The 67,176-nt window shown below is 42.5% G+C and overlaps 1 protein-coding gene across 1 annotated transcript; it reads left to right on the plus strand.

Moving 5' to 3' along the window:
- The first annotated feature begins 20,907 nt into the window (after window positions 1-20,907).
- Window positions 20,908-50,831, plus strand: LOC107295012. The gene is made up of 6 exons (XM_029285755.1): window positions 20,908-20,949; window positions 21,923-22,171; window positions 23,773-23,879; window positions 25,247-25,285; window positions 29,097-29,263; window positions 50,496-50,831. Exons 1-6 carry the CDS (start codon window positions 20,908-20,910, stop codon window positions 50,687-50,689), a joined length of 798 nt encoding a protein of 265 aa, XP_029141588.1. The 3' UTR covers window positions 50,690-50,831.
- Window positions 50,832-67,176: the final 16,345 nt, after the last annotated feature.

A 67,176-nucleotide genomic window follows, 5' to 3' on the forward strand; every position in this document is an offset into this window, starting at 1 on the left:
GTCCCCCTCCTTTATTCTCACTCAGTAATATGCCTCTCTCAGGTCTAATTTAGTGAAGACACTCCCCTAAGCCAGATGGGTTAATAAGTCCTTTAGGAGGGGGAGGGGGTATTTGTTTTCCACACTCACAGCATTGAGACCCTTATAGTCTACGCAGAGATGAAGAATCCCATCTTTTTTTTCCTTTGAACAACACAGGGGCTCCCACGGTAGATTTGGCTCATTCAATGAACCTCCTCGCTAGGTTTTTGTTCACGTATCGCTGCATCTCCTCCATTTCGAGGGGGGACATAGCATACATTCTCGGGTGTGGGAGTTTGGCTCCTGGCACCAGTTCGATGGAGCAGTCATTGGGTCTGTGAGGGGGCAGGGCATCGCATTCGTTTTCACTAAATGCCTCCGCCAGGTCCTGGTATTCATTGGGGATGAGTGGTTCGCCTGGCGGCGGTGAGGCAGCCATGTGCGCTTGCTCATTGGGTAGCCTATGGTGTCCCACAACATCGGTTGAATCAGCAGGTTTAGGCCCTATAGGTAGTCTCACAGTTCTCATTCCTTTCTCCCACCAGATAAACGGCTTCCATTTGTCGAACCAGGCTAGCCCTAGGATCACAGTCTCAGTCATTTTTGGAGCCACTAGGAAGCGAATAAACTCCCAGTGCGCACCTATTTCTAGGCATAAGGGCTCAGTTAATTGTGTGACAAGAGTCCCCCACCAGGGAGCCATCAGCTTGCAGCTCACAGATTTGGAGAGCTGTTTTGCCCGTATGCCCATTTTCATGGCAAACGGCAGACTAATAATGCAGTGGGTGCATCCAGAATCGACTAGGACGTTTAAGTCCATTTGTGCCCCAGAATTAGGGATTATAAGTTTGGCGGCCAGTGAAAAAGGTGGGACGTGTTGTCTCCCCATTGTGTCATTCTCTCCTTCTTCGTCGCTGTCAAAGGAGGGTAGAGCAGGGGCAGGTCCATCCGAAGTCTTGGTGTCCTCCTGTGTGGAGGGTGTAATCTGGGCAACAGGTTCCTGCATGACCCGGTTGGATCTCTCTCTCGTCAGCTGCTGGGCAGGTTTCCTTCCCGCCATTGGTTTCAGTCTGCTCTGTAGTCGGGGGTAGGGAACTGGACAGTTTGCTGCTCGATGTCCCTCCTGTCCACACTGGAAACACTTAATTGATGGGCCTGCAGGTGGCTTGGGTCTCTCAGCCATCGCAGTAGTTGGAGGTTTTCGTGGGGGTGATGGCTGTTCGGGTTTTTCTGGCTGCTGCTCGGATTCAGGTGGGGGGAGGCTTCTTATAGCAGGCGAGCTGAATGTCTAGCTTCACTGCTGCCTGGTACCATTCTTGCAGCTGGTCAGGTACTGCTTGATAGATGCAAGCCTGAGAAAGGTGATCATCTAATCCCTCTATGAAGTGATGGATTAGGGATTGCTCTTGCCACCCATCTATTAGACCTGCTAACATGCGAAATTCTCGCACGTACTCCAGGGCAGGCCTGCCGGCTTGTTTTATTTTGTGGATTTGTTCTCTTGCCTTTAGGTCAAGAGATGGGTCCTCAAATCTTTCTCTCAGACCTAGGAGGAAGAGGTGGGGTTCCTCCAATTCCGGGGCTTGCTCATTATATAAATTGTTCAGCCATTCAGATGCTTCTCCCTGTAGGCTGGATGCAGTCACATCGACCATGGCCCCTGGGTCTGGGTAGACATAGGCCCAGCAATTCAAATGAGAGCGTACTTGGTTGAGGAAAAAAATCAGTTTCTCTGGGTCCCCATCGAAGGTTGCTCTGAAAAGTGGTGCAATTATAGGCTGTTGGGGCCCCCACTGTGGCTGTTGCTGCTGGCCCCATCCTGGCTGCAGATTTATGCTCAGGGGTTGCACTTTCGGGGGCTGAGGCCAATCTCCTTGCTTTAGTTGTTCTCCCACCAGCTGCTGATCTCCTGGCTTCTGCACCACCCCAAGCTGTTGCAAGGCCTCTATTAGCTGTGGCAAGCTCAGAGGTCGCTGACCATCTACCTGCTGGGGAACCCAATCTCCCCATTGCTGCAGAGGCCTCAGACTGGGATTCCCTCTCTCTTCAGGGTTAGAGTCCCTGGCAGGGGAAGACAGGATCTGAACGGCTTTCTGATCTGCAATGGAAGGGCTGTAGGCTCCTCTCTGCAGGAATTGATTCCTGCTTTTCACCTCTGGGTTTTGAAATCTTTCCAGTGACTCACCCAAAACTTGATTGGCAGGCGATTCGTTAGCTCTCCACCATTCTGCTTTTGAAGTCTTTGCTCCCAGCTGGGAGATCTGCCAGAGTTCTTTTCCCCCCAGCTTGCCGGCTGTCGCTCCCCCGCCTGGGGAAGCTGCTGCTGCCGGGGTGCTGGCCTCAGGCAATCTTTCTTCTTCCATAATGAGATCTTCCCCAAATTTTCGTCAGTTTATTCCTTTTATTTTAGGAACAGTGACTGGGGCTCGGGACTCCTAAACAGTTTGAGAAGTTTGTTGATCTTGGCATGATGTCAGTGTTCCGACTAATGAAACACTTCAAAGAACTTCCAGGCATTTTTTATCCTAGAAAGCCTTTATTACAGTGTAACAGAGTGTCAGCACTACATGGATGGATGCCAAGATCTGAATTTCCCTTCCTTTGCACATAACATTCCAGGCTATTCCCCTCCCCTTTTTGCAGTCATCATTCACATTTTCCAATCAACCTGGAGGGCAAAGATTCACTTCTGTTCCCTTCCCGCGCACAGTCCTTATCTTTCTCCTCCCCCCCATCATCTGAATTAACTCTAAAAATACCAGACAGTTCTGCATATCTTGTCAAAGCAATAATATCCAATATTAGCAGCATTGACACACAGCTAGCAGTGAATTCCAAGTAGAAACAAAACTGGCTGTATTGTTTTCTTCGATTAAAACAATTAATTTGGCTATCTATGTTAGCTCCATCAGTTTTTCCTTCCATTCTTCCATTGTAGAGATTAATATATATTTCAATTGTTGCCCATACAGAATTCTCACTGCAGTCAGCATACAGTATATAAGAGGAAACTTCTTGTTGAAATACATGTGTTCATGTATTTAGTATGAAAACTACAGCACAGAGTATCCAACTAGTAGATGGCAGTGTTTATAAGTTTGTAGTTGCATATATGGTTATATTGTCTTTCTCTCTGAATACTGTTTCCTGTTTTGTTCTAGCAGTTAAGCAGGAAAGCCATGTGAACTGTGCACTTTGTTTGTTCTGTAGGACTATATGCAGAATTTTTAACAATTCTGGATTTTTTAAAAAAACAATCCTTGTCCAGTTGTCCTAAAAGAAAAGTCTCTGGTTTCAGCTCTTTTTCTGCTTTGCTTATTTTGAAAAGGAATAGCCTGATTTACTCATACATATACACAAACCCATGTATATGTATATGGGTTTGTATGTGTATATGTGTGTACATTGATGTTATAAATTTCTATGCCATTATATTGTTGAAAGAAAAATCTTCAGGGTCCAGTCCAAGCTGGGAATAAACAAAATGGAGGCTTCTTAGGAAAGAAGATTCAGTTTATTTAGTTGGCAGAAACTTCAGTGACACAGCATGTGTTTCTGGGGTGGCTGACAAAATGGAGCTGGGAGTGGTGGGCTTTTATACCTTCTTTGGGCTTTGTATTTTTTGTGCTTCCTGTTCCTGTGGCTTTGTATTTGAGAGGTTCTTCCTGTTCCTGTGCAATGAACCTGAGGTTAAGTGTGCCCTTTTGGTATTCTAATGGTGGTAGATTAATCCTCCTAAAGGTCATTCCTTGGAGCCTTTTTTTTCTAATCCCATCAGATCAAACCTTCTCTGGGGCTATAGCTGAAGGCATTTTGCTTATGAATAGGTGGCCCAGTCTTTCTGAATAGGATTATCAGATTTGCATTTCTACAGAGCTGGCCTGCTGAGTTTCTGCGTGGGGGAGAGGGAGAAGTTTCTGCCTTTTTAGATTTTCTCCCATTAGTCCTTTGGGAAAATATAATATTCTGCCTTTTTCAATATCCCCCAAAATATTTCCTTCTCTGGGGGGATGTACTGACTTCCTTCAATCTGATACCTAGAAAAATGGTAACTAAGGCATATCACACCTTGTAGTAACACTTTTCTCTCGGATGTATTGTACTTCAACATCAACATTATAGATTACTAAAAATGGATATTACATCTTCCGACTCAACCAGGATCACATAAAAGGGCCATCAAAATTGTTGTGACTATCAAAGTTTTGAGTGTTTCTGGGTTGATGCAGGGTTAATGATAAAGCCTTTAGTGAAGACTAACTGGATTCCCTCCAATAGCGATTCATGGGCACAATAAAAAAGAGAATGATTCAGTTTGATTCTATTTTTTCCCCAGGGTACAAGTTCTGACAAGCAAAACATTTTTTTAAAAGCATAACTATACTTATGTCACAATCATATTATTCCTTTTAAAAGTAAACAAGAACACAGAAAGGGAGTAAGAAACAGTAACCAAAAGAAACTAAAAGCATAAGAAAAAAAGAAAAGAAAATATAACTCAACTTGATTGCTTGTATTGTAAACTATCAGAAAAGCTCTGAATATATTGTAGGAAGTCAGCACCCACCCACCCTCCTAGAGAAGGAAATATTTTGGGGGGATATTAAAAAGGCAGAATATTATACTTCCTCAAAGGATCTTAAAGGCAGAAAAGCAGACCCAGTTTTTCTTAATAACCCCAAGCAGAAACTGTGCAGGCCAGCTCTGTAGAAATGCAGATTTGATAATCCTATTCAAGAAGACTGGAGCCAGGAACCTTGGAATTGATGGGATTAGAAAGACAAAGACCCATAAAATCTACATTCCCCACCCAAAATCTAAATGCATGACCTTTAAGACATAATAGGATTAACCAACCACCATTAGAATACCAAAAGGCACACTGAACATCAGGTCAAAGTTCATTGCACTGGAACAACCTCAAACAGGAACAACTTCAAACACAAACCCCCAAAAAGGTATAAAAACCCACCCACTCCCAGCTCCATTTTGTCAGCTGCCCCAGAACTGCATGCTGTTGCTGTTCTGCTCTTCAATAAAGAGCCTTCTTTCCAAACAGCCTCCATTCTGTTTATTCCTGGCTTGGACTGGACCTAAAAAGTTTTCTTTCAATAATTTAGCACCCCAGATGGAACTCCAAGATAACCTGACCAATGGAGTGGGACTGGGTAAGCTTCCAGCTTGCTGGCAGCAGACCCCTTGTGTCTGTGGGTGGGTTTCCCAGACCCTGCCCATCTGGAGTAAGGATAGTAAAGATAGTTTTGAGTTTGAACTCAAGGGCTGCTTTGGAAAGAAGGTGAATACCTCTAAATTTTAACTTGTAAAGCCCAGGGGAGTGAGGGAAATGTGTGTATGCCATGGTTCCAATAGATGAGACTAGAAGAAAATAAGAACTCTGAGGCAATTGCATTCCTCAAAGAACACTTTTAATGGCTACATAGTATCAGCATGTTCAAAGGTGAAACCAAGACTGAAAGTTCCCACCCCGCCAAAGGTTACAAAGTAAAAGTTGAACTCCCCGCCTCTACAGTTGTCATAAATTACAATCCCCAATTAACTACTTTGATGGTCTTTCTAATGGTATCTCCAGCCTGCCAAAACCTAGGCAGCTTGACCTTGGTTACCACAAGAAAGTATTTGTTATGGCTAAACTAAAATAACACATCTCCCCCCTCTCATGGCTGTGGCAACCGACAAAGAAGTAAAGATGGCTGCAGACAGAATTGTTTGAAGGTTTGACAGTTACACTTAAATATTTAAGTCTTTTTTCTCATTCAAGCCATCACATTTTTACATTTCTCATATCTTAAAAAAATAAGAGCAAAAAAAAAGAAAGAAAAAAAAGATAAAACAGAGAAAACATTTCTTTTATATGAACCATTCCAACATTTTTATATTTCTTATGTCCAAAAACCAAACACAAAACAAAAAAGAAAGAAGGCATTCTATATTACTTTAGGGACTCATCCCTCTTAAACGAATCTTCATTTATATTCAAAATCTTTCTATTTCTTTAACCATATTCAGACAAATGTTTATTTTTTTAATACTCCCTCTGGTAATTTCCATCGTCTAATTTCTTAATTTTCACTTTAGCCTTTTTTTTTTTTGCCCAACATCTTTCCTGTTCAATATGCTTTGGTGAGTCAAAGAGTCTTCCCATAATCTTATAAATGTTGTTGCAGATACAAAAGGCCAAACAGGTAAGATGTTTTTATAGGAAGGTTTCACTCTTTTGTATTTATTGAAAATCTTTTCCTTTTTGTCTTTCTTGATTTTGTTTATTATTTTTTGTCTCTCAAGATCTTATAATTCTCCTGGCAAAATCCATTTTACCAAATTTTTCTTGTCCTCAAACTTATTTTGTAATCTTAAAGTGTAGTTTGTCTTTTCCATATCCAGAGTTTCTTGTAATTTTTTTCCCATCTAGGTTGTCATATTTTCTTGTATTGTTAAATTCCATCTTGAAATCTCTCCTCTGTCTCGTAGTCAGTTGTCTGTTTTTTCTGCTCACTCTCTATTTTTATTTTCTGAGACTTTTTAAGTTGTAAAGTTAAATTGGAGATGTGTTCATTTATGTTTTCAAGGTTATGTTTAATTTCCTTGTGGTTTGAGATTATTGTTGTTTGAATAAGTTGCAACATAGCATAGATCTCCTTCTGGAAAGTATTTGTTTTTTCTTGGAATATTCTTTCTGCAGATCTCTGGTTTTCCATGATAGCTGAAAATCAAGGTTTTCCTTTCTATGCAGACAGCTTTAGAATCACAGCTTTAGTATTTAGTATTTGTAATCCAGAAAGGTCAATTATTTTTTTAAACAGTTTATAATTCTCACTTTGTAGAAAGCCCAAAATGTTTTCTTTTTTTGTCACAGCTGTTCTTTGTCTCTGTAATATATTTTATTGATTTTTTAAAACATAAATCACTTAATAATTGGTGAACAGTGTGTTGTCTGGGTTTACATTTGTTAAACAATCACTAACAATTGATTTCTATAATCCATAATCCACATAATGGTTTTAGTTGATTTCCTCTTTTCCCCAAAATGTCCTCTTTTGCAAACATTAATACAATTCTTACTGTTTTGATAGATAACAATTAAATATATTTCCCCAATTTTCCTAAAAATAATAATCACATCAATATAATATTTCTTTTCTATCCAATCATTCTGGTTGCTTTATCATAGATCCTGTTACAATCCTTGTTTAAATTTGTTTCTCCCACAAAATTCAAAGTATTCTTACTGTTTAAAATTTTCTCAAAAATTAATTACATTTAAAAATTTAAGTCTATTTTTTCCATATGAGCCATCTCAGCACTTTTACATTTCTTAAGGAATAGATACAGTAAAAAAGGAGAGCAAGAGTAAAGAAACATAAAAAATAACATACTACTTGAAATATATATCCCTCATAAGCTAATATATATTTGTTTCCAAGATGTCTTATTCTTTTTAATCATAATTAAAAATATGTTTAATCTTTAAATATTCCATTTAATACCTCTAGTCCTCTAACTCTTATTCAAAACATTTGTATCCATTATAATTTTCTTAAATTCAGTCAAAATATCTAAAATAGGTATCTAAGCCATTTCAACTTTTTTATATTACTCATATCAAGAAATAGCATAAAGAAGGGGAAAAAGCATACTATATTATTTAAGGGATTCATCCCTCTTAGAATAATATATATAGTCCAAATCTTTTCTATTTCTTCAACCATATTCAAACAAATGTTTCTTTTTTAAGTATTCTCTCTGGTAGGTCCCATCATCTATTTTCTTGATTTCCACTTTAGTCTTTTTCCTTTAACCAGTATCTGTCTTGATCAATGTGTTTTGCTGAAAGGTCTTTTCATATGTTCAGAAATGTTACTGTAGATATAAAAAGTAAATTAGGAGAAGCGTCTTTGTACGGGGCTTCTGCCTTTCCATGTTTGTTGAAAATCTTTTTCTTTTTCTTTCTCTCCACTTCTCTTATCATTTCCTTTCTCTCCGATGTTCCTGATATCTCTAGAGTCCATTTTATACAATCTGTTTTCTTGTCCTCAGATTTATTTTGTAGTCTTAAGGGATAAATTGTTTTTTCCAATTCTTGTACATTTTTTTCTACTAGGATTAAATCATGTTTCCTTGTTTTGTTAAGTTTCATCTTTAAGTCTCTATTCTCAATTTTGTATCCACTTATCTATTTTATCTGTTCCTTCTCTATTGTTGTTTTCTGGGAATTTTTTTTGTTGCAGAGTTAACTTGGAAATAGATTGGTTTATATTTTCAAAGTTATTTTGAATTTCTTTGTGGTTTAAAGTCATTGTTGTTTGAATTAGTTGCAGTATACTATATATCTCCTTCTGTCGAGTATTTATGTTTTCTTTTTTTAAAAATTTTATTGAGTTTTATAGGGTTGGGGATAGAATAGGATCGGGATAAGGATTAAGGTTTAGGGTGGGGTTGGGATCAGGATTGGTGTTGGGAGGGGGTTGGGGTCAACATTGGGGTTATCCCCCAATAACATTTTCAATCTTTAGCAAACAGACTATTGTCTGGGTACATATGTTCAGTTAACAATAGTTGATATAGTAATAAGTAACTGTAATAAGTGTAATAAACGATCATCATAAAAAGTATCAGTTAGTTAATGCATATCATTCTTCTTACTAATATATATTCAAAATAACATTCATTTCTCACTAGTTCGTTTTCCTAACCATTGGTAAAAATTATCCCATGTTCTAAAGTAAACTGAATCTTCTTTCTCTTTAATCTCTAAGGTCAATCTATCCATTTCTGCACATTCTAAGATTTTCTTAATTAAAACCTCTTCAGTTGGTAAGTTTTCATTTTTCCAATATTGGGCAAATACTATTCTCGTTGCAGTTAGTATATGCAATATTAAATATTCATTCTCCTTCTCATAATTAGGTCCTAATATTCCTAACAAAAACAGTTCTGGTTTAAATTCTATCTTTCTTTTAATCATTTTTTCCAACCATGTATGTATCTTAACCCAAAACTTTTTTGCTTTAGGGCATGTCCACCAGATATGATAGTAAGTACCTGGCCTTTGTTTACATTTCCAGCAATTATTTGAAGTATTTTTAAACATTTTCACTAATCTTACTGGTGTCATATGCCAACTGTAAAACATTTTATACAAATTTTCTTTATATGAGACTGCTTTAATCAATTTGATATTTCTATCCCATAGTTTTTGCCAGTTTTCTTGATATGTTCTTTCTACATGTCTCTGATCCATGATGTCCAAGAATTTCCATTTTTCTCTTTTCTTTTCTCTGCAAATAGCTTTAGAGTCCTGGTTAAATAGATATTTGTAATCCAAATAGTTCAAAAAAGTTTTTTTTTTTAAAAAAAATTATAATTCTCTCTTTGTCTACAGCCCAAATTATTGTCCTTTTTTGTCACAGCTGTTCTTTGTTGTTAAAGCTTTGAAGGTCACAAACACAGATTAGCTTTTCCCAGGTTTTGCCAAGTCTTATATGAAAGTCATAGTTGTCATAGTCTTCATCCACCACTAGATGTCAGCATCTATTTATTTTTCAATTTCCAAAATGAACAAATGTCTTTAATGAGAGTCTTAACCATTCAACAATATTAGATTTATCCAGATTTAAGTTTTAAATTTCAGGTTTTATATTTATTTCAATTCCATATATTTTGATCCTCCATAAAAAGATTAATTCGCTGCTTCCATTAGTATAAGAATGGGTTCAAAATCCCCCTCTTTCCCTTTCGGAGGTATTTTGCTTCTTGGGATCTTTTCCAGGAAATTAAATATAGAATAGAAAAGAGAAGATCAAATTCTTTACCCAGTTTCAAACATGCTGTTCACAGTTGTGCTGGTTAGTGCTTTTGGACTTCGGTTGCAAGTAGCTTGGGTTGTTCTTTGTTATTAAGATATTGAAGGTCATCAAAATCAAATTTATCTTTTCCTGGGCCATGCCAGTCTCTGTAGTAAAGCAGCTGTTATTGTATATTTTCATCCACCACTAGATGTCAGCACCATTTTCTTCAGTAATAGACAATTATTTACTTTTATTTTCATGATATAAAAGGAAAATCTTAACAGATTCCACCAATTTCAAATTTATCCAAATTAACAGTTATAGTCTTTTCATTTCAATATATTTTTATTCCCCCTGAAAGGTTTAATTCGCCACTTCTGTCTGCAGGAGGGTGGGGCAAAAGTCCCCCTCCTTCTCACTTTCGGAGGCTTTTTGCTTTTTGGGGTTTTTCTCTTTTTTTCCTCAGGAAATCAATTTCCAAATAGGAGAGAGAAAATCACTGTTGTTTACAGTCAGCTTAAACTAGTACTTTTGGATTTCAGTTGCTTGTAGCTTAGGCTAGACTCAGAGCTAGCCCAGTGGTGGCGAACCTATGGCACGGGTGCCAGAGGCAGTACTCGGAGCCCTCTCTGTGGGTACATGTGCCATTGCTCCAGCCTCCCCTCCCCCCGTGACCCCCTCCTCTCCAGCAGCTCCCCTGAAGGAGAGTTGCCCCTGAGCGTGGCCCACGCGGAGCAGCACAGCCAAGGACATGGCAGCCAGGCAGCATAGACAAGACTCTGTCCTCACCCCATTGTGCACAGCTGATGCTGCAGGGTGCGGGCAGAGGGCATGACCACCATAGTGCTGCTGGGCTGCCTGGGCAATCTGCGGCGGGCCCTGGAGGTGGCGAGTGGCCCTGCAGGAAGGCGGGATGGGGGATGGGGGGGCAGAGCAGGGCGGGGCAGGGGGTAGAGTGGGGCCAGTTTTTAGGCACTCGGTCTCTAAAAGGTTCGCCATCACTGAGCTAGCCTCTTCTCCTGCCGGTTTCTGGAGGGCTTTTCCCAAACCAATTGGATCGACTGCCATCTGTCCGCAATTAGTGGAACTTCTCCCCTTCTGTGTTGCCTCTACGAGGCAACTTCAGGCTCATTTAGGGTGCCCTGGCAGGCATAAATCAGCTGTAGGGAGCGGAGCCCTGCAATCCCTTGGCTGAAGACATTTTACGCTACTGCATAAAACTGGAAATCTCTGGGTCCATTTGGTTTTTCACTGCAGTTTATTGAAATCTGAAATGTCTTCACCCCTTAGGCCAGTCCTTCCCCTTGTCCCTGAACCTTTAATGATAGAGGGGGAACAATATTTTGAGATCAGAGAGATTTTGGATTTTCGCACGCATAGGAGAAATCTCCCATATTTAGTGGCATAGACTTCCCTACTGCCCAAAATGAGTGGGTAGATCATCAGCATGTTACAGCCCCTAGATTAGTGAAATGTTTTCATAATCAATAACCTGATAAACCTAAATGATTTCTTTAATATTCTCTTTTCTCTCCCCATCTGTTACATTATGTTCTGCAGTTATAATCCCTTTATTTTGGGGTGGCAGTATGTCAGGTCCCCTTTTGGGTGCCCTGCCATTCTGTTGGAGGGGAAGGGGAAGGCTCTGGGGAGTATTATTTGCATGCTTCCCCTTTTGCTGTAACCACTATGGAATTAGGGAGGGGGATTGTCTTCAGAGACAAGATGGACTCCCTCTCAGCCGGTTCCAGCCTGACTCCAAGGTTGCTGTGCCTTCCAGATAACCTGTTATCAAGTCTGTACCTCAGCACTCTCAAAACAACCTTGCGGCACTATATTGCAGCTGGTAGACTGTCAGGGTGGTTGGGTTTTGGAAGAGAAGAATTGTTTTGTGCTTTATGCGGGGCAGTTATATTCCACCTGTTTCTACTGCAACCATTGTCTCTCAGTAAAAGTTCTTTTGATTAACCTTATGGGGTCAAGAGTCGTGCTTTCTTGAGAGGGTCAGCTGGGCCAGATCCTTATACATGGAGATTAGACTAGCTCCCATTCACAAGGCCCTGAAGACCTGGTTTTGCCAATGGACAAGGGAACCCAGAATGGGATGGAGCCCATTAAGTGGCTTGTTCCATTGATTGTTTTCATGAAAGGGCTGGGGGTTTATTATTTTTACTGTTTTACTGTTGTATATTGGGTTTCTATTTTTTGAAAGCCGCCTGGTGAAAGTGAATAAGTGGCCATATATATTCTCTAAATAAAATAAAATAAAATAAAACCACCAATACTGAAAGGGCAAACCATTTGTAAATAAACAAGAGTACAAACCCCACTCCCTTCTAGCACTGATGATGTGGTCTAGTTGGGTAATGAAACATCCTCAACCAAGGTCAGAGAGCTCCAAGGACTCCACAGTTACCTGTTTGTAAAAAGGCACATATATAACATGATAGTAAAGATCCAGTGACCTCTTTTCAAGGCTGCTAAATTATAACCATTTTGTGGATTAGTGAAATGGCCAACATGCTAGTCTGCTTGGTGCAAGAATCAGTATGAGGTTTGTAAAATGCCTGTTTAAAAAAAAATCCTCTAATTGAGAATGGTTGTCATGCTCCAGAATCCATTGGTTCTGCTTGCTGCCTTTGAAAGCTATGTCAGAGTAATGATTCACCAGCTTAACTGCTGATGCAACATAGTTGTAATTGAGCATAAGCAACTTTTCCATTTCAGCACTGACTTACCTTTCACAGAACAGGTATTACATGCCCCAAAGGAAATTGTTAACTATAAACCTGATTAAAATGTGAATGATTATTGAAAAATATTTGGATTTCTTCAATAATGGGATATAGTACATATATTTCCAGCTCAATACATGCACATATAGAAACAACAAAGCACAGGAAATTTAACTGCAATCAAGATGGTTATACCCATGGAAAACAGCAGGTTGTTACACAATTCTGATTAAGCAGCTTGAGGGAAAATAATTTTTTTGAAAAAGAAAAAAACTACATTAATTATGTGAGGCCAATTGCTGAAATGGCAGCAGTTTATTACAGATTAACATTTTAGTACTTCATTGGATATTGGCAGCATGGGTAACTAAGTAGATCTCATGAGAGTAGTTTCTGAGTTATTTTGCAAATATAAAAGCCTGTCCTTGAAAGGGAATTTCTCTGGGAAAAAGGATAAGGAAGAAGAAAGAGGCACTACTCTGCAACCTTCATCCTAAACTAGATCTTTGTCTTCAAAGAGGAGGCAGGAGCAAAAAACCAACAACAAGCAACCCTATTAGAAATAAGCAGGAACATTTTGCACTGAAGGACAATGTGATTTGGCTCCCTCTTCAACTTTGTGGGTCTTCCCATTCAGCTTCTGAGGTAAATATAAACAGACACCGAGAAAGCATGTGCATTTTGGGAATGTCTATAATATCTATAAATAAGAAATACTGCATTACTTTCTAAAACATATGGACTGAAAAAGCAAAGCACTATGTATTAAGCCTATTTCATTGTTTATTTGCTTGGTCTACAGACTGTGCATGATGAACCTAAGTTAAATAGACAACACCACTTTTGGTAAGGAAAAGAAAAATCACATTGTATGATGGGCAAGCGTACCCAAGTGGCAACCATCTCTGCTTTGACATGTTTGGCTCAGGTAAGCCATATTAAATCATTACATAAAGTAACAAGAAATAAAAAGAGATGGGAAACCAAAAGGAAATGAATTCTGATTTAGGAAGTAGATTTGTAGAATAAAATGTAGAAAACCTATCTTGTTCATGCCAAACAGCAAGAAAAAAAAGAGATTCAAATATCTAATTATATGAGGATAAGAAAACAATTATGAATATTATACCAGATCAAGAAAAGGGTAACTTTAACATTGTGAGGATGAAAAAAAGAACAGCTTGCCTCCTGAAGTTGGGGGTGCTGCTGGTCTTCAGGAAAAGGGCAGGAGCATGGATTAGAAGATATCCAAGGTCCCTTCCAGCCCTATGATTCTATGATTTCTATGAAAGAAAGCAGAACATTCTGCCATTGCTTTTTCTATTTTAAGATTCCTCAGGTGAAACTGCAAGAGAATTGTACAAACAGTGATCTGTGAGTATATACAGAGTACCATCAATTTCTTATAACTTCAATAAGCTAGCTAAGATATATGGATATAAAATGCTTCAGTTTTTAGATGGAATAGATTTTTGGGAAAAGACTATAAATAATTTTAGGAATGAGCTGAGCTCAGGTATTTTTTGACAATTCATTGAGAGTGAGAAAATAGAATTATGTCCCTACTTCACCTCCATCGAGTAACATATTAGGAATGGAGAAGTGATTATTATAATTTTATAATAATATTATAAATCTGTAAGGTTGATAACCTTATTTTTCCTAGTGAAAAGGCCCGACATATCTCAAGTGGTACAAGGCATAAAGTTGTTCACTGTCTGCAGTTCGTGGATAGACTTAGAGCAGATGTCATGATGCATGGCTTTATTGTCCAAGCAGTAGAAAGAAGTGTCTATGGATTACAAAAAAAGTAAAGAATGGAAAAAATAGACAGCTCTCAAACACTTCATAAAGTTGCATTAGATTGGTATACATTATAACATTGTTAGTGCAATTTTCTCCTCACTCCAAGAAATCAGTGGGAAATTCTTTCCTATTTTCAAGCTTTGGAGAAAATTAGAGGGAGATGATTTTGGTTCAGCCTTAGCTAGAACATTGTTTTCACAGAGCTAAAGCAAACATCTGTATATAATGCTCATACACACACACACACACACACACATGCATACACATAAACATGCATGCATACAAACATATCAAGATATTAATCCTAAGGATCATTAGATTCTTCTCAAGAAGATGTGATTTATATTTTAAATCTGGTTGAAAATACTAAAGGACATCAACTTTAGTCACCAACATCAAGACCTTAGAATAGTCAGAATAGCACAAATATCCAAACCCAATCTCTTTGAAAATGTCCATTCATTTTTTATTTTAATAATAATTCATAAAATTGTCATATTTTTTAGGTTTTTTTATAGCCCGATACACTGTATAACCTCCACCTCTTTTGAAACCAGCTAATTGTCCAATGTATTCTGGAAACAGAACTTTTTAATAGGATTTCTTCATAGCACATCTCTCCCCCCCACACACACACACATTTTCTTATTGATGCTACTAGTTATCAAATTATATATGGAAATTAAAGGACACTTGAGGCAGTGGGGATAGAATTTTAAAATCAAGACAGACATATCATGCATGAGGATGAGCAGCATAAGTATGGCTTTTAAAATGCAATTGTTGCACAAAGAGCATGTTTCATGTATTATTCTGAATATTTTCCAATACAGAATTACAGAGTTTGAGGGAGTCTAACTTTCTTATCTTTTATGTTGCCCTCATATGCTTTTAGAAGGCTCAAAGGATATATCACTGAGCTGTTCCTGGGGTGTCACTCTGAATTCTGGCACTCAGCCTACTTTAAGCAGCCAGAATGTTCTGGCCTCCTAAGCATGCATTGTAAACTCTGCAAAAAATAGAAGAGGCACAGCACTCAGGGTGGCTGGAGCAGATGCAGACTCAGTACCAGAACTCAGAATGAGGCCTCCTAGGAAAATAACAGAAGGATGGGATGACAAGACTAGCAAGAATACTTCTCTCCATTTTGGTTGCCTTGGATGGCACTCAGGAGTACACTTAAATTATTGCAGGAGTTATTGCTGTGAATATAAAGAAAATCACTGGAAAAAATGCCAGTGCCCAAGTCCTATGTAATTAGAATATAATAGAGCTGGAAGGGACATTAGAGGTCTTCTAGTCCAGCCCCCTGCTCAAGCAGGAGATCCTATATCATCTCAGTCAGATAATTGTCCAGTCTCTTTTTAAAAACTTCCAGTGATGGAGCGCCCACGATTTCTGGGGGTAAGCTATTCCATTGGTTGATTGTCTTCACTATCAGGACAGTTCTCCTTAATTCCAGGTTACTTCTCTCCCTGATCAGCTTCCAACCATTGTTTCTTGTCCTTCCCTTTGGTGCTCTGGTGAACAATCTGTCTCTCTCTGCCTTGTGGCAGCCCCTTAGATACTAGAACACTGCTATCATGTCTCCCCTATTTCTTCTTTTCTTTAGGCTGGTCAAATCCAAGTTCTGCAGCCGTTCTTTGTATGTTTTGGTCTCCAGGCCTTTAATCATCTTAGTTGCTCTTATCTGGATTTTTTCCAGTCTCTCAAGATCTTTTTTGTGATATGGTGACCAAAATTGGCTGTAGTATTTCAGGTGTGGTCTTACTAGGGCTTTATAAAGTGGTATTAATACTTTGTGTGATCTTGATTCTATGCCTCTGTTTATACAACCCATGATTGTATTAGCTTTTTGGGTTGCTGCTGCACACTGCTGGCTCACAGTTAAGTGATCGTCACTAGGACTCCAAGGTCCCTCTCACAGTTACTGCCTCCAAGCCAGGTCTTGCCCAATCTGTATTTGTTCCTTTGGTTTTTCCTGCCTAAGTGTAGGACTTTGCTTTTCTCCACATTGAAACTCATTTTGTTGGATAGGGCCCATTGTTCAAGTTTGCCAAGATCTTTTTGGATCCTGAGTTTGTCTTCTGGGGTGTTGGCTACTCCTGACAGTTTGGTGTCATCTGTGAATTTGATGAGTTCCCCTTCAATTCCCCACTGGTTACTTCTCTCCATGTGGATGTAGTGCCATTGAACATTACTCACTGAGTACGGTTTGTCAGCCAGTTACAGATCTATCTGGTGATGATGTTGTCTATTCCACCTTTTTCTAGCTTACTGAGGAGTTGGTTGTGATCTACTTTGTCAAATGCCTTACTGAAATCTAGGTATACTACGTCCACTGTGTTTCGCTGGTCTACTAATTTAGTTACTTTATCGAAGAATGAGATAAGATTGGATTGGCATGATCTGTTTTTAACAAACCTGTGCTGGCTGCTAGTTACGACTTGGTTTGCTTTTAGTTGTTCGCAGATCTGTTTTTTTGATTATCTTTTCTAGGATCTTCCCAGGTATTGATATTAAACTGATTGCTCTGTTGTTTCCTAGATCCTTCCCCCGCCATTCATGAAGTTGGGGACCACATGAGCTCTTTTCCAATCCTCAGATACTTCCCCAGTGCTCCAGGATTTGTGAAAGATATGGTATAATGGTTCTGAGATAACATTTGCCAGCTCTTTCAGAACTCTGGATGTAATGTCAGCTCCTGGTGATTTGTATTAGTCAAGATTGGATAGGTCACTGGGTTTCTGGTGGGTAGGGTGGTGGACAGGAGGCTCGTCCTGCAGGGTGCTTTTTGCTTGCAGTTGGAGAGCAGGTCGCTGCTGGTCATCTCCTTGGGCCCCCTCGCAGATCTTGTTCTTGGCCCCCAGGTGGAGCCTGTTCCACTCATGCACCTGACACACCTTGGCCCCGCCTCGGGCCGCTGTCACCAGCAGCTTGCGCAGGTCCGTTAGGCCGCCATCGCTGCCTGGAGCGGCAGCCTCGCCTATCACAAAGGAGGCAAAGCGGCTGGCTAACAAGCTCAAGTAGAGGTGATAGAGCACGCCCATGCCCAGCAAGCCAAAGGCCACCCGAACAGGAAAATCCACATTCCCATCGGCACCATGGCCCCCCAGTCCCAGCTAGGATTGCGTGCCTCCCCCCCCCTCTGCTGGGCCTGGGTCACTTTCCCAGTTTGGGATGGTTTTTTGCTGGCTGGCCCTGGGCATGCTCTACTATCTCTACGCGGGGCTTCCTAGTTGACTGCTTTGCCTCCTTCATGCTGGGCGGGCCTGCAGCTCTGGGTGGCGGCCTAATGGACCTGTGCGAGTGGCTGGTGGCAGTGATAGGTACCGAGGTGCGCAAGGGGAATGCAGGCCAAGGGCAAAATCCTTGAGGGGGTCTTGGGACGGAGTAGGCATGTCCGGTGGTCCCCCAACTCTGTGTGCTGCTGGTGCCACCACAGCGCTGCTGCTGGAGGGCCGGCCTGGTATTCACAGTGAGCTACGCAACCCCTGCTGCCGGATGCTGTCGGCCCCCATGCGCTCACTGTGGGTGAAGCGCATTCCCCTCGTGCACCTCAGTACCTACTGTGGCTGCCAGCCGTTCGTGCAGGTCCATTAGGCCACCACCCACAGCTGCAGACCCACCCAGCATGAAGGAGGCAAAGCGGTTGGCTAGGAAGCCCCATGCAGAGGTGGTAGAGCATGCCCAGAGCCAGCAGGCAAAAGGCCACCCCAAGCGGGGAAAGCCGGATCCCCATTGGAGTCATGGCCACCCAGGCCCAGCAGAGATGGGAGGGAGGCATGAAATCCTAGCTGGGACTGGGGGGCTATGGCGCCAATGGGGATCCAGCTTTTCCCACTTGGGGTGGCCTTTGACTTGCTGGGCGTGGGTGTGCTCTACTACCTCTACTCAAGCTTGCTAGTTGGTCGCTTCGCTTCCTTTGTGCTAGACGGGGCTGCTGCTCCGGGTGGCAGCGGCAGCCTAATGGACCTGTGTGAGCTGCTGGCGGCGGCATGCGTGCCCACAGAGAGGGCTTTGAGTGCCGCCTCTGGCACACATGCCATAGGTTCGCCACCACTGGGATAGGTGTTCTACCATTTTCTTGCTTATTTTGATTTTTGTTTCTAGTCTGGCTTTTGCAGTGGTTTTTTTGGTGTGTTGGGCTATGGTTTCTTTTTGTGTGAAGACTGATGCAAAGTATGAGAAGCAGCTCTGCTTTCTCCAGCAGAATGGGTGTAGAGTCCACTGATTGGGTTATTTCAGCCTTCCTGCTCAGACTAAGACAAAAAACTTTGCCACGCCTCCCTCTGGGTGTGTCTTCCCCAGTTTTTGTCTTAGTCTCGAGCTCAGCAAGACGCTTTTTTTAAGGCTCCTTTAGCTAGGCTAGATTAGACTTTTTTTCTTTTTCTTTGATTGGATATATTTAAATTGGACTCTGTAGCTTTTATTCGGACTAATTTGGCCTTTCATTTTAAATTCATCAATTTGGGGATTCTCTGAGGAGATAAGGACTCTGTCCTTGCTTCCCCGCTGCCCCCTAGGGGCTAGGAAGTGGGAGGCTGCAGGCTCGACGGAGGGGTTTTTTTCCCGGCGAACTGTCCTCCGCGATCCCGCTGATCAGCTGAGCAGCGGAGATCAACCTTCGGCGAGGAGGCCTCCGGAGTGCAATTCTTCGCGTCGAGGCCTCGAAGGAGCATTCATTGCCTGCAGCCATACTCCGAATCGCAGCGGCTGCTGCGCTACCAAACCGCAAGTGCTTGGGAACAGGGGGAATTCAAACCTCTTGCTTTCCTTTGTTACTTAAAGCTTGATTCTTCTTGAAAGTTTCATTTATTCTGGGACTCTAATACTACAGCTGCCATTTTAACCGCATGGTCTTAACGAGGGCGCTATTCTGCAGGCCCACGTGACCGGCACCATTTTGAAGACCTCATTTGAGTTACCTGTGGGGGTTTATTTACAAGGCCCACATGGCAGACACCATTTTGAAGGCCTACTGGGTTTTACTGCGGTTCATCATTATTGCCTGAGTGCCTTGGCCTGTGAGCAGGCCCATTCAGGGGGGAAAGAAAAAATATTTCTCTCATATTCACAGCTGTGAAATTCTTGATTGCTACCCCAGGATTGGGGCTGGTCTGCATTTAGCAGATCAGGGTGTTCACACCTGAGTTTTCAGATCTAAGGGAGAGGAGCGAAGAGATACCTGTTTGACCACCTGGTTCAATTTAGTCAGTGACCTTTAGTCACAGGGCCTGTACAGGCAGTATTAGCACACTGTCTGGCTGATCTTGCCATTGATAACTGTTCAGAGTGAGGATCGGTTTTCCATCTCTTACTGCTTGATCTGCGTATTGATTTTCCCCCACCTCTAGGTACAACTGCCCAGGAGTACCTAGACTACAATGGCAGACAGTTCCTCGCCCTAGGCAACGCAGACCAGTGTCCCCCCCGCACAAACAAAACACAGATCAGAGGAAGTGGAAATGGGGGGGGGGAGAAAAAAGCTAAAACCAAACATTTGGCTACAAAGGAAATTTCAAAAACAGCCGAGTGAGAGGCCTCGAGGAGATACTTGGCACTGGAGAGAGAATTCTCCAAGGCAGAGAGGCTCAGATCCAGTGGGGCTGAATTGGTTCCCCCCGCCCCATTGGACATCCCTTCGCTAGAGCCTCAATTTCAATCACTGGAAGCCCCACAATCTTGGTCTCCTCAGGGGGAAACTGAGCAGGTTGGTCCTCATCGTTCCTCCTCCTCTTCTTCGCTGCCCCAAGCACTAGAGAGCAGGCATGCCTCAACGGGAGTTGGGGCCAGCTCCAGGGATCAAGAGGAAATATGGTCCCAGAGCCAATTTCAGGCCTTCATGCATCATGCATTCAAACAGTTTATGTCATCCACGGGCCGGGGCCAAACGCAGTCACATCCCTCCCCTCCCACGTCTGCTCCCCCGCCCCAGGAGGTACATGATACGAGGCCTCGCTCTGATGTTTCAGAGACCTCCTCACAATTAGGAGAGGAGGGATCAATCGACCTGGAAGTAGCAGACACTATATTGTCTGAGGATGAGGACCCGACACCTGAGCAGGTGACATCCTCGGGTCTCTTCGACCCTTCCATATTTCGGTCTCTTCTCTTAAAGGCCATAGCCACGGTAAAGCTTACTTCGGCTCAGGAGGAGGCACCATCTACCTCCTCGAACCAGGAGGCCAACCCCGTTTGCGGAAAAGGTCAGGGAGGAGCCTCAGATTCCATGTCCGTCAGTCTTCAGGACTACGGTGGAAAAGCAGTGGTCATCCCTAGCCACCACTCCCTCTCCGAGTAGTTTGGACAAGAAACTTTATAATGTTGCTTCTTCCCTTGCCTCCCTTCTAGAAGTTCCGACTGTGGACGCCCCTCTGGCATCTCTGTTCTCCAACACCGCCGTCCCTGGGGACATGGCTGAATTCCTAAAAGCGGAGGACAAAAAGTTCGAGTTCTCACTTCGCAGGGCTCACCAATCTTCGGCTTGGGCAACAAGGGCGGCAACCTCATCCTCCTTCTTTGCACGTTCCGCGATAATGTGGCTGCAGGATCTCCAGGCTCTCATCCCGCCAGATCAGGTCAGGGCGCACCAAACACTAGGCAAGATTGTGGCAGCTTCCGAGTACATTGTGGATGCATCTCTGCATTTGGCCAGGTGCTCGGCCCGATCGGTTGCAGCCACAGTGGCGTCATGAAGGCTTCTCTGGTTGAAGCAGTGGCGAACGGACTTAAAGGCAAAGTGGCGCCTGTCAACTTCCAGGTACAGTGGAACACACTTATTCGGTGCAGTGCTAGGACCTCATGTCATTGAGGGCAAAGATAAGCGCAAAGTCTTGGCTCACCCTTCCAAAAAATTGGATAGGTGACCTCAACTAGATTACCGTAGGCCGGCCTTCCGCCCCGGTGGTTCCTGGGAGTGGAGACAGCCCTTTCGGGCAGGGCAATCCTGGGATTGGCCCAGAGGCTCACGGTCCTATCTTTCCAGACAGGATCGCCAGCAGGACCGCCAGATCAGTGGAGCCAGGGGCCATTCCCAGATCAAGTGTCCCTTCAGGGGTTCTGGCAGCCGGCCATACAGGTGGTCCAAGTGACGCCAAGGAGGATTACCCCATTGGTGGTCGGCTGGCACTGTTTTACGACATCTGGGAGGGCACAACTACGGACGCTTGGGTCAGGGAGACCATAAGACACGGTCTCTCCCTAGAGTTTCGATCTTTTCCCCCAGATCATTTTATACGGTGCCCGGTTTCAAACAATTCTTCAAAGGCTCATCTAGTCTCGACAGCCATCGCACACTTATTAGACATCAGGGCCATAGAAAGGGTACCTCAGGACCAGATAGGAGTAGGCTTTTACTCCATCCTGTTTGTAGTCCCCAAAGCCTCAGGAGGTTGGAGGGCGATACTGGACCTGAAGGGTCTAAATTACTTCCTAACTTACAGGATGTTCAAGATGCAGACCCTAAAGTCCATCTTGGCAAGCATCAGAAAAGGGGACTTCCTTTCCTCTATCGACCTGACAGAGGCTTACCTCCACATTCTGATCCTACAGGATCACCGCAGGTTCCTGCGGTTCTGTTACGCGCACCGGCATTACCAGTATCGGGCTCTTCCCTTCGGCCTCTCTTCGGCTCCGAGGGTCTTCACAAAGATCTTGGCCATGCTGGCAGCTCATCTAAGGATGAGGCCCGTGCGTGTACAGTGCTACCTGGACGATATACTCATGCAGTCCAGATCTTTCCATTCAGCCCAGTCGGACCTGGATATCACAATCCATACTCTTCAGGTTCACGGGTTCTCCGTGAACTTCAAAAAGAGTCACATAACACCCACAAGACGTCTGCTCCATCTGGGAGCACTGATAGATTCGAACCTATGCAAAGTCTATCTCTCTCCGGAGCGCCAGGTCAGCATTCGGGTGCTGGTCCAGCAGATCCGCAGGGAAAAGAGGGTGCCTCTGGTACAACTCTCTCAACTCCTGGGGAAGATGGTCTCTTGTTTGGGCATCGTTCCGTGGGCCAGGCTCCACTCCAGGAGCCTCCAATGGTTTCTCCTTCCCTTTCAGAGACGCAACATCAGTGCATCCAAAAAGAAAGTCAGGGTTCCCCATCTCACACTGGATTCACTATGGTGGACCTCGTCTGCCTTGGCAAAGGGCACTCTTTTCAAGGAACCGATCAGGACTACCCTAACCACAGACACCAGTCTGTTCGGTTGGGGGGCACATCTTCACAACCACTTAGCACAGGGTCGGTGGTCCAGGTCCAACTTGGTTCACAACATCAATTGGCTGGAGCTCAGGGCCATTCACCTGGCTCTCCGGAAGTTCTCCTCCCTCGTGGCAGGGAAACATGTGTTGATCCTGACAGACAACATTGCGGCCAAGGCTCACGTAAACAAACAAGGAGGGACCCACTCTTGGCCCCTCATGCAGGAAGCCCTGGCATTGGGTCTTTGGGCAGAGTCCACTCTGAGCTCCATCAGAGCGGAACACATTTCGGGGGAGGCAAATCAACAGGTGGACTCCCTGAGCAGGGCCACTGTGGACCATGCAGAGTGGAAACTGGGTCCACACTTATTCAGGGAGATAGCTCACAGGTTCGGCCACCCTGTCTTGGATCTCTTCGCTTCTTCGGAGAATGCACAGCTCCCCAGGTTCTTTTCCAGATTCCCATCATGGGGGGCGGAGGGAACGGACGCCTTCCGAAGTGTATGGCCGGAGGGCGTACTTTATGCCTTTCCCCCTCTTCCTTTGCTCCAAGCAACTATTCGCAAGCTCCTGCAAGAACGAGTGGAGCTAATCTTAATTGCTCCATTTTGGCCGCGTTGGCCGTGGTTTGCCGACCTGGTGGACCTGTCGCTCTCGCCACCGTGGAGAATTCCCCCGGACCGAGTAGCTCTCAGCCAGGGGAACCTCCAACATCCGGATCCGCAGTGGCTCCAACTAGCTGCTTGGCACTTGAACTGGAAGGTCTAACCAGACAGTCCTATTCCTCCGGGGTGATCTCAGTTATCCAGGCCTCACGGCGTCCATCGACCAATAGGATCTATGATGCCACTTGGAAAAACTTCTGCTCCTGGTGTAGACGGAAGTTCCTCTCGCCGCTTTCTGTCACTATCCCTGATATATTGGAGTATTTGCTTGAGGGGTTAAATAGGGGACTATCTGTCAGCACCATACGCAGGCAGGTAGCGGCATTATCGACGGTTCTCACTTGTGACAACCAAGATTCCCTGTCTCACCAGCCAGCGGTTGGTGCCTTTCTCAAGGGCGCGGCGAACACTGGCCCACCTACGGCCCATCGTTACCCATCCTGGGATTTGCCCAAGGTGCTGCAGGCGTTAACTTCTCCTCCATTCGAACCGTTGAGTTCGTGTTCCCTACACTTTCTCACCTTGAAGGTGGCCTTCTTAGTGGCCATTACGTCGGCCAGGAGAATTTCGGAATTAGCCGCTCTATCAGTCAGGAACGATCTCTGCACATTCCATGAGGACAGGGTGGTCCTCAGGTTGGATCCGGCATTCATTCCAAAGGTCAATACAGGGTTCCATCGGTCACAGGACCTGGTACTCCCTAACTTCTGTCCTAACCCTTCCCATCATCTGGAGAGAGGGTGGCATACGTTGGACGTGCGCAGGGATCTGCGCCATTATCTTAAACGGACCTCGACCTTCAGGAAGTCAGAGGCCTTATTCGTATCTTTTCAGCCGTCTACGATGGGTAGGAAGGTCTCTTCTTGTACCATTGGACGGTGGATTAGAGCTTGTGTCACGAGGGCTTATGTTTCGCAGTCCCTTCCAGTTCCTTCTCAGATCACGGCCAACTCTACGCGCAGTGCTGCGGTCTCAGCAGCCTGGTCTACCCAGGCTTCGCTCGAGGAGATTTGCAGGGCGGTGACCTGGTCATCACCCTCTTCCTTCATTAGGCATTATAGGATTGACAGATTTGCATCGGCAGATGCTGCCTTTGGTAGACGGGTTCTACAGCAAGTAGTTACCTCTCAAGGGACACAGGCCTAGACCCCCTCCCTTCAGGGACATGAGTGGCTTTGGTATGTCCCAATCAGTGGACTCTACACCCATTCTGCTGGAGAAAGGGGCGTTGTCTTACCTGAACGCCTTTTCTCAGCAGGATGGTATAGAGTCCACGCCCCCCCTGTTTGTTATTTGTCTAGGCATGTGTCTTTTATTTTTTTGTTTGGAGCCTTGCGTCTGGATACTTCGCCTCGACAAAAACTGGGGAAGACACACCCAGAGGGAGGCGTGGCAAAGTTTTTTGTCTTAGTCTGAGCAGGAAGGCTGAAATAACCCAATCAGTGGACTCTACACCATCCTGCTGAGAAAAGGCATTCAGGTAAGACAACGCCCCTTTCTCCATGTTGTCTGTAATTTCCTTATCATCTTCTCTCTTTAGTAGGCCTACAGTTTCCTTGACCTTTTTCTTGTTAATATGTTGGAAGAAACTTTTTTTATTGTCCTTGAGTTCCGTTACGAGTCTTGTGTTGTTCTCTTTACATTTGCTTATGACCTCATGAAATCCTATTAAAAAGTTCTGTTTCCAGAGTACATTGGATAATTAATTGGTTTCAAAAGAGATGGAGTTATACAATCAAGATCATTTGGGATCTTGATTGTTGCTAATTTTCTGACAAGTGTATTCAGATAGCATGAAGTAAATAAACAACACAATATGTAACATTTAAATCTCACAGATTCCCTCAAATACAAAATGTTTTCAGTGGAATCTTTTGGTGTATCTGGGTTGTTAAGACAAGAGCAATCATCTAAATAATAAACTTCTGATTGTGAGAATATAAAAATTAACCCTCTATTTCTATGACATTAATATTTTTTTAAACTCTTTTTACTTTCAAAGCTGTTCCAACACAAACTGGGTCCATCTCTGGTACATCTGGTAAGGATAATGGAAAAGATTCCGTGTGATTCATGATGTTTTGAATTTGTTAATTGAACTTTTTTACTTTTAAAATATAAAATATGGTAATAGAAACAATACAAATAGTAACTCAAACATAAACTACTACAACAAACAAGAGAATACTAAGAATACTTCTCCACACATATACACAGTCAAGGGAACTGGATATCTATAGCCTAAAAAAAAGGATTAGGGGTGACATGATACCTGTCTTCCAGTATTTGAGGAGCTGTCACAGAGAAGATGAGGTCAACTTATTCTCTAAAGCACGGGTGTCAAACTCACCACATCATGTCATGTGTCGCGATGTATCGTGACTTTTTTTGCATTGCCGGAGCTGGGGTGGGTGAGGCCTCCGTATAATGCAACTGGCCCATGGGCCAGCAGTTTGACACCCCTGCTCTAAAGCATCAGAGGGCAGGATAAGAAGATAAAAGTAAGATCCAACCTAAAACTGAGAAATTTCATGACAGAGAGAATAATTAATCAATGGAATGGCTTGCATCCATAAATTGTGGGTGCTCCATCACTGGAGGTTTTCAAGAAGAGTTTGGACAACCATTTGTCCAGAATGGCATAGGGTCTTCTGTTCAGACAGGAGGTTGGGCTATAAGACTATAAGACCTCCAAAGTCTTATACTTAAACCCTGTTATGCTGTTATTCTTAGACCCTTCCCTTTTCCCAGTCATATGAACCAGATGAAACTTATTAAGAGATAAAAAATTTCAGAAACCAAATTTTGTATATTTTCCTAGTTCATTTATAAAATTAACAATTAACAGAAGGTAGCAACCCTTTGCAAACTCTCTTGAAGAGAGAATTTTATAAAATTAAATCTGCATAGGGGGAGAGAATGACATCCTTGCAATTTGTTTTCTGTTTGAGACAGGTGTCTCAGGATTTATTTTAGGGTGAATCTACCTGTTTGGGATCTTGAAATATTTATCCATAAATACATATTTTACAGATGTACTGATGATGTTACCTAGTTTGAGTAATGAAATGTCTTCAAGAAAACAAGCAAGCTCAGAGAGCACCAAGGATCCCTCATTTCAACCCTGAACTACAAATATTCTCCTTTATTTGTACCACATATGGGCATCAAACGCTTCAGACAGCATGCAAATGGGAATTCTAGCACTAATTATGTTACCTAGTTTGGGTAATGAAACATCTGCAAAAAATCAAGCAAGTCCAGAGAGCATCAATATACAGTATTTCTCACCAGCACCATAGAGAAGGACCGAGCTTAAAGGAAACATGGAGGTCCTAGTCATAGACCAGATAAACATAACTGCATGGTCCCCACGGTAGGACAGGTGCTTCTCCAGGTTGAGCACTTTGCAGATTCCACCTAATGTAACATCCTGCCTCAGCTATCTTCTCAGGAAAGCATGACTCTTGAAACAAGCATTATTTCAAAATGAACTTTTAGTGAGAGAAAGTGATTGCAGGGAAGCCAGGTGGAATCTGAAGTTCCTGGTGAATTGTTAAACTAATTCCCCATTTTTCAAACCCCATCCCAATGTATTCTGTCCCAGGCTACGTGAGTCCTTGTTAAACTCACAAGGAGAAACCACTCTTCCAACAAGCAGGAAAAAAACAATCCCCTTTTATTATTTACAGACCTGAGTCAATGTCCAAGGCAAACAAACACAGTTCACAGAAACTCGATCCTCAACACGAATGGTTGCCTTCGGCAACCAGCACCTCCCACACCTTCCCTTTTATTATGCAGCCAAGGCATGGCTTCCTAATGCCTTCTCCTTTGCCTTTGGAGCCTCCCCATTGCATTCCTTTCCATTTCTTGTCGGCGTTTATGTGCATCCTGGATATCTCCCAGCTGTGATTCATCACTCAGACTCCCAGCACAGCTGTGTCTCAGCCTGAGCACGAGTAGAGGGGCCAGGCTCCTCATCAGACTGTAAGTCTTGGAGCTCCTCAGAGCCTTCCTCTGACTCTGATGTCACTCCAGGCCCCTCCTCCTCCTTTGATTCCTCACTCAGCTGTTGGGTCCACTGGCTGGCAAGGAATCACAACACTATGCCCCAGTCCGAGCCAATCCTGTGTCTTCTCAGCACAGTGACCTTGGTAACAGGCTGAAACTGGCTGGAAAGGAGTCTATCCAGATGGCCCTGATGGCCCATTCCCCCCTCCCTATTTCCCACACAGATACATCAAAGTGAAAGCAGCAAATACTTCAATTCTCAAGTAATAGTTTACCTCCACTCAGGATGGTAGAGTTCTGACAGGGACCTCAAAGCCCCTCAAATACTGGAATGCTGCTATCATGTCCCCCCTAGTCCTTCTTTTCTCTAGACTGGCCATACCCAAATCCTGCAACCGTTCTTCATATGTTTTAGTTTCCAGGCTTTAAATCATCTTAGTCACTCTTTGCACTTTTTCCAAAGTCTCAACATCTTTTTTGTAATGTGGTGACTAAAACTGGATTCAGTATTCCAGGTGTGGCCTTACTAAGGCTTTATAAAGCGATACTAATACTTCACATGATTTTGATTCTATGCCTGTTTATACAACCAAGGATTGTTGTAATTAAGTCTCAGATGTACAATTAGATATAGATATAAATTATAGGTGTACATATAGATTAGATTACAAATAGATTAGAGAGGATAGGCAATGAATGTATGATCTGCATATGTATATTTGTTTAGGCAATTTTCCTCCTTTCCTTCTTTCATTTCTCCTTTCAGAGTTTACTCAGTTTGTAAAAAAAATGATGTACAAGTAGTCCTCAACTTATGACCTGTACTACTTACGGCAATTGGGATTGGAACATTTGTCACTAAGCAACATGGTCATTAAGTTGTGCCTGATTTTATATCTTTTTTTTTTGCTATGTTCATTAAGCAAATCCTATGGTTATTAAGTGAATTTGGCTTCTCCCATTGACATTGCCAAAAACCTCAGAAAGGTTACAAATGGCGATCATATGATACATGGTGGTTGTCAAGCACCCAAATGTTGATTGTATGAGCACAGAAATGCTGCAACAGTTGTGTGTGACAGCTAGCCATAAGTCATTTTTTCAGTTCCATCATAGTCATTAAATGAATTGTTGTAAAGACTACCTGTACAGTACATTGTTTTCAAGTTTTCAACTAAAGAGAAGAGGTAATGCTTGGTGGATTGGAGGACAGAGCCTTAGGAACAGGTTAGTGAACCAAGTTAGGGAAAAGAACTGCAGGTCAGGAAGGTGGTTAATCTGATTAGTATCTCAGAGATGCAGGGAAATGTGAAGCTGAGCACCTGGAAAGCACAAGTGGAGGAAAGAGCACACTTCTCTAAACAGGTATATTTTTATTGACCCCTTGATTCTTACCTTCACTATAAGATTGTCTTTCTTTTGCCAAATATCCCTAAGAAGGAGGTGGTGAAGGAACAATGTGTCTGTTTAGTGGGTCAATTTGCTCTTATGATCAACTTTAATTAAGTTATTTGTATGCCAAGAATATTCTTTATCAGTGTGTAGTCTAATAGAGAAAGAAAGAAAGAAAGAAAGAAAGAAAGAAAGAAAGAAAGAAAGAAAGAAAGAAAGAAAGAGAAATGGAATGTAATTAATGTAACTGAATTGGTGAATAGTGATATCCATTTGATTCAGTTCTGGAGTTAGCTGTAGGCCTTCTGTAGAAATTAGAACATCTAGAAAATTTTGTCTGTTAGAGAACTTGGTGCATTTCCAGTTTTATAACAATAGTTTGCTAGGTTTTTCCATTATATGAACAAATGGCAAGAGTTCTGATTCTTCTTGTTCTTCACTTCTAGGCTTGTGGTTGCCATTGGTGGGCTCCTCCTTCTCTGTGCCATTGTTTCTGTTTGTGTGAGATGCTACTGCCTTAATTGCCATCCAGGAGAAGATTCTAGTCCTCAGCCGTATGAGGTTACAGTTATAGCTTTTGATCATGACAGCACCCTTCAAAGCACCATCACCTGTGAGTGAAATGACAATTTAGTCATCCTGAAGGTTGAAAACAATTATGCCACTCAGAAAAGTCTTGCCAAAATAGTATACAGGACTTCCCAAATTTTTGAGACAAGTGGGCACCTTCAAAATCCTGAGTGATGTCACGAGTATTTTCAGTTAAATGTTTCCTGGGGCTGGCAATTTAGATAATGACTGCCATTGGCATGACAAGTTATAAAACATCTATTTTTTTAATGAGTATGATTAAAAACAAAACCCTTTCTCTCTTTTTAAAAAAGATTTATTGAGTTTTATAGGGTTGGGAATGGAATAGGATCGGGATAGGGATTAAGGTGGGTTGGGATCAGGATTGTGGTTGGGAGGGGGTTGGGATCAACACTGGGGTTACCCCCAATAACATTTTCAATCTTTAGCAAACAGACTATTGTCCAGGTACATATGTTTAGTTAACAATAGTTGATATAGTAATAAGTGACTGTAATAAGTGTAATAAACGATCATCATAAAAGATATCAGTTAGTTAATGCATATCATTCTTCTTACTAATATATATTCAAAATAACATTCATTTCTCACTAGTTCGTTTTCCTAACCATTGGTAAAAATTATCCTATGTTTTAAAGTAAACTGAATCTTTTTTCTCTTTAATCTCTAAGCTCAATCTATCCATTTCTGCACATTCTAAGATTTTCTTAATTAAAACCTCTTCAGTTGGTAAGTTTTCATTTTTCCAATATTGGGCAAATACTATTCTCGCTGCAGTTAGTATATGCAATATTAAATATTCATTCTCCTTCTCATAATTAGGTCCTAATATTCCTAACAAAAACAGTTCTGGTTTAAATTCTATCTTTCTTTTAATCATTTTTCCAACCATGTATGTATCTTAACCCAAAACCTTTTTGCTTTAGGGCATGTCCACCAGATATGATAGTAAGTACCTGGCCTTTGTTTACATTTCCAGCAATTATTCGAAGTATTTTTAAACATTTTCGCTAATCTTACTGTTGTCATGTGCCATCTGTAAAACATTTTGTACAGATTTTCTTTATATGAGACTGCTTTAGTCAATTTGATATTTCTATCTCATAATTTTTACCAGTCTTCCAAATCTTTAGAATATCCAAAGTTTTTTGCCGACACTATCATTGTTTCTTTTACTTGTTCTTCTTCCATCTTTAAATTTAGCAGAAATCTATAGAGTTTCTTAATCAAGTTTTCATCTGTTTTTAACAATATTTGATCAAATTCTGTCTGTTATTTATAAAATCCCATTTTCTTTACATCTTTTTCATATCTCGTTTGAATTTGCAAATATGGCCACCATGGTAAATCAATACCTTATCGTTGTAAATCTTGTCTATCTTTCAATTTTCCTTTGTTATCCAAGATATCTTTATAAGTCACGACTTTGTCATAGTTAATTAAATTTGGGTAAGCAAAAGCTTCCATTGTTGAAAGCCATTCAGGTAGCTTGATATAAATTTTCTCCTGTATTCTTTCCCATTCTAAAATAAGTACATTCCTTATAAAATGGTTTTGAAAATATCTGTGTGTTTTATTCTTCCCGTACCATAGGAAGGCATGCCAACAAATTTGTAGGTCATGCCCTACAAATATAGACAATAGTCTTTTATTTCTTTCATTTCTCAGCGTTATCCATTCTTTAAGCCATGATAGAATAGCTGCTTGATAATATAGTCTCTAGTCCGGGAGTCCAAATCCTCCACTATCTTTAGCTTCTTGTAGCATTTTCACTTTAATTCGTGCTTTTTCCCCTTGCCAAATAAATCTCAATATTGTTGCATTTAGGTCATCAAAAAAGACCTTTCCCAGTTTTACAGGAATTGTTTGGAATAAGAAGAGTATTTTCGGTAAGATATTCATTTTCACTGTAGCTATTCTTCCTAACAATGACAGTTGAAGATTTTTCCACTTTTCCAAATCCATTTTCATTTGTTTTAACAATCTTTCATAGTTGTCTTCTTTTAATGTTGCACATCTTGCTGTTAGGTAGATTCCTAAGTACTTTACTTAACTTTTTTAACTATTTGCAAATTTGTCTTTTTTGTAAGTTGACTGTTCTGTTTATCTGTTAAGTTCTTTGTCAATACTTTAGTCTTTTCTTTGTTTATTTTCAAACCTGCCACTTCTCCAAACTTTTCTATTCTCTCCAACAATTTAGTAGTTGTTTCAAGTGGCTCCTCCAAGATAAAAAACAAATCATCCGCAAAGGCTTGTAATTTATATTTTTGATCTTTTATTTCCAATCCTTTAATTTCTATATCTTGTCTAATCTTTCTAGTCAGTACTTCTAATGTTAGTATAAATAACAATGGGGATAATGGACATCCCTGTCTTGTACCTTTTTTGATATCAAAATTTTCAGTATAGTCTCCATTTAAGATTATTCTAGCCGTTTGTTTATGGTAGATTGTTTGAATTGCATTTATGAAATTTTTCCCAAAGTCCATTTCCACCAACTGCTGGAACATAAATTGCCAGTTCAGATTATCAAACGCTTTTTGCGCATCAAGAAATATTAATGCCATCTGTTTCCCTGGATGGTTTTCATAATACTCTAAAACATCCAAAATCATTCTTAAGTTATTTTTTATCTGTCTTTTAGGTAGAAAGCCATTTTGGTCTGTGTGTATAAATTCAGTCAAGAATTTCTTAATTCTTTCTGCCATTATTGAAGCAAAGATTTTATAATCCACATTTAATAGCGATATTGGTCTGTAGTTTTTTATTTGTGTGAGATCAGTATCTTCTTTAGATATTAAGGTAATGTTAGCTTCAGTCCACAACTTTGGTATTTTAGCCTCCAAGAGGATTTCATTACACAGTTCTTTCAAAGTTGGACTTAATACATCTTGTAATGATGTATAAAATTCTGCGGGAAGTCCATCTGGGCCCGGAGTCTTATCCTTTTTTTGTCTTTTTATGGCTTCTATAATCTCCATCATTGATATTTTTCCATTTAATATATTTCAAATATTCTCCGGAATTTTTGGCAAGTCTGCTTTTTTTAAGTACAGCTGTATTTTTTTTTTAGGAACTTCCTCTGCCTTATAAAGTATCTCATAGAAGTCTTTAATGATTTTTTTCATTGCATCATTTTGGAACTGTAATTCTCCTTTTGAATCTTGTAGCTTATTTTTCTTTTTCTTTCTTCAATCTATATGCTAACCATCTCCCCGGCTTATTACGTTTTCAAAGAAATTCTGTTTAGTCCGTTTAATCTGTTGAGCCATTATTTCCATCTCAGCCAGGTTTAATTTATGCTTTATTATCTCCATTTGTTTCTTGAGGACTTTCTTTTGTGGGTTTGTTTGTAACTCTAGTTCAGTTTTTTAAGTTCTTCTCTCAGTTTTAACTGTAATCGTTTCTTTTCTTTATTTTTTTAGAAGCATAAGTTATAGCCAGCCCTCTGAAGTATGCTTTGGACATGTCCCATACATTTTGATGGCATGTTTCTTCTTTCTTGTTTATTTTTTTTAAAAAAATCCATTTCCTTTGTTACTAGTTGTAAGAATTCTTTTTCTTTCAATATAGATTTATTCAGAGACCATCTTAGTTTTTTCTTGGTTCCTTTCCAGGTCATTTTTATTGGGTTGTGATCTGCCCAAACATTAGTTTCTATCTCCAGCTCTTGTATTATCATTTTGAAGTCAAAAGATATCCATATCATATCAATTCTAGACCATGATTTATGTCTATTTGAATAAAATGTATATTGTAGTTTTTCTGGGTTTCTCTCTCTCCATATGTCTTGGATACACAATTCTTTCATTTCTGAAAATGCTTTAGGTAGTATATTTCCTCCTTTTCTCCCTTGTTTATGGCTTTTATAATCCAAAGTTGCATCTGCTATTGCATTAAAGTCTCCCATTATACAAAGATTTTGGTAACTTAAATCCAGTATGTTCTTGTGTAGTTGTTGATAAAATTGCTCTTGCTTATCATTAGGTGCATATATTGCTACCATCAATATCTGTTTTTGATCCACCATAATTTCCACCATTAGTATTCTCCCCTCTTCATCTGCATAGATTTGTTTGGGATTCATTTTTTCTTTAATATAAAGGGCTATTCTTTTCTTTTGAGATGCAAGTGTAAAATGAAGTTTGCCAATTTTCAATTGTTCTAGGATTTTGAAATGTTGTCTCTTAATGTGTGTCTCTTGGAGGCAAACTATGTCCATTTTTAGTTTTTGTAGTCTTCTAAAAATTTTCTCCTTTTAAGGAGCGTTTAGTCCATTTATATTTATTGATAAAATTCCAATCTCCTCCATCGCTTTCAATTATATCTAGGTCTCAATCTTCTAGTCGATCTTATCTGTCTCTGGTCTCTCAGTCCTGCTCCTTCTTCTGGATATGTATTTTTGATTTCTTCCTCCTCTGTTTGTTTAGCGGCTCCTTCAACTACCGTTTCTTCTTGCTTCTTGGGTTCAGGATCACCTTTTTCCAAGAATGCTTTGTGGTTATCAAAAAATTCCATTGCTTTGAGTGGTGTGTCCAGTCTGTATCTTTTCATGTCCCAGTAGATTAAGATCCTTTCTGGAATCAACCATCTAAAGTTCACTCCTTTTTCAGTCAATTTCCTGGTTAAGAACTGATAGTCTCTTCGGGCCTCTCTTATCCTTCTAGGACAGTGGTGGCGAACCTATGGCACGGGTGCCAGAGGCAGCACTCAGAGCCCTCTCTGTGGGCACGCGCACCGTCGCCCCAGTCACAGGCCTTCAGCTGGGTTTTATAAAACCTTTTCGCTTTAGGCCTCCGCCGCCGTGTACAAAAAAAAAAGGTTCAATCAATCAGTCAATTTCAACTTCTCGCAGGAAAAAAAAAGATCTCGCAAAGTTGGAATTGATTGATTGAACTTTTTAGTCCCACCCAGTCTGCTGTTACCACCGCAGCCCACCCAATGGCCACACCCACCCAATGAGCCACACCCACCCGGCACCTGACGATGCATAAGTGGGTTTTGGGTTGCAGTTTGGGCACTTGGTCTCTAAAAGGTTCGCCATCACTGTTCTAGGAATTTGTTTGAGAACTACAATTTATTTTTCTTTATATTTTAATGGTTGATCTCTTTTCTCAGAATCCCATCTCTTATGGATCTTTTAAGAAATCTAACATGGACTTCCCTGGGCACTTTATTTCTTCTAGCATAGTTTGAATTGACTCTATAGAACTGATCCAATTCTCCTTCCATTTGGATTTTCCCCATTCCTAGAACATCTGCCAGTAACTCCGTTATCAAATCCAAGAGATCCTCTTCCTTGTCTTCTATTATATTTTGGAATCTTAAAAAATATGAGGCCTGTTCCATTTCTATAACCGCCAACGAGTCTTCCAATTCTCCATTTATTTGGGCCAATTTTTCATTATCGTCTTTTAAAGCTTCTAATTTCTGGTCAACTTCAACTGATTTATCTTCCATTTTTTGAATTCTTTGCTGATTCTCTGTAATCATCTGGTTAAACTTTTCAATTTGGGAGTCTATATTAGTAATTTTTGGTTCATTTTGTCAAGATCATTTTTCAGCTCTTCATGATTTTTCGTCAAAGTTGCTGTCTGGGCTGCAATTGCTTGCAAAATTGCTTGAGTATCTTTTTGGTGAACATCCATCTTTTCCTGCTGGAGCATTGTCGTAATTGATTTCTGATATATTGGACTTGCAGAAGTCGAGGCAGGGGCAGAAGATTCTTTTTTCCCAAGTTTAGATAGATTTGAAGTGCTCATCTTTGACTTTACCTCTTGTATTGTAATTCACCAGGTAGCTAAATGGCCAGCTTTTATAATCCAATAGGCTCTTATTAATTAGGAGGGGAAATCCATAAAAGTAATTAAAAAAAGAAAAAGGAAAAGGAAAGTAAAAATAGCAACAGGGAAAAAGGAGGGAAAAAGAAGAAAAAAGAGGGAAAAATGCTCCCAAAATACACAGGAAAAAGGAAAAAAGAAAAGGAAAAGGAAAAGCAAAAATATCAAAATTATAATTCACCAAAATCTGTTCTGGGAAATTTCTTAATTTTCAATTTTTCTAGGACAGCTTGTTATAGTTCCAAAAGATCCAGGGAAGCAGATGGCTCCAAATACTATTTGTTTGTAGATATAGTCTATCTTATAAAGCCAAGTAAACCAAGAGAAAGTCTTTTCTCCAGCAAGGTTTCAAGGACTTTCAAATAATCCCCTTTTATTATTTACAGACCTGAGTCAAAATTCTAATCTGAATAAGCTTCAGTCAGGGGAAAGTGAAATAGTTCTCAATGTAACCACAAGGTGGCACTAAGTATCCATTCCCAGCATGTTTAAAGAAGGAAAAAAATGGTTAAAGTGAAAGTAAGAGATTGAAATGTTTAAAAAGTAAAAATTGCACTGGCTTTTCAACAAAGAACAAAGATAAAAAATCTCTATAAAAACAGGAGCTTCCCAAATTTATCTTAAGCCTCAGACAGCTTTAAAGCATAGAAAGTTTTTAATTTGCCAAAAAGCTTAAACCGCCGCTTGAGTTCAGGAGGGGGAGGAGAGAAAGAAAAATTCCACCCCCTCCCTAAAAGTAAAAGGCACACTCTCAAGTTTGGCTCCAGCGAGACGGCTACTGCTGACCAACGGTCCCCAAAACTTCACCCCTTGGTGGCCACCTCTCCGGGGTGGCTTTCAGTCTGAATGGACCCACCGGCAGACGAAAATTGGACTCGGGGAGAGGAGAATCTTTCCCCCGGGTCTATTCTTCAGCTACGTCACTGGAAACTCTTCAACAAAACCCTTTCTCAAGAATCAAGGTAAAAAAAAATATTTCAGAGAAAATAAATTGATGAGTTCAAGGACAATATGGCTAAGTGATAGACTGCAAGATGGAAATGGTCCCAAATGTTTCTAAAAGAGAAACTGTTCTTTTAGCACACAGAATTAATTATAAGCATCCCAATCACATTAATACAAATTGTTAAATCATAATGTACCAAAAGGAATTAATTACTCCATTATATCTCTCTAGTATATATGTTTCTGATATCATCTTCAGTCCCCAAAATGTTGGCTAGCCCAATTACCTTTCTTTCCTGGCCACAAAAAAAAATGGCCATACATTATCTGCCATTTTCTAAAATTAGAATTATTTCTTAGAATGCTTTGGGGACCTAATAAAAATGATATTAGAAGCTAACATTTTTATAATAATAAATAATAAATAGAAGGCTAGAAGAAGCACTCTTTATGAGTGCCATTAGTAACTATCTGCAAAGACACTGGAGCTCGTACAAATACATTGGGATCCAAAGCTGACATTCTAGCATTGTTAGATTCATCTGAATCATTACTCTACCATTTAAGTTCTATTGAACAACCTCTCTGTCCTTCAGTCATGAATAAACATTACATACAAAGCATTGAAAAGGACAAGCCTTTTAAATCAAACTGTTGAATTGAAACTCCAGTCCCAGTCAGAAGTACTGAATAAGCACTTTTGAATTACTTTGGTAAGATTCAAAGAACATGAAGAGCTTCAACTAGCTTAGTAGAATCTCAAACCTCATTTTATCTTTTGAAAACCTACCAAGAAGCTGAGGCAGTGCTGCCTTAACAGAATCAGAGTAGGAAGAAACCTTGGAGGTCTTCTAGTCCAACTCCCTGCTCAAGCTGGAGATCCTATATATACCATTCCAAACAAATGGCTGTCCAATCTCTTCTTAAAACTTCTAGTGATGGAGAACTCACAACATCTGGAGGCAAGCCGTTCCACTGATTAATTGTTCTTACTGCCAGGAAATTTCTCTTTAGTTCTAAGTTGGATCTCTCCTTGATAAGTTTCCATCCATTACTTCTTGTCCTATCTTCGGGTGCTTTGGAGAATAGGTTGACCCCTTCTTTCTTGTTATAGCCCTTCAAATATTGGAAGACTACTATCTTGTCATGTCTAGTCCTTCCCTTTGTTAGACTAGACATTCCCAGTGCCTGCAAGTATTCATCATATGTTTTAGCCTACAATCCCCTAATCATCTTTGTTCTCCTCTCTGCACTTTCTAGAGTCTCAACATGTTTTTTTCAGAAATGGATGTTGTATTTCAAGTGTAATCTTACGAAAGCAATATAAGACAATACTAACACTTCATGTCATCTTGATATTATCCCTCTATTGATGCAGCCTAGGACTGCAATGGCTTTTTTAGCAGTTGCAGCACACTGTTGACTCATGCTTAAGTGGTTGTCCACTAGGACTCCTAGATCCTTCTGTTACAGTTAATGCTTTTGAGCCAGATACCACCTGTTCTATACCTGTGCATATCATTTTTCTTGCCTAAGTAATTAATTACTTTTTTCACCACTGAATTGCATTGTGTTGGATAGAGCTCAATGTTCAAGTCTGTCAAGATCCTTCCGGATCTTGAGCCTATCTTCTAAAGGAAGAACTTTACTGGGGGACTTTGCAAAAATTACAATGTCAGATGACGAAGCAGGAAAGGAAGAAAAAGCCGTGGAAAGGGAGCCTTCCCCCCAACTAGGAGCCTGCCAGCTGTCGGGATCCGAAACATCATACTCCTCAGGAGAAGAAGTGGTTGAAACGCACGACCACAAACCTCGGTGGTCGATGGGCATTGGAAAGAAAGACGAGTGGGAAAAGATATTGAGAAAGGTGACCCTGAGATGGGGCAGCCACCAACCCGAATGGAAGCAAGAGATGGAGAAATCCCTGCATGTTAGCGAAGAGGAAGGAAGTTGTGCACAACACTCGAACTGGATCCTAGAGAAAGCTATTGACCTGATGAAAAGAACCCAAGTCCTCAGCTACATGGAAGAATACGGACGGGACATCCCCAGCGACAAAGTCTGTATCCATATCATGCAATCCGCCCTGGACAGACCGGCTGCAGACTGGATGGTGAACCTGCATGATTCCAATGCCCCAGAACTTAATGACTTCAACCGCTTAATAGACTCTGGCTGCACCCGCTGCCTCATTAGCCCGATGCTAGTGGGGAACTTGGGCATTCCGGTGAGGAGGCTGAAACAACCAATCTCATTTGGCCAGTTAGATGGGTTCATAGCAGGGGGGGATGCCAGCTACCCTAGCCACTTTACCAGTCCACCTATACCTGGGGAACCACGAGGAAGACATAACGTTTGTAGTGACCCAGGCATGGAATGCCCAATGATCCTAGGGCTGGAATGGTTAAGGAAATGGAACCCCTGGGTAAATTGGAGGATGGCAGAACTCAATTTCCCGAAGGGGGATCCTGCGGACTTAAAAACCCAAGGAGTCCTACCAAATTTAGGAATGGAGAAAGCACCAATGACAGAAGAAAAGGGGCTACCCAAAATACCAGAGGAATATCGAGACCTTGCTGAAGTTTTCAGTGAGGAGAGGATGGATGAGCTTCTCCTTCACCGACCCATGGATTGTGCCATAGAATTCAAGCCCGGGGCAAAATTCCCGAAGTCCAGACGGAGGAAATGGAAAGATTCATAAATAGAAACCTAGAAAGGGGGATTATCGAACCTGTCAAACCTAAGGTAGCCGCCCTGGTCCTCTTTAAAGAGAAGAAGGACAGTACTTTGTGCTTGTGCATGAATTACCGCACTCTGAATGCAATCAGTGAGAGTAACCTATACCTCTACCCCTCATGAACGATATGTTATCCCACCTCTCGAAAGGAAGAATTTTCACTAAACTAGATCTAAGGGAAGCGTATTACCACGTTAGGATTAAGGAAGGGGATGAATGGAAAACCGCATTTAATTGCCCAATGGGGTGCTACCAATTCAAAGTTTTGCTGTTTGGACTACAAGGGGCCCCCGCAGTATTTATGCAATTAATCAATGAGGTACTAAGAAAGCACCTATTTAAGGGGCTCCTGGTTTATGTAGATGACATCTTTACCTTCACCAAATCCAAAGAAGAGCATGTCAACCTAGTCAGAGCAGTTTTAAAGAAACTGCGAGCTGCCCACCTATATGCCAAATTATCGAAATGCGAATTCCACCAGGAAAGAATAGACTACCTGGGTAATCGCCCATCCTCACAGGGCATTGAAATGGACCCCGAGAAGGTCAGATCAGTACTAGAATGGGCATCACTTTGCACAAGGAAGCAGTTGCAAAGTTTCCCGGGTTTCACAAACTTTTACTGCCAATTCTTCCCTTTGTTCACCCAAATAGCCCTACCCCTCACGAACTTACTAAAAACGAAGTGAGAATCCTCAGTGAAACCTAGCCAGCCACTAAAATGGACAATGGAATGCCAAGTGGAGTTCGAGAGGTTAAGGAGACTTTTTTCTGCCGAACCCATACTGAGGCACCCAGACACGGATAAGCCCTTCATAATACAGGCGGACACAAGTGATGTGGCAGTGGAGGCTGTACTATTACAAGAAAATGATGATGGGGTATTGCAACTATGCGCATATACATCCAAGTAACTCACCAAAATGGAACAGCGCTGGCCCGTGTGAGAAAAAGAGGCTTACGGGGTCCGTTGGTCATTACTTACGTGACGCCAGTTCCTTGAAAGGAATAAAATCTCTTTTCAGGTGTGGACGGACCACAAAAACCTGGAAGCCTTGAAAACACCCAAGAAGCTCACTCCCAAGCAAGCCCACTGGTCCCAGCATTTTCACCAATTCCATTTTACGCTCAAGCACTTGCTGGGGGGGGGGAATCTTCCTGGCAGATGCACTGTCTCGCATGCCCAATATAAAAGCACGCGAGCCACCGATTCTAAACCACTTATGGCGGGACCACAATTGACAGCACCAGTAACCACCAGAGCCCAAGCTAAATTAAAACCGCAGCTGGGTAGCCAAACCGGAATCGAATTCCGGAAAACTTTGGAAACAGATGAATGATTCCAGAAAAATAGACACGTGTGCACAATCAAAGATGGACTGCCATGGGTGGGGGAAAAGTTATATATATCAACCAGAGGGTCACTTTCATGCAGCTATGCCATGACACAAAATCAGCAGGGCATTTTGGATTTGTAAAAACATTGCATTTAATTAAAAGGCAATTTTGGTGGCTGTCCATGAAAAAGGACATAGAAAGTTACATGGCCAGCTGCCCAATGTGCACAACTGCCAAGAGGTTGCAAGGGAAATCACCCAGACTGTTACAACCAGTGGCGAATCCCTCAGCCCTGTGGAGGGAAATAGCCATGGATTTTATAGTGGAACTACCAGAAAGCAATGGAAACACGATCATCTGGATGGTTACGGACTTGTTTTCCAAACAGGTGCACTTTATCCCTTGCCAAAAGATTCCCACTGCAAAAGCCTTGGCAAAACTTTTCGTGCAGCACATTTACAGATTGCATGGGGCACCCCAACACATCCTATTTACTGGGGTGCAATCTCATTTATTTCTTTTTCCAATAATTACTAACTTAGTTAAAAAAATGTTAAATCTTAATTTATTTCAATTCATTAGACCAACTTCACATTGCATCCAATTACTTGTCATACCTTATCAGACCATATTATTATATACATAAATCACCTAGTCAATTTAAGCACTTCAGAGTTCCAGTCTAAAAATTCAATGTTTTTTCAATTCCAATACATAATTTCCCTCAAAATCAATCTATTATTCCAAAAAATACATTCTTAATCTCTTTAAACATATATGTATATATATATAATTATATATTTTTATCCTTAATACAATCCATAAAGCCAGATTTCTTTTTTCACTTCACTTTTAACTTTCATATTTCTATGCCAGGTAAATTTCCATAAGAAACAAAAAGATCATCTAACTAATTTAAACACACACATATATAATTATATTTTTCTTACTTCAAACTCTAAAATCATTATCCTTAAAACAAACCATAAAACCAGCATTGCCTTTTAATCCATTAGACAGTTTTGAATTTCTTTTTGAGTCTAATTCTGGTTTTTTTTCTATACCTCATCGGCTGCCATAAAAGCACTTCCCTTTCAGCCAGTGAATCCATTTTTATGACTTAATAGTCTTTGAGAAAGTATAGATCCCTTCCTCTGCAATAAAGATCTTTTTCTCTTCTTACTGCATTGTTGCTTTGTAGTTTGAGGTCTTAATCTTTGCTTCTTCTGATTCTCTAAGTTGCAGAAGAAAAGATTGTCAGATGAAATAAGTCTTTTTCTCTTCTTCTTGCGGCGTCATTGCTTTATAGTTTGGTATCTTAATCTTTGCTTCTTCTGATTCTCTAAGTTGCAGAAGAAAGGGTTGTCAGGTAAAATAAGTTCCTCTTCTATCTCTGTAGGTTCCTCTTCTGGTATATTTTGGTTTTTACCATAGTCAGATGTGGGCTGAACATCTATTTGAACAAATGTAACAAAGTCTCTAGGTCTTAATTCTGAAGTACCATTTTTAATTGAAGCACGTATTTCTGCGTTGATCTCAAGGAGCTTTTCCAATATGAATGCAAAATCCAATTGTGGCTGAGATTTCCCCATTTTAATGTTAATGCTTAAAAGAAGGTCTCTTTTTCTTTCTTGTGGAGGCTATATTTAATGCAAAGCATATCCACCCCCACAGTTTCCATACCTGCACAGTTTATCTTTCCCTCAAAGATATTTTGAAATTCAGTGTTCCATCTTTAAGAAAGTAATCAAAACGTGCAGTATTTAACTTTCACCACTAGATGCCCTCAGTGAGTAACAAAGGTCTTTTCCAGAAATCAATTCCTTTTTTCTATCTTTTAAAGTATAATGTATAGGAAAAGAAATAATACAGTTCTTGAAAAGAGAGTAAAAAAAACCCCTTTTCCGTCTTTTTTCTTTTTCCTTCTTTATATCCAAAAAACCCCCAAAAACCACCAAAATGAAATATAGTCTTTTTCTATATTGATAGGACACCCTTCTTCCCCAAAAAATAGAAGCTGCCTTTCCAAGCCAGGGAAATAATTCCAAAAGCTCTTACAGGTAAAAAAAAAAAAAAAAAAGTAGAAAACAGAGAGTTGCAAGAAAAGTTCTCACCCGGATTCACCACGGGGGTACTCACAGCTTAGATGTTTTCTGACTAACGGTCTGAAGCGGCAGGGCGATCGGCCATTTTACTGGCCGATCTTCTTCTCCGTCGGCCCTCAGAGATTCGTCTGGACAGCTGGAGGAGCCGCCGCTCCTCTGCAGCCGGACAGCAGCCTCCTCGACAGAAGTCGCACCCTTCAGGGCGACTTTGGAGCTGTATAAGGCTTCACTGACGGAGGGAAAACTAGCCGGCGAGGGGACAAATCTCACCGCGCGACTAGTGACGACGCGAACCGGAACCGGAAGTCCACTTTGTTCTATTAATGTTGAATTCCAATGTTGCATGGTTACTTTCCCCCAAAGTTCCTTAACTTCAACCCCTTCTATAATTTCATCTCTATTAGTGAGAAATAAGTCCAGTATAGCTGATCCTCTAGTTCCCCCCTCTACCTTTTGAGTGACAAAATTGTCTGCAAACCTCTTTGATCTTTCACTAGATGCAGAGTTTCTCTACCAGTTGATGTTAGGATAAAGTCCCCCATTACTACTGTGGTGTGTTTTCTGCACAACTTAGCTGATTAGCAAAAAAAATCATCTATTTCCTTTACAGAGAGTCCTCAGCTGATGACCATAATTGACCTCAAAATGTATGTGGCTGAGAAATTTGTTAAGGGAGTTTTGCCCCATTTTATGACTTTTCTTGTCACATTTGTTAAGTAAATCACTGCAGTTGTTAAATTAGTAACACAGTTATCACCTATCCAGATATCAACTGGGAGACAAACTCTGCAGTGAGCAGGAGATCAAACAGATTCCTAACCAACGTAGCTGACAACTCTGTCACCCAAAAGTTGGAGAAGGAAACTAGATGTAAAGCTATACTGGACTTAATCCTTACAAATAGAGAAGAAGTGATAGAGGCAATTGAAATTTCCGGAACCTTGGGTGAAAGTGACTACGTCATACTGGAATTTAACATAATGCAAACACTAGCAATAGAAATCCAACCAATGTCTTAAACTTCAAAAGAGCCGACTTTAACAAATTCAGAGAAAACCTAGGAAAGATCCTATGGATGAAATTCCTAAAGGGGAAAACAACCCAAGAAGCATGGGAAACCGATCACAAAAGCCCAGACCAGCACAATACCACTGAAAAAGAAAAACAAGAAATTCAAGAAGAAACCAGCATGGCTGTACAAAGAACTTTCAGACAAACTGAACGACAAAAAGGACAAATACAAAAAATAGAAAGAGGGACACATAACCAAGGCCAATTATCAGCAGACAGCCAGAACATGCAAAGAAGAAGTCAGGTAAGCAAAGGCTCAGAATGAGCAAAGACTTGCAACAGAAATCAAGAACAATAAAAAAAGTTTCTTCCAACGTATTAACCAAAAAAAAAAAGTCAAGGAAACTGTAGGCCCACTAAAGAGAGAAGATGGCAAGGAAATTACAGGCAACAGGGAGAAAGCAGAGCTGCTTAACTCATACTTTGCGTCAGTCTTCACACAAAAAGAAACTATAGCCCAACGTACCCCCAAAAAAATCCACTGCAAAAGACATACTAGAAACAAAAATTAAAATAAGCAAAAAAGAGTTCTGAAAGAGCAGGCAGATGTTATCTCAGAACCATTGCACCACATCTTTCATAAATCCTGGAGCACCAGGGAAATACCTGAGGATTGAAAAAGGGCTGATGTGGTCCTCATCTTCAAGAAAGAAAAAAACAGACCTAGGAAACTAGAAAAAATCATCAAAAAACAGATCTGTGAACAACTAGAAGCAAACAAAGGCATAACTAGTAGCCAGCATGGGTTTGTTAAAAACAGATCATGCCAAACCAATCTTATCTCATTCTTCAATAAAGTGACTAAGCTAGTAGACCAGCAAAATGCAGCGGATGTAGTATACTTGGATTTTAGTACGGAATTTGACAAAGTAGACCACAACCTACTAATTGGTAAGCTAGTAAAAGGTGGAATAGACAACATCACCACCAGATGGATCTGTAGCTGGCTGAAAAACAGTACTCAACAAGTAGTCGTCAATGGCACTACATCCCCCTGGAGAGAAGTTAGCAGGCATAAAATCAAGATCATGCAAAGTACTAGTACCGCTTTACAAAGCCCTAGTAAGACCACACCTGGAATACTGCAGCCAATTTTGGTTACCATATCACAAAAAAGATGAGTGTTTGGAAAAAATTCAAAGAGCAACTAAGATGATCAGAGGCCTGGAGGCTAAAACATACGAAGAATGGCTGCGGGACTTGGGTTTGGCTAGTCTAAAGAAAAGAAGAAATAGGGGAGACATGATAGCAGTGTTCCAGTATCTGAGGGACTGCCACAAGGCAGAGGGGGGTCAGGTTGTTCACCAGTGCACCAGAGGGAAGGATGAGAAACAATGGCTGGAAACTGATCAAGGAGAGAAGCAACCTGGAAAGAAGAAACTTCCTGACAGTGAGAACAATCAACCAGTGGAACAGCTTACCCCCAGAAATCGTGGGTGCTCCATCACTGGAGATTTTTAAGAAGAGACTAGACAACCACCTGTCTGAGATGTATAGGTTCTCCTGCTTGAGCAGGGGGCTGGACTAGAAGAACTCCAAGGTCCCCTCCAGCTCTGTTCTATTCTATTCCATTAATTCTGATTGTCAGAAGGTTGCAAAAGGTAATCATATGACCCTGGGACACTGCAACCATCATAAATGTGAGTCAATTATCAAGCATCCGAATGTAAATCATGTGACCATGGGGATGCTGCAACAGTCGTGTGATAAATGGTCACAAGTCACTTTTTTCAGTGCCATTGTAACTTTGGACAGTCACTAAATGTAAGTTGAGGGCTCCCTGCATTTGGTTGGGTAATCTGCAGTACACACCAGAATAACAGAACAATAGCATTGGAAGGGACCTTGGAGGTCTTCTTGTCCAACTCCTTGCTCAAGCAGGAAACAGTATACTATTCCAGACAAATGGTTATCCAATCTCTTTTTAAAAACTTCCAGTGTTGGAGTATCCATAACTTCTGGAGGCAAGTCATTCCACTGATTAATTGTTTTAACTGTCGGGAAATTTCTCCTTAGTTCTAGATTGGTTCCTTCCTTGATTAGTTTCCATCCAGTGCTTCTTGTCCTGCCTTCAGGTGCTTTGGAGAATAGGTTGACCCCCTCTTCTTTGTGGCAGCCCGTTAGATCAGGGGTCCCCAACCTTTCTGAGTTGGTGGCCCAGGGCGGGGTGGTGGTGGAGGCGCCCTTATGCGTGCGAGCGCGTGCATGCATAAATGGGGGTGCGTGCACATGCAACACAACAGGCCACGAGTGCCTGTGCAATGCTTGGGCGACACTAGCGCCCACTCAATGATACAATGCTAGCACAAGCGGGATGTGTGCACTCACAGCAACGCTATAGCCTATATGACACTTGTGGCATTGTAGCACCTGCGCCACACCCCAATGCTAGAGCAAATGGGGTGTGTGAGCATGCACACACGTGTGCAGTGGCCAGCCACTCATGTGGCCCAATGGCCAAGCCAACAGACCACAGCCTAGTACTGGGCCGCAGACCTTAGTTTGGGGACCCCTGCTTCAGATATTGAAACAGTGCTATCATATCACCCATAGTCCTTCTTTTCATTAAACTAGACATACCCAAATCCTGCAACCATTTTATCCTCCAGTTCACTAATCATCTTTGTTGCTCTTCTCTGCATTCTTTCTAGAGTCTCAATATATTTTTTATATCGTAGCGACCAAAACTGGATGCAATATTCCTAGTATGATCTTACCAAGGCATTATAAAATGGTATTAACGCTTCACATGATCTTGATTCTATCTTTCTATTAATGCAGCCTAGGACTGTGTTGGCCTTTTTGGAAAGTGCACCACACTGCTGGCTCATATTTGAGTGATTGTCCACTAGGGGGAATGAGCTGAAGTGGCAGCAGCACTGCACAAGCTTGAGCAAGAGACAGCTAGAGTTGCAGGGCTATAAGGGCTCAGCAGAAATGCCAGGATCAGCACCGGTGTCAGAACCCATTTATATTTCATTTCTATCTATCTCCTCTGATCTAAAACCAAATCTCACCTTCTCCTGGATTCTGTCATACTCCCAAGGGGGAGGGGGGATATGCCTGCGGGGTTATGGCTTTCACTTCCTCTATTCACGACAATGTAACCTTTTGTTTATTGCCTCTGTGTCTGCTGCCCATTACAATGTAATAAATTGTCTCCTGCACTATGCATCTCTCTGAACTTTCTTCTCCCTAACCTGGCAGCTAGGGAAAGGGGGGGGGGGCGGCGGGAAGAAATACAAACATCCAGAACGAGGCTTATTTCTCTGGTCTCAAAAGGAGGCGTGAAGAGCTGTGGAACATCGTGCTACAAACAGAGCAGGACCGATGTTATCTTCCCTTTCCCACAATGGACTTAACACCTGGGGATCGGCTGGTCCGAACCATCCGGATGAACTGTGGGGTGGGGTTTGCTTAGGGATCCTTTAAAGTATCGATCTGTAAAGAATCCCTCAGATCCTGTTTATTATGCCTGCTATCAACTACTCTTAATAAAAGTTCCTGTTGGAAGAAATTGTTTCCAAGAGTTCTGCTTTCTTAAGATGTGGGATTGAAGTGGGTCCTTACAGCCAGGCTCCAGCTGATTGGCACTTCTGCAGGGCTCAGCAGAAGCACTGGGATCAGCACCAGGCTCCAACTGATCGGCACTTCTGCAGGGCTGTCAGGGCTCAGCAGAAGCACCAGGCGCTGATCCTGAACCCCACAGAAGCATCGATCAGTTGGAGCCCGGTGATGAGCCTGGTGCTTCTGCTGAGCCCCACAGAAGCGCCGATCAGCTGGAGCCTGGTGCTGATCCTGGTGTTCTGCTGATCCCTGACAGTCCTGCAGAAGCACCAATCAGCTGTCAGGGCTCAGCAGAAGCGCCAGGATCAGGGAAGGAGATGGGAATGGGAATGAGAATGAGAATGAAAAGGAGAAGGAGAAGGAGAGAGGCAGGGAGGGAGGGAGGGAGGGAGGGAAGGAGGGAAAAAGGAAGGAAGGAGATGGGAATGAAAGGCAGGGAAATGAGGGGAGGAAGGAAGGAAGGAGATGGGAATGAGAATGAGGGAAAAAAGGAGGGGAAGAAGGAAGGAAGGAGATGGGAATGAGAAGGAGAGAGGCAGGGAGGGAGGGAAAAAGGAAAGAAGGAACCCTCCCGATAGTAACCACAATGCTAATGCAGCCCTCAATTAAATTGAGTTTGACACCCTGATATAAAAGATGGTTAAGTGAATCTGGTTCCCCCATTGACTTTGCTTGTCAGAAGATTGCAAAAGGGAATCACATGACCCTGGGACACTGTGACTGTCATAAATATGAATCAGTTGCCAAGCATCCGAATGTAAATCACATGATCCGGGGGATGCTGAAATGGTCATGTGTGAAAAATGTTCATAAGTCACTTTTTTCAGTGCCGTTGTAACTTCGAACAGTCACTAAGCAAACTGTTGTAAGTTGAGGACTACCTGTACTTTATCACTTTTTTCCTTTTTTGGGGGGGGTCATCAAGTTTTTGATACCTTGCTAGGTGACTGTTGATACTCGGATATTACCATATCCTAAAAGTAGTACAATGGGTGAAAAGGTTGAAAAGCCCTGCACTAGGAGTCAAGATCCCTTTTGCAGTTACTACTGTTGACCAGGTATCACCTATTCTGTACCTATGCATTTGGTTTTTCTTGTCTAAATGTAAAACCTTACTTTTCTCTGAATTTGAATTTCATTTTGTTAGATAGGTCCCAGTGTTCAAGTTTGTCAAGATCCTTCTATATCCTTCTATATCTTGAGCCTATCTTCTGGAGTATTGGCAATGTCTTTCCTTCTTCCTTTTAGAGAAGGTTTCCATCAGTTTTTCCCCCTTTTCTATAGAGGTGTAGCTATTTTTGTATATATATAACCCAGCTCCATCTCCTCCTTTATTAGGTCTGTTTATTTTGAACAATTTAAATCCTTCTAGCTGTAGATTGTCTGGGACTACACATCCTCTTCACGACCTGTTTTCTTTGTTACCTTCTGGGAGGAGGCTCCATGGTATCCAAAGCAGAACATCCAGATTCAATCACAGTTTTGTTCCATACAGTAATAACCTTGTGAACTCTAAACCTTCCTCCTTCTGTTATGTATTTAAGATGGACAGTGATTAATATTTATATGCAGTGCTTTTTTGTAAAAAAAAAAAAAAAAAAAAAAAAAAAAAGGTGCTGCAACTCACATACGTCATACAACCCGCCTTGGCTACCCTACAAGATTTACCTTTACAGTTGGGAAAAAAAAAACCTTCAATTTTTAGTGTATCTAAAAGACTAGGATTTTGTTCAAGGTAAGTTAATACTATTAATGTTACCATGCACTGTGTGGCTTTAAATTACAAGAAGGCATTTTATTAATTTTTGGGACATTTACCACTGGCATACCCATTTAGTTTAATGAGTGGAAATGTCAGCTTTCTATGTGGAATGAAATTGGCCCAATAAAACAAAATTTGGTTGCTTGTAGAAGATTGAATTATTTTTAAGAAGTTGTCAAACAAGGTGGAAAAATTTACATTTGGAGTTTAATATGGATATTGACTTGAAACAAATTAAAGTTGAAACTTTGTCATTGAACAGATTACTTTTAATTTACCTTTAAGTTAAACCCAATTTAATAAATAGATCTGATTAAACCTCATACTGTAGGTCTACCTTTACATCTGACCAATATATTAATATATAGTATTATTAATAATACCTCCAAATCACAAGACATTGGCTTTATTCTTATTCTTCCCCTCTGCAGTTTGTATATAAAGTATAAAAGACTAAAAAGAGATTTTCATAGACATCCCAGCCTTTGAACTACCCAAGGAACTGAAACAGCAAAGTTTTGCTGTCGGGCAAGCTTCCATGCCAGCCACCTTTCTTTCCTCTCACTTTGCCTCTTTTTAACCTCACACCCCACCTTCTGTAAGGGAGGGCAAAAGGCTCACTCATGCTCTCGTGAAAGATGGTCTCCATGTTTATGTGTCTCCCACCGCCACATTGGCTTCCACACCACATGGCCTGACCCAGCCATATGGTCCGACCCAGCCACACGCTCTGGCTGTGGTGCTCCAGCATCTCATGGCTCCTCCTAGAGAAGACAGGCAGCGCCGAGGGGGACCCCACTCACACTGTACCACCAGCAGGGCATTTTCAAAAACAAATGAGGATAGGAAGGAAAACAATAGGAAAAGAATGCAACTCTGGAAAATCCGTTGAAAAAAGGTGCCAGAACTCTGTTCTGGTGTGTTCTATGACAAAAAAAGCCCTGCTTATATGTAAGGGTGTAGGTCTATACATATGTTGTATATAGTATGTTTAAATGTGATCTATCTATCTATCTATCTATCTATCTATCTATCTATCTATCTATCTATCTATCTATCTATCTATCTATCTATCTATCTATCTCATCTATCTACATTACAGTCATGGGTTTCATACCACCAAGTTTCAATAATGGCAATGATAACGTATTTGCCTTCATGTACTAGAACTTCAAGTTCATCCTGTTTGTTTCACGTACTTTGAGCCTTAGTGTATAGGGCATCTGAGTCCTTTTTTAATGACCCTGTGTTTGCTTCCTATCTTGCTTGAATCTCATTTGTTTAAGCAGTTTTGCAGGGAAAGACAGACTCAAGATTTAGTCTGGTCTTTAAAGAATCTGGTTTGCTCTTTCTGATGGGCTGAATATGTTTCTTTTTATCTTTCATAACTCTTAATTGCTTTGTCTGCTCAATCTGTATACAATACTGTTTTTCACCTCTTTCAATCCATCCTTTTGCTCTTCCATTTTTTAAAATAAAATATTTTCTTTGTTACTTTTTAGGTTTTGTACTAAGGGTCATTTCATACTATGAGTAAGTCTGAGATATTATGGTTAAGCATTATTGTATAACATTTTTAAATATTTTAATATATTTTACATAGCATGTTATCTATTTTTAAAAGCTATACAGTAATATATTAGTACTGTGCAGAATTTCAAAAGGATGGTCTCTTCAGCAAAGAATTAAAACTGTTTCTCAAATTCAGTGAGCATTTTTGTAGAATTCTTTTAATAGTATATAATCAATCACTCAACACATGAGAATAATTTCTATTCTTAATCATTACTGGATTTTTAGTTGTAATGTTGTACTGTTAGATATAATTAGATATAATTGTAGTTGCAATGTTTGTTGTAACCTAAATACTTCTGATATTTTCCCTTTCAGCCCTCCATTCCATGTTTAGCCCAGCTGCTAGGCGAATACTAGCAGTAGCTCATTCCCACAATGGAGTGCCAGCAGTGCATCATCCTGCTCGAACAGAGACTCCCCCAATTTATGAGGAAGCCATACATATGAATAGATTCACAGTGGCTCAAAGTGGAGAAAGAGATTTGGAGCTAATGCCAGAGGAGAAATAGGTACTGAGAAAGAAGTCCAGGAAGCACATTCCACAGGCTCAGGAGCTTATCAACAAGTCTTCCAAAGAATTAATACCTTCATATACAGCTACTTCAATTGCTCCCGTTTTACCAGAACCTTATATTGTATTGACCAAATCCTCTATTTTAATTCTATAATTCTAAAATTGCATAATATAAGAAATAAATTGCATACAACATGGTATAGATACATTTGTTAACAACATGCACCAAATAACAAGTTTGCAGAAGTTTGCTAGGGTTTATGTGAGCAGAAGTCCAATATATGTGGAGGTAGTGGTGGTTTCAAATAATTTAACAACAGGTTCTCTGCCTCACCTTCCCTCCATCTTGGTTGGGGTGGGCTGCTTGGGAGGTCAGCTGGGGTGGGGGCAGGAGGTCCCAGCAGGGAGTGGCAGGAGGGTACACTTGGGGGGGCTACAGGAGTCTTGGACTGGGGTGGGTGCAGGAGGGTGGAGGGGTTAGCAGGTCCTGGCTGGGAGAAGGTGAGGGGTCTGACTAGGGGGGGTGGGAGGGTCGGGATGCCTAGGTGGAGGAAAGCCACCCCCCCCACCGGCCGAGCCTCTCATCCACACCATGGTCATGTAAGATTGTGCAGAAGGGTTGCCGGGCAGGGGGCTGGAGGGGGTGGCTGGCAGGGGGGAATCAGAACCACTGCCGTCTCCCTTCCACAAGCCCCATCAGTGTGGGCAGAAATGGCCCTGGGATGGCCAGAAGGGACCCCTCGCCTGGCTTGGGCCTTGACAGATCTGCGGCTCTGACGGGGGTGATGGCTGCTGCTGCTCCTGCTGCTCTGAGCCCCTCGACGAGCTGGCTATGCAGGGAAGCAGGAGGTGACAGCAGCGATCCTTGCATTGTCAGGCCCAGCCGGCAGCAGCTCTGGAAGCAAAGCTGTACCGCCCATCCTTGTGCTGGTGGGGGCAGTGGTGGGAGAAGGCAGGCTCTGGTACATGCCACACCTCTCACTGCTGCCACTCCGTACTGTCTCGCACGCACCCCTGGTTAACTGCCGCCGTCTCCCTTCTGCAGTGCAGCATCACCCATTCATTCTGGGCAGAAGGGAGAGTCTTCCAAGCTACTAGGTACTGTGTCATCCCATGGTGTGTTAAACAGTCTAAAATGTCCTTGATTTCAAAATGTTGTTCTCCCTCAACCGTGATAAGTGTTGGCACCAGGGGTGCAGGAGACCTGAGATTGGAAGTAACCTCTGGTTTGAGCAAACTACAGTGGAAAATAGGGTGGTTTTTCCATAGATTTTTTGGCAAATCTAGTTCAACAGTCACAGGATTGATAATGCCCTTAACTGGAAAAGGTCTGATAAATTTAGGCCCCAATTTCTTTGAAGGTTGCAAAGACTGTAAATATTTCATAGAGAGGAATACACAGTCTCCAACTTTATATGGTTTCTGCTTTACCCACCGTTTATCAGCTTGGGTTTTATAGGCCTCCCTGGCTTCATCCAGGGGCCTTCCTGACCACTGGCCAGGTGTTTTGCAATTTTTTGAGCCACTCCTGCAAGGAGGGGATCTTAGGTTCTTTGGTGGGGAGTTCAAGCATGGCAACAAAGGTTTGACCATTTGCTACTTGAAATGAAGTGAAACCAGTACTGGAGTGTACAGCAGTGTATTATAGGCAACCTCAGCAAAGAGTAGCAGGTCGGCCCAATTGTCTTGTTGGTAATTAATAAAACATCTCAGGTATTGTTCTAGAACTAAGTTAAGTATCTCTGTCCCCCCATTCGTTTGAGGATGGTGAGAAGATGATAGCCCTTGACTAGAACCCATCAGGTCCAGAAAAGCCTTCCAGAACTTAGAAGTGAATTGAATCCCTCGGCCTGAAATTATACATTGTGGAGCCCCATGAAATTGATATATGTTCTTCACAAAGAGTTTAGCTAAAATCTTTGCAGTTGGAATCTTGGGGCATGGAATGAAATGAACTTGTCTGGAGAACAAGTCTGTGATGCTCCAAATTACAGTGTTTCCAGCATTTTCAGGCAGTTCTACAATGAAATCCATAGAGATCTCTCTCCAGGGTGCTGATGGACTTGCTACCAGCTGCAGCGGTGCTGGGGATTTTCCTTGTCGCTTCTTGGCTGCTACACATGTGGGGCAGCTGGCCACATAACTTTCTATGTCCTTTTTCAATGCAGGCCACCAAATTGTCTCTTAATAAGATGTAAGGTTTTTACAAAACCAAAGTGTCCAGCAGTTTTTGAATCATGTCCTGCTTGCATTTCTTTAAGTCTCAATGCTGCTGGGACATAAAGTTTATCTCCAATCCATGCGAATCCATCTTTTAACGCACACAGGTTATTATGGTTATGAAACCATTCATCTGTTTCTAAGGCAGTTTTAAATTCCTGTAATAAAGTATTTCCAACAGGAGCCATTGGTTTTGATTTGGCCCTGGTTACAGGGGCCGCTAGTTGATGAGGATGCAGAAATGGTTTGGCCACTTCTGCTTTCTTACTGTTATATTGTGGTAACCTGGACAAGGCATCAGCTAGAAAATTCTTTCCCCCAGGGAGGTAATGAATTGTAAAATTGAAACAATGGAAATGTTGGGATCACCTTGCTTGTTTAGGGGAGAATTTTCTGGGTGTTTTCATGGCTTCAAGGTTCTTATGTTCAGTCCATACTTGAAATGATATTTTATTTCCTTCAAGGAAATGTCTCAAAGTTAGTAAAGCACACCATACAGCGTAGGCCTCTTTCTTCCAGGCTGCCCACCTCTATTCAGTCTCTTGACAATTTCCTCAAGGTGTAAGCACATGATTGTAATTGTCCCTCATTATTTCTTTGGAGCAAAACTGCTCCCACAGCCACATCACTGGCATCAGCCTGAATTATAAAGGGTTGTTCTGGGTCTGGGTGTTTCAAAACCAACTCCATAGAAAAAGGTCTCTTAAGTTTCTCAAAAGCTGCTTGACATTCTCCTGTCCATTTTAATGGTTGACTGGGCTTTGGCTTATCCCCCCTCTGGTCTTTAACAGGTTTGTAATTGGGAGGGCAATTTATGCAAAAGATAGGATGAATTGTCTGTAGAAATTTGCAAATCCTAGGAAACTTTGGAGTTATTTCCTGGTTTTCAGGGGTGCCCACTCCAAGACTGCCCTCACTTTCTCTGGGTCCATCTCTATCCCTTCATTTGATATGTGATAACCCAGGTAATCAATACGATCTTTGTGAAATTCACATTTTGATAGTTTGCATACAGTTTGGCAGAGCACAATTTTTTCAGTACCACTCTGACTAGCTTAATGTGTTTATCTTTTGTTCTGGTGTAAATAAGGATATAAACTAGGACCCCCTTATACAAGTGATCATGTAGGACTTTGTTGAACAGTTGCATGAATACTGCAGGGAGCCCCCTGGAACCCAAATGGGAGAACTTTAATTTGGAAGCAGCCCAATGGGCAATTGAAGGCAGTTTTCCACTCATCTCCTTTCTTTATTCTTATGCGATAATAAGCCTCTCTCAAGTCCAGTTTTGAGAAATTTTTTCCTTTTGATAGGTGCGCTAATATGTCTTTCATTAAAGGTAATGGGTACATGTTTTCCATGCACACAGCATTCAGGCTTCTATAATCTATGCAGAGATGAAGAGAGCCATCTTTCTTCTCTCTGAATAATACAGGGCCTGCTTCCCGGGGTCTGGCTGGTTCGATAAACTCCTGCTTTAAGTTCTTTTTGATATTTTTTTCTAGTTTGTTCAACTCCCTAGGAGTTATTGAGTTCATTTCACCCTGGAATGATTTCAATTGTACAGTCTGTGGGCTGGTGAGGGGGGAGTTCATCTGCCCTCTGCTCGCTGAAGGCTTCAGCCAAATCTCGGTATTACATTGGGAGGCTTTGCAAGTCTGACTCACTGAGGGCAGAGGCAAAATCACGATGTAATCCACATCTCCTGCCATTTTCTTTAGTGATGTGCAGGGCTTCCCCTTGCGGGAATCTCAGTTGCCCTTTCCTCCAGTTGATCATGGGGTTCCACTACTTTAGCCAAGCCAGTCCGAAAACTAATGGCCACTCCATTCCCAGAGCCACAATAAACGTTAAAGTCTCTGTGTGGCTGCCCAGGTCGATGTATAAGGGTCTGGTGGTAAAGTTGGCAGGCACCCCCCTGCTGTCCAGTTGGCAAAAACTAATTGGAGTCTTAAGTCTCCTGAGGGGAATCCCCATTTTCCCGACTAGTTCTGGGCTAATCATGCACCTGGTGCACTTCGAGTCCAGCAGGGCTGCTAATTTCATTGTCCTCCCTGTGCCGGGTATGGAGAGTTCTAGAGACACTGTTATGATCAATTGGCCCACTCACCAATGGGTCATCCTCATAGTTGTCTTCTGCCGCTCCTGGATCATCATAGCGGGGAGTCAGAGCTCGACCCTCTCGATTGCGATCCCAGGGGAGCTCTATGACTTCCTCAGACCTCATTTCAGTCTCCCTGGGGCGTGATGGAGTCCTCAGGGGTCTCCTGGCTGGTAGTCCATCCCCTCTCTTGGCAGGTGTCTTGTTGTGGCAATCCACAGCTCGATGTCCCACTTTGCCACATTTGAAGCAGGCAGTGCTGCGAGGTGGGGCAGGTGAAGCTCGTGCGGTCTCTCCTTGCTTCTCAGTCTGCTGCTTGAAGCTTGGTCTCACTGGGTGATGCAGATGCTTGCGTTGATCAATCTCCACTTCCTCAGCTAGGAGGCACCAATCATACAGCCGCCCCAGGGCTCCATGAGCTACACAGGCATTATACAGCTCTTCATTGAAGCCATCTTGGAAACAGCTTACTAGGATGTATTCTGGTCAGCGCAGGTGACTGGCCAACTCTCTGAACTCCTTGGTATACTCAGCAACTGGTCTTCTTCCTTGCTTCACTGTCTTAATCCGCTCCTGGGCTTTCTTATCGGTCAGCCGGTCTTTGAACCGCCAGCAGAGTGCAGCCATAAAACGATTGAAGTTTCTCAATTCAGGTGCATTGCAATTGTATAGGGTCACCATCCAGTCAGCTGCTCCACCTTCCAGAGCCAGAGTGACCACTCAAACTTTCTCGACATTAGTAGGCAGTGTTCTCCCATAGATTTGCATGTAGGTGAATACTTGTGCCAGAAAATACTCCAATTGCTTCGGGTCCCCATCAAACTTCACTCTGATTGGAATTGGTTTCACCTTGGCCAACTGAGGTGGTCTTTCTCTGGCTCCTTGAGATGGACGGCCCCACGCCGTGCTGTCTCCTGGGCTCCAGCCGCTGCTGTCTCTCGGACTTTCGATTCTTCCTCCTCTGATTCCCCCTCTGACTCTTCTTCCGACTCATGGCTTTCTTTCAGCTGCATCTTAAATTCATCAAGGTTTTTTTTCCCACATATTCAATCACAGCTTCCATTGTTCCTGATTTCAGTTCCTCTTTTTCTCCGTCTTTATCGGGAGAGGTAGGCTCTGGATTCTTTTTCTTTGCCTTCTTTTTTCCTCCACCTTGGGTCAGGGTAACTTTTGGGGCTTTTTCTTCCCATTCTTCCTTCTTACCGACTCCAAGTGACCATCTGGCTCAGTCTTCTTCACCAGAAGATCCAGCTTCTTCCAGATCCCTGGAGAGGCTTTCACCAGCTTTCAGGCAGAGGAAATCTTTGGACCATTTCTCTGCCTGGAACTCCTCCATGTAGAAATTGTTTGCAACTCCCCCGGTAGGGCAACAGCTTCTCCAAGTTGAGTACTATGCAGATCTCACCTTATGTAAGGACCCACTTCAACTAACAACCCAAGAAAGCAGAACTCTTGAAACAGGCATTGTATCAAAAGGATACTTTTATTGGGGGTCAGTGACAGTAGGGAAATCAAGGCAAGATCTGGGGGAAATTCTGTGCAAATGGTAAAGTTAAGCTAGCAATATTCCTCCTCCCACCAAACTCATAATATCCATTTGAAATTCAGCCAATTCACAGGTGGTATGAGGTGCGGGTGACTGGCACAGTTGGCATGCATCTCAAGGTCTTCTCCAGCCTTCATTTCTCTGTAACCATCTCCCTAATAAGGGAGACACATTCCTTTCTCAAGGATAGAGGCAGGAGAGGGAAAGTAGAAAGCGAAGGTTATCCCAAGCTCCCCCTCCCCCCCAGCAGAATGGCAGGCCCCAAAAGTAGAATATATATGCAAGGGAAAACACAGAGGCTTTGGGGACCTGACAGACAGGCTATTAACAGGCAGCCCACGGGCTGCCTGTCAATAGCCTGCTACGTAATAAAGCAGGCAGAACCGCAACTGTCCGTCTCTTCAACCAGTTGCCCACTAACTCACCAAGGTCCCACATGGTCGGATCCATTCCAGCACAGCTGGTTTCCCTCCCCCCGGTCCCGGCCCTCCCAGCCTTGCATGCTCTCCTTTTCCCGGGCACGCCCCACTGCAGCACCTCCTCAGCTGTCGACTGGCTATCCAGCTCAGAGATGGCTTCTCTGAACTGCTGGCAGTGGGTGAGGCAGAGGCTGCTTTTTTTCTTCTCCTCTGAATGGCTTAGGCAGATTCCCCCCTCACCTGCCCCCCCACTGTCTTCCCTTTCACTCCCCTTCCAAGCCCTTTTTGCAGCTCTGCCCACACAGCCATCAAAGTGGCAGGTGGAGCGCCAGAGCTGGAAAGCACTTTTCTGCCACTGCAGAACTGTAGAGGTTGCCCCACCCACTACTGCCCAGATGCCCTCACTTCCCAAACCATTTGTTTTCTAACCTTCTTTCCAACTTCTCCATCACTTCCTCCGCTGCTGTGTGCAGTCCCACAAACTTCTTTTGTTTGTGGGACTGCCCATGGCAGTGGAGGAAGTGACGGAGGACCGTGTCAGAGCTGGAAAGAAGGTGTCATATGGGTCCAATTGGGTGCATAGGGGGGCGTTTCTGCCAGGCATCAACTGGTTCTCCAAACTCAAAAGAAATTAGCTACCAGTTCTACCAAACCAGTGCGAACTGGCTGAATCCCACCACTGCGTGCAGGGTGCTAGCCTGGATAAGACAGAAGTAATACAAAGTACTATACAAAAAAAATGTAAAATATCAAGAGTGTCAGCTGAAAACAACACATTTCATTTATATACCAAAGTGTTAATATTTATGGGAAAAGATTATCAGTAGCAGTATTTTTTGTGGTTCTGTTAATGTTTAATTTGCTTATCACTGCACATTTTTGAGCCTAAAATTCTCACTGCTAAGTAAAACAATTGTTAAATGAATTTTGCCCATTTTACGTATTTTCTTGCCACAGTTGTTAAGTGAATCACTGCAGTTGTTAAGTTAATAACACCGTTAACTGGCTTCCCAATTGATTTTTCTTGTCAGAAGATTGCAAAAGGTGATCACATGATTCCTTCACACTGCAACTGTCATAAATATGAGCCACTTGTCAATAATTCAAATTTTGGCCACTTGACCATGGGGATGCTGCAACAGTCATGTGAAAAAAGATCATAAGTTACTTTTTTTAGTGCTGTTGTAACTTTGAATGTTCATTGAACGAATGGTTGGAAGTCAAGGACCACCTGTATATTGATATTTCTGGGAAATTAGTTTTAATAAATCTGTTAGTGCTCCTGGCTACTTTCCTTCATGATCAGAGGCAAACCCATCTGACCAATAACCAGCCAAGACACAATGAAGGCCTTTTGTTTTGTTTATTGGAATAAGCGAAAGAGAAGCTTTCAAAGCTTGTTCTCTTCCAAGTTTCAACCCAAAACATTCCCTTTTTTATACAATCCTGTCCCAGATGCCACATCCCTTTGTTCCCCATTGGCTGAGGTACTATGAGGTTACACTTTGTCCGACCACTTCCTACATATTTTCTGCCACCTTCCTTAAACATACTAATTCATATTCACATGTACATTAATAATATAAAAATTAGACATATTCAAATGGTTGTTTTGAGTTCTGTGGATATTTATGGTTTTTTTTAGAACAATAGGTTCTTTCCTGGTTTTCAGTTCAGTATGCCTTCGCTGTTATCTCAATCAGCTCATTTTCCTGTTATTTTATTCAGCTAAGTTTCCCTGGCTAGCCATTTCCTCTTGCAGCTGTTTTTATAGCTTGCATTCTTTCTTTTCCCACTCTAAGACCCAGCTAATCTTTGCCTACATGTTTATCTTATATCCTCCCTTTTTGCTACCCTTTCCTGGTTCTTATCCATTGTAGTTTCTTTGGCAAACTTGTTTGTCTATTCAGTGAATTTCCATTGTACAGTAGATTTGACTGTCTCTGAAGATTCATCATATTGGTTCATATTTATCAAATCTGTATATCTAAACAGATGAAAATATAGTTTCAGGCTTCCACTTTGACATCATGATGGGATGGGCTCCATGTTTTGCGTTCGATTTTGCCCCGCTGGGGACCCTGGAAAAGATCGAAAGTCGCCCCATAGAGGCGACAAGTGAGGAGGGGACCCTCGTTGATCACGGTAACATGGCCCTTCCGTTTGATCTGAGGAAGCTCTCCAAACCGGCAGGAGAAAGACTGGCTACATTCGTGTAGCCAGTCAGAAGCTGCTGACAACGGAACACAATAAGCACCAACAAGCAACCTTTCAGCAGTGTGGATGAAACTGGATGAGACCCTATCCTCTCTTTATGACTCTAAGACTTCTTCCTGGAAAAAATTGCCCAAAGCACCCTTCCCAATGAGAGAGGGAAGGGGAATTTCCACCCCATTCCCTCAGGAAATGAAAAGCGGTGAACTAATTACTTGGGAGAAACAGAGAAAATTACAAGATTAATTTGGAATTAATACATATATATGGCTTTGAAATTTGGGGAATAAAAGTGCCTTTGAGACTTTTATTTTTAAAAAAAAAAGATTTGAAAAGTTTGTAATATAGGTTTGGATTTAAAAAGCTAGAAAACTGCACTAATGACATCTAGTGGTGAATTATGGCACTACAATTTGTTATGCCTAAAGGAAACTTGGCTTGAAGCCCAGATTTAGATAAGACTCTTGCTGACCTTGGAAGCTTTCACTTTTGAAGACTGCAGCTGGGAAAAGGGGAAAAAAAACTTTTGGGCTGCTTATCAGTGTGGCTGAGATGATGAACTACCTTGAAATCGGACTGCCTGAACTATGAATGTAAATATTAACTGACTTTCAGAGCTGTGTTGTGGAACTATTTCCCTGCAGGAGAAACACACGTCATTGCTTGAGATGATGGAATATTTTGGATTACAAATCTTTGATTGGTGAACAATTTTTATTATAAAGACCACCTACAAAAAATGAAATGGATGTCCCATACTCAGCTTTAAATGGTAAAAAAAAATCTCTAACACCTGTTCCTAAAGTCTTCAGTTTGATATACCACAAAGAAAATATGGATGAAGATCAGAAAGAAATTCTGTAAAAGAACTATTTTCTAATCTAAATTTATAAACCCAGAACATGACTACAAAGAAGGAACTAGCAACCCAGAAAATAGAAGGAAAACTAGAGGAAGCAGATCGAAAGATGAAGGACCTAAAGGTAAGGACTAACCAACAGATTCAGACAACTGGAGAACTAGAAGACGGAGCAATAATATCAGAAATGGAAAAGATATCTTATCAATCAAGATTTCAGAACACATTTGAGGAAAAGGAAGAAGAACTGATTGAATGGAAGACACAGCTGTTAGGAGATCTGTGGGGAATTGGAGAAGGAGGGAGGGTGTTTAATGAATATCAATGGGTTCGTTCTTTCAAAAATACTTTAATCAAATAGTCCAAACAATATACACAAAAACAGAGGAAAAATTACTTGATGATTCAAATGCATTGACTTGGAAAGTTAATTGGCAAAGGAAAAAAAGCTAGAGTAAGACTGAAGAAAATAGAGGTTTTGATCCATTAGATGGGATATTATATTATTAACTAGGTGTTTGAATATGGTGGAGAATAGATAATTGTTAGAAATAGAAGTATTATCATATCTAGAAAGATAAGATTTATAATTAAAATATTCGATTTTGGTATGAGAAAGGAAACAGGAAAATGCTAAGAAGTTTGAATAAGGAAAACTTTTGGTTACCCAAATATAACTTACTTTGAAATTATAAACAATAGAGACATTTTGAACACTGAGGGGAAATTAAAATAAAAAAACAAAAACAGGATACTGATTGAGCATATGGATATTAAGTGCAAATGCAATTAGGATATGTTTTGGTTAGAAAAATTATCTAAAACTGATATTATTGATATTATGAGAAAAATGTAACAGATGTTGATATTCAATTGTATATTTATTAATAACAATAAGAATTGTATTTGCCTAATGTGGGAAAACAGGTACTACTGGAAGAAGAGAGGAAACATTTGATGGTGTAATATTGGATCTAGACTGAAGAAGTTAATATATACCACTGAATTACTAATGGACCCAGACAACATGTTTTCTGGGTATTTGACTGTAAAACTAGAAAATTAATAAAATATTTATACAAAAAAGAAAAAAGTGTTGTCTTACCTGAACGCCTTTTCTCAGCATGATGATGTAGCATCCACCAATGGGTTATCATAGCCTTCCTGCTCAGTTGAGACTAAGCAAAACTTTAGCCACGCCTCCTCTGGGCAGTTCCTCCCCAGTTCTTGATGAGGTGAAGCATACCTGACAAGGTCGACGCAATGGCTTCTCACAAAACTACACCTGCCTAGATTGTTGCAAAAGGGCGGGTGTGGATGCTATGTCATCATGCTGAGAAAAGGCGTTCAGGTAAGACAACGCTCTTTTCTCCAATCATGATGACCGTAGCATCCACCAATGGGACATACCAAAGCTACGTGTCCCCTAGGGAGGGAAATCTAGGCATGTGTGTCCCGAGAAGAAACTACCTGTTGCAAAACCCTCCTGCCAAATGAAGCATCCACAGTCGCGAACTTATAAAGCCTGTAATGCTTGATGAAAGATGAGGGAGAGGACCAAGTCGCAGCCCTACAGATCTCCTCCACGGAAGCCTGGGTAGACCAAGCCGCTGATGTGGCTGCGCTACGTGTGGAATGTGCAGTAATGCATGCAGGAACCGCTAGAGACTGCGACCCATAGGCGTGAGCGATGCATGCCCGAATCCACCTCCCAATGGTGGAAGATGACACCTTCTGTCCCATAGAAGAGGGCTGAAAAGAGACAAATAGAGCCTCCGATTTGCGGAAAACCGCTGTCCTCTTAATATAACAACGCAGAGCCCTGCGTACATCCAAGGTATGCCAACTCTTCTCCAGACGATGAGAAGGGTTGGGACAGAAGTCCAGAAGAATCAAATCTTGGGACCTGTGGAACCAGGTGTTCACCTTCGGAATGAAAGAGGGATCCAAACGAAGGACCACTCTGTCCTCCAAAAACAAACACAAGTCACTCCTGACTGACAACGCGGCCAGTTCAGAAATGCACCTGGCTGAAGTGATAGCCACCAGAAAGGCAACCTTCAGTGAAAGGAACCTGAGGGAGCAAGACCGGATGGGCTCAAACGGCGATCCCGTGATGGCTTGCAACACCAGAGGTAGGTCCCAGGAGGGAAAACGGTGTACCCTAGGAGGTGCCGTGTGTAGGGCCCCCTTTAAAAAAGCCAGAACAGCAGGGTGCTGTGATAAGGGAACCAGGTTGTCGCACGCGAGGACAGTAGATAAGGCTGCAATCTGTCTGCGGATGGTACTATGCGAAAGACCCTTATTTATACCGTCCAAGAGGTAGTCCAAAATCTGAGGGATGGTGACCGTCAAAGGACGAAGATTCCGCTTTTCACACCACGTGGAGAAGTTCCTCCAGGTGGCATCATAAATTCTATTGGTAGAGGGTCGTCTTGAAGCCTGTATTATCGAGATGACCCCCGGCGAATAGGCCTGCCTAGTTAGACTCTCCCGCTCAAGTGCCAAACGGCTAATTGGAGCAACTGGGGTTCCGGATGTTGAAGTCTCCCCTGGGAGAGCGATATGCGATCCGACGGAATCTGCCACGGAGGAGAGAGTGACAAGTCCACGAGGTCGGCAAACCATGGCCGCCTCGGCCAATATGGGACCACTAAAAGTAACTCCGCCTGTTCTAGAAGAAGTTTGCGGATGGTGGCCGGTATCAGCGGCAGAGGAGGGAATGCATAAAGGAGACCCCTGGGCCACGGACTGCGAAGAGCATCCGTTCCCTCCGCCCCCCATGAGGGGAACCTCGTGAAAAACCTTGGTAACTGGGTATTCATCTGAGAGGCAAACAGATCCACTTGTGGCTCTCCGAACCTCTCTGATATGTCCCTGAACAGAACCGGGTCCAGGTGCCACTCTGAGTGGTCAACCGTGACCCTGCTCAGTGAATCTGCTTGCTGATTCGCTACCCCTGATATGTGTTCTGCACTGATGGATTCCAGGTTGGACTCCGCCCACAGACCCAGGTCCCAGGCCTCCCAACATGAGAGACCACGACCGGGTCCCTCCCTGTCTGTTGACATGGGCCTTGGCGGCCACGTTGTCCATCAAGATCAGCACGTGCCTGCCCGCCATGAGGGAGGAAAAGTGACGGAGTGCCAGATGGATTGCCCTGAGTTTCAACCAGTTGATGTGCACTAAATCTGACTGGGACCATTGACCCTGCACCATGTGTGTCTGCAGATGAGCGCCCCAGCCAAACAGGCTGGCGTCCGTAGTCAATGTGAGCCTTGTAGGTTCCTTGAACAGGGAACCCTTGTCTATTGCTGGTGAGGTCCACCACGCAAGGGACAGCAGTGTGTGGAACGGAACTCTTACCTTCCTTGTGGAAGCACTCACGTTCCGTTTCTGGAAGGGAAGGAGGAACCACTGGAGCCTCCTGGAACAATCCGCCTGGCCCACGGAACAATCCCCAGGTAGGAGACCATCTTCCCCAACAACTGGGACAGCTGGACCAGCGGAATCTTCTTCTCCCTCCGTATCTTGAGGGCAAGTGCCCTTATACTGTCTTTGTGTTCCTGAGAGAGGTAAACCATGCAAAGATTGGAATCTATGAGTGCTCCCAGATGGAGGAGATGAGTTGAGGGGGTCATGTGACTCTTCTTGAAGTTCACGGAAAATCTGTGAACTTGAAGAGTATTTATTGTGAGTTGAAGATCTGATTGGGCAGAACGGAAGGAACTGGACTGGATAATTATATCGTCCAGATAGCACTGCACACGCACCGGAATCAACCTGAGATGGGCAGCCAAAACTGCCAAAATTTTTGTGAACACTCGAGGTGCTGAGGACAGTCCGAATGGCAGAGCCCGGTATTGATAATGCCGGTGCGCATGACAGAACCGGAGGAATCTGCGGTGTTGTGGGAGAATGGGAACATGGAGGTACGCCTCCGTCAGGTCTATAGAGGAGAGGAAATCCCCTTTCCTGATACTGGCTAGAATAGATCTGAGGGACTGCATCTTGAATTTCCTGTAGACTAGGAAATAATTGAGTCCCTTTAGATCCAATGTGGCCCTCCAGCCCCCCGAGGCCTTGGGAACAACGAATAGAATGGAATAGAACCCCTTTCCCATCTGACCCGGGGGCACTGGTTCTATGGCCTCGATCTCTAATAGGTGGGAGATGGCCGTGGATACCAACTCGGCCTTGCTTTAGTTTCTTGATGTGGGGCATTGAATAAAACGGTCTGGAGGGATTGATATAAACTCGAGGGTGAGACCGTACCTTACTGTCTCCCTTACCCAAGAGTCGTTTGTGGTGGCGTCCCAAGCATCACTGAACAACGCTAAGCAACCGCCAATAGGAGGAGCTCCATTGGCGTCACTTGGACCGCCTGTAAGGACGGCCCCCTGATCCACGAAAGGAACGCTTTGGTTGGAATTGACCTCTGGGCGCCTGACCTTGGCGTTCCAGCTGTCTGTCCTGTTTGGGAAAGAAGGGTCTAGAACTCCTGGTCCAATCCCAGGATTGACCGGCCCGAAAGGGCTGCCTCCACTCCCATGAACCACTTGAACAAAAGGCCTGCCTGCGAAATTCCTGCTGAGGCCTTTTGTCCGGCCTCTTAGAAGGGTGAGCAAGAATTTTGCGCTTATCTTTTCCTTCTATAAGATAAGGTTCCAGAATAGGACCAAATAGTTTAGAACCACTATACTTGTCCGTTGACAAGCGCCATTTGGATTTTAAATCTGCCCTCCACTGCTTCAACCACAGCAACCTGCGGGACGAAACAGTGGCCGCAATAGACCTTGCGGAGTACCTGGCAGAATGTAGAGATTCATCAGCTTCATATTCTGAGGCGGCAAGCAGCTTGCCTACTGTCTGGTGTGCACGCACCTGGTCAGGGGGAATCAGGGCCTGCAATTCGCGAAGCCACATAATGGACGTCCTTGCAAAAAAGGACGAAGAGGTAGCAGCCTTTATCGCCCAAGCAGAGGCCTGGTGAGCTCTGCGGAGAGAAAACTCAAACCTCTTTTCCTCCCCCTTCAGGGCTTCAGCCATATCCCCCGGAATCGTGGATGTAGAAAACAACGACGTGAGTGGGGCATCAACAGTAGGCACTTCTAGAAGGGAAGCAAAGGAGGAAGAGACATTAAAGAGTTTCTTTTCCGTGCTACTTGGAGAGGGCAGAGTAGCCAGTGATGACCACTGTTTTTCCACAGTGGTGCGGAACACATTTGGACAAGGAATTTGTCTCTCTTCCACTACCTGTTCAGCGAACAGGGGATTAGATTCTTGTGTAGCAGAGGTAGAAGGTTTAGGCTCCTGTTCCTCTGCCAATTTGGCAGTAGCACAAGCCTTCATAAGCAAGGATTTGAATAGGGAAGGATCAAACAGGCCCGAAGTCGGGGCCGGATCCAGAACAGCCTCTTCATCCTCTGATAGGGGGATGTCTGCCGTCTCCAAATCCACGGATTCCTCCTCCTCTAACTGAGAGGAAGTCTCAGATTCACCAGTTCCAGCCAACAGGACACGTCCTGTTTGTGGCAAGACAGTGGGAGGAGAGGGTGTTACCTGTGGAAGTCTATGGCCCAAAGATGAAGCCATGAACTGGTCAAAGGCATGTTGCATAAACGTCTGGAACTGCTCTGACCAAGCCTCCTGTTGGTCTGGAAAACCAATGCCAGCAGCAGTGGAGGTGTACCCGGTATCAGAAGCCTGTTGTGCCATGGAAGAAAAGGATGGAGGAGGAGGAGGCGGGGGAGGAGAAGAAAGAGAGGGACCAGCCTGTTCAGTTTCCCCCTGAGGAGACCAAGCCCTGTGGGCTTCCTGAGAAGGCGCAAATTGAGACCCAAAGGGGGAAGGGTCCAGTGGAGTGGGGGAAACCACTTCAACCTCGCTGGACCTGAGTCTTTGAACTCTGGAAAATTCTTTTTCTAGCGCCTGATGTCTCCTCAAGGCCTTTTGCTCAGCAGCTTTAGAGGGCTCTAAGTTTTTTGTTTTGGCCTTTTTCTTTCCCCCCGCTGTTAATTCAGAAGATCTGCGCTTTTTTTGTGCGGGGGGAACTTCAGAGCCCTGCGATGACTGAGAGTAGCACTGTCAGCCATTGTGCACTGGATATTCCGAAAAGAGATATCCAGGAAGGGGGGAAATAACACGCAGACCTGTTATCAGAGAGGGAAACGACCTGTGCCCTGATGAACCACAATGACAAAACAGCCAGACAGCACTCTAGCACTGCCTGTCCAGGCCCTGCAGGCACAGCGCCGCGAGCTAATATGAACAGGTGGATTGTAAAATTTCCCTTCAAGAAACAAAGAAGCAACAAGGTTTGTGATGTATAATGTGATTACATGCAAGGTAAGGTAGTATATGTATATAAATCCCCCCCCTTGCCAATAGATGTAATTCCTAGGGGAATAAAGCAATGACCTCCTTTAGAAGTTGAATCAAGGAACCAAAGGGTATTAATAGGAATTTTGCCAGTAAGGACAAAGAATTTCCTCTCTCAACGCCAGAAAACTCAATAAGGAAAGTTAAGTAAGAGGCCTGGTCTGGAAATGGCGGCCACGCCCTCTCAGTCGCAAAACAAAATGGCGACCCTGAGACTCTCTGTCTCCCAAAATGGCATCCGCCAAAGAAATACTTCCCCCAACTAAGGCAATCCCACCGGACTGCACAGGTTTGAGAAGGGATTTGGCCGAAAAAGGCCCTTTCTCCCCTTCTGCAACAATTAGGCACTTGCGGTTAGGCGCGCAGCCTCCACTGTGATCCGGATCGTCGTCACTGTTGTGATTCCGTGCCAGCCTGTGTTCCCAACAGCTGAGTCTGAGGAATCTGAGGAGGATGTGGAGGAGGCCGTTGAGGGGCCATCAGGGTCAGAGGGAGGCTCTGATGAATTACAAGACTCACGGCTTGATGAAGAGCCTGGCCCCTCCAATCGTGTTTCTGATGAAGCTCAGCTGTGTGAGGAGCAGGAGTCAGATTCGGAAGGCTCACACCTGGATGAGCTAATTGATGCTCGCAGACGTCGTCAAGTAGCAAGAAAACAACAACAGTCTATGCGACTACTCCAAAGTAAAAGGAGAAGGCAATGAGAGGCAACGCCCTGGGACTGCTGTATAAAAAGGGAAGA

Source organism: Protobothrops mucrosquamatus, unplaced genomic scaffold, assembly GCF_001527695.2.
Source record: "Protobothrops mucrosquamatus isolate PMUCROS unplaced genomic scaffold, P.Mucros_1.0 scaffold2189, whole genome shotgun sequence".
Taxonomy (NCBI): domain Eukaryota; kingdom Metazoa; phylum Chordata; class Lepidosauria; order Squamata; family Viperidae; genus Protobothrops; species Protobothrops mucrosquamatus.

What these genes read in the sequence shown, in the direction of transcription:
- LOC107295012 (XM_029285755.1), top strand. Translation starts at nt 20,908, where the DNA reads ATGTGGCTGCAGGATCTCCAGGCTCTCATCCCGCCAGATCAG. An exon ending in CTCTCATCCCGCCAGATCAG is followed by an intron (nt 20,950 to 21,922) that starts GTCAGGGCGCAC and finishes CTGATCCTACAG; the next exon opens with GATCACCGCAGGTTCCTGCG. An exon ending in CCTTCAAAGCACCATCACCT is followed by an intron (nt 29,264 to 50,495) that starts GTGAGTGAAATG and finishes TTTCCCTTTCAG; the next exon opens with CCCTCCATTCCATGTTTAGC.